This window comes from Saccoglossus kowalevskii, chromosome 8 (assembly GCF_978046115.1).
Source record: "Saccoglossus kowalevskii chromosome 8, keSacKowa6.1, whole genome shotgun sequence".
NCBI classification, from domain to species: Eukaryota; Metazoa; Hemichordata; class Enteropneusta; family Harrimaniidae; genus Saccoglossus; species Saccoglossus kowalevskii.
In genome coordinates, this window is record NC_140648.1 from 18,652,897 (window position 1) to 18,713,844 (window position 60,948).

General features: G+C 35.2%; 4 protein-coding genes and 1 long non-coding RNA gene across 5 annotated transcripts; 2 read left to right on the forward strand and 3 right to left on the reverse strand.

Moving 5' to 3' along the window:
* Positions 1-8,753: 8,753 nt before the first annotated feature.
* Positions 8,754-9,152, reverse strand: LOC146739372 (uncharacterized). Its single transcript, XM_085502737.1, has one exon. It carries the CDS (start codon positions 9,150-9,152, stop codon positions 8,754-8,756), a length of 399 nt encoding a protein of 132 aa, XP_085358863.1.
* A 5,513-nt stretch (positions 9,153-14,665) lies between these two features.
* On the forward strand, positions 14,666-22,516 carry LOC100371457 (uncharacterized). The gene is made up of 6 exons (XM_002733227.4): positions 14,666-14,785; positions 16,351-16,449; positions 18,398-18,544; positions 19,521-19,687; positions 21,579-21,660; positions 22,042-22,516. The coding sequence occupies exons 1-6, from the start codon at positions 14,684-14,686 to the stop codon at positions 22,111-22,113; spliced, it is 669 nt and encodes a 222-aa protein (XP_002733273.2). The 5' UTR covers positions 14,666-14,683; the 3' UTR covers positions 22,114-22,516.
* Positions 22,517-23,347: 831 nt separating this feature from the next.
* Positions 23,348-29,816, reverse strand: LOC102810053 (protein canopy homolog 4-like). The gene is made up of 6 exons (XM_085502295.1): positions 29,571-29,816; positions 28,918-29,047; positions 28,116-28,202; positions 27,431-27,563; positions 26,626-26,746; positions 23,348-25,107 (listed from the first exon to the last, which is right to left on the reverse strand). Exons 1-6 carry the CDS (start codon positions 29,677-29,679, stop codon positions 24,971-24,973), a joined length of 717 nt encoding a protein of 238 aa, XP_085358421.1. The 5' UTR covers positions 29,680-29,816; the 3' UTR covers positions 23,348-24,970.
* Positions 29,817-30,382: 566 nt separating this feature from the next.
* On the forward strand, positions 30,383-59,878 carry LOC102809941 (indoleamine 2,3-dioxygenase 2-like). The gene is made up of 13 exons (XM_085502296.1): positions 30,383-30,520; positions 36,215-36,310; positions 37,595-37,714; positions 40,223-40,359; positions 45,198-45,318; positions 46,743-46,839; positions 50,093-50,144; positions 52,800-52,875; positions 53,444-53,525; positions 53,903-53,995; positions 55,233-55,329; positions 55,738-55,823; positions 56,238-59,878. The coding sequence occupies exons 1-13, from the start codon at positions 30,434-30,436 to the stop codon at positions 56,306-56,308; spliced, it is 1,215 nt and encodes a 404-aa protein (XP_085358422.1). The 5' UTR covers positions 30,383-30,433; the 3' UTR covers positions 56,309-59,878.
* On the reverse strand, positions 37,971-38,829 carry LOC146739373 (uncharacterized). The gene is made up of 2 exons (XR_014930167.1): positions 38,563-38,829; positions 37,971-38,235 (listed from the first exon to the last, which is right to left on the reverse strand). It is a non-coding gene; the product is annotated as an uncharacterized LOC146739373 (long non-coding RNA).
* Positions 59,879-60,948: the final 1,070 nt, after the last annotated feature.

A 60,948-nucleotide genomic window follows, 5' to 3' on the forward strand; every position in this document is an offset into this window, starting at 1 on the left:
AATTTGAGATTATTCGTCGTCATTCGCATCTGTGTACAGCGAAAAAAAAAACATTGACTCGAGAAACAAGAGTTTAACTTAGCATGAGATGGAATTCTTTTACTCGTCGTGGTTGCTACAGACCTGCAGTTTCATTTTGCCCCGGTGTCATGAGCTTACTTTGTAAATTACATCTACACGGCTCTCCAACACGCTTGCCTGATTTATCGGTCCCAACGCATCGTTAATACGAGGCTCTAAGGGGCCGCCAAGTAACGTCACCTTCGTATTCACGAAATTTATTTGACCTAGACAAGCTGGCGGCAGATTGAACGTATTCTCCGCACTCTGTGGATATTCCATCACACTTGATCGTAACTCAGCATGAAGAGAAGTAACTGTGTGCTAATTCCAAGAGACGTGTGGAGAATATTGATAAGGTAACACTTCGGTTGGTCACGGGAGGCAGAGTTTGAGCTTAATTTGCATATGATCTGCATAAAGGTATTAAAGTTTACCTTCTTAAAACGTGTGATGTGGGACTCTAAATACCATAACAACAATGATAATTGTTTATTACCGCACCTCACAAATACAGAATAACAACAATAGTACAACATTGTTATCAATGAACATCATATGTATTATTTTTTCTACATTAAATTTGGACAATGACCACCAGAACACGAAGTTGACATACACAATAATCTTCGTTCATCCTTTGAACGCCGGATTTTATCACCTTTCAGAAAATATTTCAGTCACGACTAACTGTCGAATTGGGTTATAAATCTCAACCAGGTTATACGTCTATCGGACTGAGATATGTTGCCTTAGTAGATCGCGTTCGCGCACTTTACTATAACATATATAACACGTATACTTCAATATATATATACGCTTCTAAAAACCTATAAAAACAAGGGTTCGAAAATATGTTGTTCAGGACATTTTTTGCTACCTGCTATTGAGAGATATTTATCCTAAACGAGATATTTTTTTTTTATTCCAATCGGGATATTTTATCGTTGAACGTCTCGGCACACTAAACGAAGACATAACGCACATGGAAACAGGTTTGCACTACTCGGAGTATGCACTACTCACCTGTTGCTTGTGGCTGTTTTACTTGGGTTAAGAATATAATAATGTTTACTAGTAGTTTATCTCTAAAACGGTTAGTCAGATTTCTTTCACATAATTCGTTATACGTTTTAAAACAATAATAATAAATAAGCTGATGTGAATATTTTAAAGGTTTACAATATTTTACTGAAGGTAAAACCGCAAACGCGCAAACCACTGCGGCGAAATATAGAAAAAGTCGGAGGCTACAGACTGGAATTCAAGTAAAATAACATCGTAATCGTGCACAAAATACACATTTTATGATTTACTTTCTACAGCGTTTATTAAAACAGCATAGTATCTCTTAGCAGTAGAGTCATATTTTTTTTTTCAAATTAGCAACTTGTGTGATTGTAATTTCTTCACCCCCACCAAATTTTCGTATAAAATTGTTATTGGCTACGGTCTACAAAGGGGTGCACGGCGAATATTACAAGAGGTAAGTTTTTCTCCATGCTCCAATGCGCCCTCTATCGATGAAGTGCATCCGTGACGTTAAAATGGCGTACATTGGTGAAATCAATTTTGTTGAATTTGTTTTTGGCATTGTAATCATTCGTTATTTGAATCTAGTAAATATAGTAAAAAAAAATGAACTTGTCTTTGGGTAATCTTGTTAATTTATTTACCATAAAAAGGGTTACCTATTTTATAAATAAACCACACTAAAAAGCGCAACTTCCTGAACAATAAGCATTATGCAAATGAGTCGACTGAATGAAAACGGCCCGGGTTGCAGCCTATGATTCTTTGGTTAGCGTCACTTTGAAATCAAAACGTGCTGAAGGTGAGAGGATGAGTGGCCTAAACATATTGTTATCAAACACAATAAACATATCAGGAAGAAAACATGTTGTTGAAATTTGATACAAAACCGCGTTTGACAGCCTGTTGACTGAATGACGTCGTTTGCTGAGGGCAAACAAAAACACTTTTGCACAGCCTAATAAAAAACACTACACACTGTATCAACTTAATCAAATACCGTTTCGAGTATTTGCTTGAGATATTATCCAAACCCCAGTCAGCTAATTAAACTCATAGCAATTAGCTTATTATTAATATGCATTATTAGGTAATTAAAAATTAAACAAATATATTCACGCCGTACTGAGCAGTTAGTTAATTGCAATTGACAGAATTAGCTATTTATAAATATGCATTAAACAATTTCGAACATATATATTCCGCCTTGTTAGTTAAGTTTTCATAATTCAGTCATTAGTCACGCCAACAAATGACGTTATTAATATAATACACTTAATTGGTTATTAAAACAATATAATCTAGTCACGACTCGGAAGCCCCAGAACGTGACCATGGTTACCGCCACCTAGCAGTTGTCAATTGCCGAAGTATTTTACGATGTAAACTCGCTGCATGTGGTACCAGAAGCCCTCGGCGCTCGGAGATTAAATTATTGCTAGAACTAGTAAATGCTATTTCTGCATCGAAGACAATCGATCCAGAGCACTGAACGGGGAATTCAGTGAGGAAATGGAACAGTACTTCCTGTTATTAGCCGTCTAAGTAGTCTCTGATAAAATGTAATTATTAAGTTGACCCGCATTTAAAAATAATAACTTTTATTTATTTATTATAAAAAAGATGGATGGCCGTTGGGTTCGACCGTGTTTACTAGGGGGCGCCATCCATTGAAATTCAGTTTTATCAAGCGAACCCCGGTGATTATGGTGAAAGATGACAACTTACCTGGGTCCTGGGCGAAATCTTGTCAAATATGTCTCACTGACGCCCTCTCACTAATAATTGTATGAGCCGTTCCCATAATACTATGCGTCGTAATTTTCCACGGCACCAATCACGTGACCGATTTTACGATGGCGACTACTCGACCGTTAGTTTTCGCATTGCATTTTATGTGACAAAACCTACAGTGTGGCCACTTTTGTGCATGCAATTTCGGTGAAATTTGGTCTCCATTTGTTTATTCAATTACTTAATATTATTTATTAAAGCATTATACTAGTACCTCTGTCGGTAGAGATATTTATTTTACATAAAACTCATCCCATAGTTGGAACGGACTTATTGACTTATTATTATTCTAATAGCACAGTGAAAAACAACCGCAAATCGAATATTTTAATAAAAAACGCGGTCTTTATATATATATAGATAAAAAAACACTTCATTTAAAATATGAAAAAAATCTCTTCCATCTGGAAGGTTGCTTCTTCTCTGTGAATAAGCCATCCAGTGCAAAATCCGGGAACTCATCACGTAACCACAGGTTTTCAACTGAAAAGAAAAACAAGTATTTTTTATCAATATAACCACGTTTTATAACAGTATTTCACCGTCACATGTCTGATAAAACGTGACTGAATAAAATACTCGTATATAACAGCCAACGAAATGAAACAATAACACCAAGTAAATAACAACAGCTGCTGTACAAACAGTTGACAACATCACATGCTTACTACACGTTTTACATTAGATTGAAGAACATTTGTTACTTTTTGTCTTTTTCATCTTGTTAATTCGTCCCTCAAATTCAAATATTATAATCATTCGTCAATTGATCGATATGCGTTAACTGGCGCATGTGATCTTGGCTAGTGAGTATTGAGAGATATTGCTCTGGAACAGCATTAATTAAAAACAAAATCAGCCATTTTAAATACATGTATATATCTATGACATGATGTATAATGAATAGTTAAAGTTTGAACATAATCAGTCAAAACAAGTCAGAAATATGGGTTGTAGTAACCGAGTGTTTGCCTATCCACCACCGCAAAGATCCACACAGGAAAAACGGCAATTAACACGTTAACTCAGTTTTATTCTGTGGAACTGCAGACTACAACTTGGCAAGCTTTGCCGCCATTACAAACTCCAAGGTGGTCATGTGACCACTAACAAAAGAACATCTAGCGTACTAAATATAGATACAAAGTTATCACATCCCTTCCCCCTAAAATGGCTTACAATGAGGAAAGTCAAAACACTAATAAACTCAGAATTACAAGTTCAACTTATCTGGTTTGTGGACAATGCGTCCAGACCTAGTAGTAATAACACCTGGGCTAGATATCTTTGGTTTAACTGTATCTTTAGGAGTGGTATCTGGAGGAGTCTGAATAATTGAGTGATCTGGGCAAGGATTACAATCAGTAATGTTACTAGGACTTGTATCAAGAACAACACTGGGATTTAAGTCCTCGTTAGAAACTGGAATACTTAATGAAGGAGTAACTTGTTTACTAACAATTGGAATCTCTGGTAACTCCTCATTTACCCTAGTCTCACTAACAGTACTATCAAATTTCCTAATTCTAATCTGGTCTACATGTCTTCTAACAATTCTATCATCGCCCAATTGAATTTTGTATGATACAGGACCAGTAATTTCGACAATAACACCTGGCAACCATCTATTCCCTCTACCACTATAGTTTAGTACTAGCACATTATCATGAATATCAAAAACTCGTGATTTTACATGTTTGTCATGATACAATTTCTGTGTTGCCTGTTTTGATATTACCTTTGATCTAAAATCAGGGTGAACAAGTGACAAATGGGTGCGCAGTTCCCTATTCATAGACAACTTAGCTGGTGTAGCACCAGTTACACAATGTGGAGAACTACGATATCTAAATAAAAATCTTAATACTCTAGTTTTAATGTCTCCCTGTTTCATTTTTTTCACTCCATTTTTGAAAGTCTGAACTGCTCGTTCGGCTAAACCGTTAGAACTTGGATGAAATGGTGCACAGGTCACATGCTTAATACCATTATACAGCATGAATTTTTGGAATTCATCACTTGTGAATTGGCTACCATTATCGCTAACTAATATATCTGGTAGGCCGTGAGTGCAAAATATCTCTTTCAATTCAGCAATAGTTGCTGTAGATGTAGAATTATTCATGACTTTCACTTCCAACCATTTTGAGTATGCATCAATTACAATCAAAAACATTTTGCCTAAAAATGGTCCTGCATAGTCGATGTGCACCCTTTCCCAAGGTTTTTCTGGATAAGGCCAGGAATGTAATGGAGCCTTACTAGGTTTACTTCTATGAATTTGACAAATTTCACAATTCTCAACTGCTTTCTCAATATCACGATCCATGTGAGGCCACCAAACGTATGATCTAGCTATAGCTTTCATTACAGAGATGCCTGGATGTGCCTCATGCAATTCTGTTAAAATTCCCTGCAGTCCAGCAGGTGGAATAATCACTCTATTACCCCACAATATGCAACCTTCCTGTACACTGAGCTCATGTCTACGTACATAAAATGGTTTCAACTCTTGTGATTTAAATTCATTTGACCAACCCCTTTTAACAAATGACAGCACTCTGGAATGAAGTGGATCACTAGCTGTCCATTTTCTAATATGATCAGCGCTAATGGGTTGGCCTGACAAGTGCTCTAGCAATAAAATTGTATCTGTAGGCACTGGTACAGATTTTGGTTTATTAGGCAATGGTAACCTACTCAATGCATCAGCATTACCATTATCTAGGCCTCTACGGAATTCCAAATTATAATCGTACGCTGCAAGAGCTATTGCCCAACGCTGCACTCTAGCACTGGCCATACTAGGCAAGGCTTTGTGTTCGTGAAACAATGAAACTAAAGGCTTATGGTCAGTGACCAATGTAAAATGTAATCCAAAAACATAATTATGAAAATGTTTAACTCCAAACATGATAGCTAAACTCTCTCTATCAATCTGTGCATAGTTTTTCTCAGCATCATTCAAGGTTCTAGAGGCAAAAGCAATAGGATGCTCAGAACCATCATCATTTCTATGTGCTAAAACCGCACCAATGCCATAAGCCGAAGCATCACATGACAATACAATATGTTTATATGGGTCATAGTGTACAAGAACACCACTTGAAATCAGTAATTTCTTAGCGTTTTTAAATGATTGCTCTTGTGGCTGCGACCAATGCCATGACACACCCTTACATAGTAATTTATATAAGGGCGCCAACACTGAGGACAAATTCTTGAGGAATTTCCCATAAAAATTGATTCCACCTAAGAAAGACTTCAATGTGTGGACGTCAGTTGGTCTTGGTGCATCCACAAAAGCCCTAACCTTATCCTTAGAAGGATGGAGACCCGTTGAGTCTATCTCATGACCCAAATAGGTTACACTTGGTTTAAAAAAATAACATTTATCAAACTTAATCTTAAGACCCTTATCATGCAATCTTTTCAAAACTTTCTCAAGGTTTTCTTTGTGCTCTTGATCAGAGACACCTGTAATGAGTATATCATCTATATATACAGTAACATGTGGTATATCTCTTAACAAATTATACATATGTCGTTGAAAAATTCCGGGAGCCATTTTCACTCCATAAGGAACTCTATTATACATGAACAAACCACGATGAGTGTTGATGACACAATATTTCTTGGAGTCATCTTCCAGCAGCATTTGCTGATATGCATTACTCAAATCCAATTTTGTAAAGGTTTTACCACCAGCCAAATTTGCAAGTAAGCTATCAATCTTGGGTAATGGGAATGTGTCAGATTCAGCTACAGGATTAATAGTAACTTTATAATCCCCACAAATGCGAACACCCCCAGATGGTTTTGACACTACCACAATAGGTGTTGCCCACTCAGAATTCTGTACTGGTGTGAGAGTACCATTCTCTACAAGCCTGTCTAACTCTGAATCAGTGGCTTCTCTCAGCGCAAAAGCTAAGGGACGTGCCTTAAAAAATTTAGGTTTCACATCACTCTTTACATAAATCTTGGCACTATCTCCATTATAACTACCCAAACCTGGTGTAAAAACATCATTATACTTCTGTTTTACCCTATGCAAGTAACTATCATGATCACTAGACTCTACCTTGACTTGGTGTACCAATTTTTTCCAGTCTAACTGAATAATTTCAAGCCAATTTCTACCTAGCAAATTCTGCCCTGTACCTGATACAACAATCACCGGTAATGTGAAGTGTTGACCATTATAATCAACCTCCACCTTAACGACACCATCGACATCCAGTGTTTCACCAGTGTAAGTCTTCAAAATTACATCAACTTTCTGCAACCCCTGCCTTAATTCTGGGTTAAATCTACATAATTTTTTAAATTCCTGTGCATTTAACAAAGTAAAGCTTGCACCTGTATCAATTTCTAAATCAACTGATTGACCTTCAATATTCATTTTACACATAAAAGGATCAACTCTACCCAGATTAGCTCTATTGAGATTTCCTTCACAATAATTGATCTCATTAAAACTATAATAGTCATCTTCATCAAAATCATTTCCCTCCAAAACCTCATTGTCAATGTTTTCAACTTGGTGAGTACTACCACCTTTAGTTGTTGACTTGACTTGTTTTCTGCTGCCAGTATAGCTTCGTCCACGACCTCTCCCACGAAATGTTTTTGTAGTGTCTGCTTCTTGATTTGGACGCTTTTCATTCCTGCACTTACGCGAAATATGTCCTTTCTGTTGACAATTGTAGCAAGTCTTGTCCTTATAGGTACAGATGTATGGTTGGTGATTACCATCACACCTCCAACATGGTTTTGCTATCGTTGTATAGGTTTTATGTATGGTAGGGGAGTCCTTCATATCGGATACATCTTTCTTTGCGCATTCTGCAGCTATTGCCAATTCATAAACTCTTTTGAATGACACAATTTCTCCTGTTTTTGGCTCAATGGACAGCAGTTTAGATTGTATGCGCTCATCATTAATACCAACTATTAATTGATCACGTAGCATCTGATCCTGGGGTTCTTTAGCTGTGGAATCATAGCCCTATGTTGCCGACCGCATTATTTACGTGACTGACTCTGGCCGGCCCATAGGGCTATGGGGCCTTGTGCGACTGAATACCGGTTAAAATCCACATGCCAAATTTGGTCGTCGCGAAAATCACATTTTAAGACCTTCGAAAGTACTCACTATGTTTATTTACTTCCAAACAATGACCAGAACCTATTTGCGCTGTGAAATGATGACGGTGGTCATAAAAAAATGACTTTATTTACCGTACACAGAGTCGCAGAAAAATAACAAGACGGAAGACGCCATTTTGGACTACAGAGTTACGCGAGACCTATAGCAAATTACGCGAGACCTATAATTTTGTACCACGTGACCGAAATCAGTAGATAAATTGCGTTTATGCAACTAGTTTCTATTATTAAACAAAAATCATACAATTATAAATACTGTATGTGATTGCTTTGTTGGAACAATTAGAATAACGGGAAGAGTGAGTTTTATTCTTCCACCACTGTATCACATGACCGCCAAACGAGATTACATTTATTCTGCGCTAGGGAGTGTGGGATGTCAATGGCTGTCGTTTTCTCGTAATTTGCTTGGTTTCCGCGGTAATTGTAAAATATCACAAATTATTGCTTATTTATAAACACAAATTGCAAACAAAAGTTTGTATGTTATTCATCCAGCTATCAATTCACAATAAAGGTATGTCACACCATCGTAATCGAAAGCAAAGGCGATTTAATTTACGTATGCCAGATTTCTGTTTTTAAACGGTGATAGATCCCGTAGCTCTATGTTCGACGTACAACAACAAAATTAAAAAAAAGACGTCCAAATGAAATTGTTAGGGCGAAATTCGATTGTAGGTCGCACCAAAGAGCTACGGAACCGCAGCTAGGGGTTCTTCAGACAGAGAGTTAAAATTACAGTGTTCTGTTAACGATTTCAAGGAAGCCACATAATCAGCTATATTTTCACCATTTCGTCGGTTGCGTTTGTGAAATTTCAGTCGTGCAACAGTTTCTGACGGTTTCGGGTCGTGATGCTTGGTTAACAGCTCGCACAACTCAGTGAACGATAACTTGCCTGGTTCTTTTGGTTTGCACAAATTTCGCAAAAGTTTGTACGCCTTAGGACCTATTATGGCAATTAACACAGATCTCTTCACGTCTGGCTCTACTATTTTGTTAGCTACGAAATAATGTTCCAATCTTTCACTGTATTCCGTCCATGACTCAAGTTCTGGGTCGAATTCGCTAACGTTTCCGATTAGCGCCATTCTGAATACGTAATTAGGTATCTCGTTTTAGCAACGGAAGTTCACGTGAATAATTCTTAGATACTCACTTACTATTTTAACTCACACAGAGTTGTAGTTATACAGTCACGAAGTCCGATACCTCCTGTTGTAGTATTTCACACAGAAAATGCAGTAACCATCAAATTTACGAAGCACACAGCTGGGCCTTTTTGACACATAGTCTGCAGTACAACAACCGTCCGTGGAAAAAAAATTTCGATTTTTCACCTTAAGGTCATTCCTGTTATCCTCGTCGCCATTTATGTAGTAACCGAGTGTTTGCCTATCCACCACCGCAAAGATCCACACAGGAAAAACGGCAATTAACACGTTAACTCAGTTTTATTCTGTGGAACTGCAGACTACAACTTGGCAAGCTTTGCCGCCATTACAAACTCCAAGGTGGTCATGTGACCACTAACAAAAGAACATCTAGCGTACTAAATATAGATACAAAGTTATCACATGGGTATAGAAGCCCATTCATTAAAACAAAATGACCGCCAGTCAACCATTTTGAATCTGATCTGAAAAATAAAATGACGTGCATCAGGAACCCGTAATGTCTAATGTATGTACCAAGTTTGAACAAAATCCATCCATAAATGCAAGAAATGCTTAATATTTAATGATTTTTTTAGCACAAAAATGGCCACCATTCGGCCATTTTGAATAGGATCGTCAAACCAATATCTGTATATCTGTATGGCATGATGTATAATGAATATTGAAAAATTTGAACAGTCACAACAAGTCAGAGATATGGGTCTAGAAGCCCACTCATTAAAACAAAATGGCCGCAAGTCAGCTATTTTCATCTGATCTGAAAAATAAAATGACGTGCATCAAGGTCCAATAATGTCTAATGTGTATGTCAAGTTTGAACAAAATCCATCTGTAAACAGCCGAGAAATGCTTGATTTTGATGATTTGTTAGCACAAAAATAGCTGCCATTCGGCCATCTTGAATCAGATCGTGAAACAAATTGATGTGCATATGTATAATATAATATCATGTATGATGTGTGTGTGTGAAGTTTGATTATGATTGGTCCAGGCATTTCTAAGATACAGGTCCGGACGCACACACGCACGCACGGAAGCACGAATGCACGGACGCACAAGGGTCAAAACATAAGTACCCGTCTTTGGACTGTGTCCGAACGGGTCCTAAAAAATATCAGGTAGACCCTCACCTAAAAAAATAATAACCTCTTTGTATTTTTTTTTTATTTATTTATTAGTTTGTTTACTTTGCTTCAAAGCGGTAATAGCTGTAACTATCGATATTTTTTCTCCGATTTTTAGTTTTTAATAAAACATTTTTTGTGTGATTGGTATCAATTCGTAGCATAGCATATACGCTATATATACCGACGTTGCAATCAAGTGAGAAAAAGTGACCGCTGGGTTCATAGAGTCCCGTTTATTGAGGGCGCCATCCATTGAAATCCAGATTTGTCAAGCGAACCTCGGGGATTATGGTGCCAGATGACAACTTACCGGAGCCCTTGGCGAAATCATGTCAAATACCTCTCTCTGGCGGCATCTCACTGATGATTTTATGTGTTATTTCCAATAATAGTGTGCGTTATAATTTTCTACAGTACCTATCACGTAACCGATTTCAGGGGCGAATACAGGATTTTTTTATGGGGCCCCGGGTCTAAACTTTAAAATCGCCAGACTAAGTTAATGATTTTTTTATATTATACAAAAACAAATCGAATACATTTTTTAAGGGGGGGGGGTCCGGACTCCAAGAACCCCCCCCCCTCTAGATCGGCCACTGGATTCTACGATGGCGACTTCTCGACCGTTAGTCTTCACATCGCATTTTATGTGATAAAGCCGAGTATGGGTTCAATTTTGTCCATGCAATTGAGTCTAAAACGTTATTTCGTTAACATTTAGTCATTGATTTGGTTCCCGCCCGTTTATTCAATCCTTAATATTATTTATTAAAGCTAACCGTGTCTATGTATGTGCGTCTGCGCAGTACACCTCGTTAGAGAGATTTATTTTACCTCTGTCTAAAAGAACGTTGGCACAGTGAGGGAGGCAACATATATCCACAGCTCAATTCATTTAATATTCAATATTATTTATCAAAGCTAACTAAAGCCCATGTATATGCGAGTATTTCAGTGCAGTAAACCAGGTTACAGAAATTCAATATTCCCTGTCTAAAAAAACAGCCGTCCACAAATCAGTTCATTCCACAACTCAACGGAGCCAAATTCAGCCAGATCCCCTTCCCCATCACCACCGCCCAGGGCAGATTGAATGAATACTTATTTTTTTTTTGATAGGGAAGGGAAAACTTTATTGGATCGATTGATGTGTCGGGTGATTCGTATGCATTTGGTGGGGGTAAATAAAACTCATTTTACAATAGCACAGTGAATAACAACCGCAAATGGAATATTTCAATTAAAAAAACGTGCTCTTTATTTATATATTGAAAAAAAAATCATTTAAAATATGAAAGAAATCTCTTCCACGCGGAAGGTTTCTTCTTCTTCTTTTCCGTGAATAAGCCATCCAGTGCGAAATCCGGGAATTCATCACGTAACCACAGGTTTTCAACTGAAAAGAAAAACATGTAATTTGTATCAAGATAATCACGTTTTATAACGCTATTTCACCATCTCATATCTGATAAAACATGACTGAATAAAATGCCCGTATATATAAAAACCAACGAAATGAAACAATAACACCAAGTAAATAACAACACCTGTTGTACAAACAGTTGACAACATCACATGCTTACTTTAAGTAAATATAAACACGTTTTACATTAGATTGAAGAACATTTGTTACCTTTTGTCTTTTTCATCTTGTTAATTCGTCCCTCAAATTCGACTTTTTCTAAGGGTGTCTCAAACTCAAGATTCATCTGAAGAAAAAGTTTTTAAAATGTCAATCAATTCAAATATAATCATTCGTCAATTGATCGATATGCGTTAACTGGCGCATGTGATTCTTGGGTGGTGACGGGACAACCATGTATAAATTGTACACGACATTCGGTGAGACTGGATACATCGCGGGTCAGTACATCGGTTTGTTGTTTGAAATGTTCAACAGTCCCTACACGTCCCATGGCAAGATACAAGGACTGGGCAAGATATATACAATAACACAAACAACGCGATAAAATGGACAAAATCGACACTGCAATGTACGATTGAAAACAAAAAAAATGTGTTACAGATTACAAACTTACGGATTTTCCTTTTATCTCCATTTCCAGTTCGCGGTTACTTTTACTTCTTACAATGGTCACGCGTTTGGGTTTAATCTCGCTCCAGTCATTACGCTTTGGCGAAAAAAATAAAAAAGACAAATAAACGTTTGAATTTCAAAAGCGATGTGTATGTACATGGGAAACATAAATCAACCAACGAGGGGCGGGGGATTGTTGTCTCCGACTTCCATAATAAACACACGTGACAAATCACGACATTCAACGAGATAAGATATTTGTAAAGATACTTACATCGTGGGGTTTCTGAATCAACAGCATATTATCATCGGTTAAAAATACGTAGACATCCCAGTGATTTTTACCTTTCTTCATAAAAATATTCGTAACAGCCCAAAATACTGACGTCACAACTAACATCTGAAATGAATAGAACACACGAATTCTTGATTTAAACGCGTTGCACTTTGTGTGTGTTTTGAGATGAACGCTAGACATAAAAACATGCCCTACATCCGGTGAGAAAGTTACGAATCTATGAAAACAACGTATAAAAACAAAAAACATACGAAAATGTATCCACACCGCCCGAGGGCGCCATTGTATTACTACTTACCGTCCTCTCTGATTTCTTCGTCATACTGATACGAATTAATGCAGGGATTGTTTGACTGTAAAGATGTATTGAATACCCAACACTTGTAGTACAAGCCAAGACTAAAATTTGGAACTCTGATCAAACATTCTATCACTCTCATTGTCATGTCGTCATCAAACGCACGGAACGTTTTCCGACAATGCCGCAATACCACGTGACTTTGACGTCATTGCGTCATTGCGCGTTCGGAACAGTGTGCACAGTCTCGAAATCATAACCAACGGAAGTAATCGTTATAGTGACAATTTCTTTTGGGAGCTGAGCACAGTTCACACGTCAGCAGCTAAACCGCTTAATTTCATGTGGGAAATTCAAAGAGGGAATTCGAAATTTAAAGCTCAAAGCCAGAAAGCAGTCTTCCACTCAGAACATAAACAGTAGTCTATGGCGAGCTTGGCGTTGGGGTGTCATATAGACAGATACACGGACGATTGCTGCGGAAATTCTATGAATATAAATATGTTTCCTTATTAGAATATTCCTACTTTGCAAATAATTATGTAAATTGTCACTTTCAGAACACTTCCAAAAATATAAATTGTATATATTTAAAGTAGAGTGGCGCTTACATTCATATTCATATTCAGCACTTAATTTCTCATAAACCAATCTCAACAGTCGGTAGTGTATTGTAGTGTGGGTATACATACTCCATGCGTTAACTATGTGTAATAGTAACTACGTGTAGTAGACTGGTCCAGTCGTGGCAATTTTATTGTTCTATGTGATAATTTCGTAGAACGAGTTTGTAGAATCTCTCGCTTTGGTGCAAAATTTCTCGTCGGACCAAGATTTAAAAAAGGAATTACAAAATTGCCACGGCTGGGCTATTCTATGCGTCCAGTTGCATTTCGGGATACCTGAATGTCCATAACTAGGTAGCGAGAGAATTTCGTTGCCAGAAAAGTTCCGGAGTTTACAACTTTCCCAAAATGCAATCAAGAAATGAGAAATCTAACAGCAGAAACAATTTTCTTGAATCGTGAAGCAAGTAGTGTCCCAGTGGTTTGTGTAATTGCTATGCTATGCGCACATATTTTCCCAAATTGTTTTATCAATACCTGTGTCCCATAAGAAATTATGTCCACATGGTTCAAAATTACCAAAAAAGATTATACCAGAAGAAAAATAGTGACTGGCCCAGTTGGTTGAAAAGTATGGCACGTTATACACTAAAAGTGAGATGTGAAAAGTCTTCAGTGCGTATAGAGCGCTTATGTAGATACACATTCACTGTAAAAAATAATTACCAATCAACCAAAATGTCAAGAATATGAAGATCAGCCGTTTAAAATGCTCGTATTTGTTATGCCAATATTTTATTGGGAGAAATAATACAATGGTTCAAAGTTCGCACCCGGTTTTCTGTTTATTTTTGTGGCTACTGTAAGAGCGCCCTCTACCAAGAAGTTTTAAGTATATTTTGTTTTTTATAAATATTAAATCCGACTGAAATTTCGAGGTTTTATTGCAAATTGTTTTCCATAAATAGTTAAACCGTATGGAAATAAATGGAATATACAAATATTTGTTAAAACCCCAACAGAAATACACAGAAAAAGGTGAAGGGATCAGGAGAGTATTTGTTTTATTTGAGTTGGGTTGACGAATAGAAATACCAAGCAAACAAACCGCTTCAAAATGTCGGAAATTGAAGTGTGTCAGTTGGCTTATAATGGCCAATTTGAGCTTTTGAGACAGAAAATCAACGCAAACAAAAACCTTGCAACGAAGAAAGATCAGGTAAAATGTCTAAGGAGACGCGTAGTTGGGTTTTTAATGATTTCTTCTGTGTTGTTTACCGGAGTTCTGTCGATAAGGTGATGACATAGCCCTTTTTGCATTCGGTCAGGACACGTGGTTTTGTTTACAATAACACAGCGTAAAAGTAATATAGATGTAGTATAATACCGGTACGCTGTTTGAGCTTTGACTGCTAGAAGTGGGTTATTATGGGATCGGGACATTATAGGCTTGGGTATCGCCATTTAGATTATCAGTAAATCCAGGAGCATGAAGTGAACCTTGTAATTGTATTTCTGGTATCGTTGGTAAGTGTCTCAGGATAGGGATCCTTGAGTTCTTTTTACAATAGTAAAGGAATGTTTCTTAGATTGTTGGGACAGATGCAGGATGTTTAGTTTGGGAGGAGAGGCATCTTTACAATGACGTCATTGGTGCACTGCATTGTGGTATATTTGTGTATGAGTAGCAACGGTTTTAGTTTGGATTGTGCTTATATTAGCCAAGTAAATTTATTCAAACATCTCCAAAAGAATGGCGTAGTCAAACTTTGGTCTCTGTGGCAACTATTTCCTGGCTTGTGCAAAAACACATCTGTCATCAATTGGGATTACGGTAGTAATGTAATTCTGTCAAAACAATCCAAATAAAACAAAAAACTAAGCAAAAGAAATGTTTTCTGTTAAGTGAAGTCATAATGATCTGTTTGTATTTCTACTTTTTTTGAGTATCACTAAGATGTTTAAGCGTTCACCGCAGGTGCACATTAAGAATACAAGAATATTCAAATTGGTCTGTGGCAGAGACCGATTCAGTATGTTCCAGTCGTTGCTGAGAGAATGAGTCACCCACAGACAGAGGCAAAATCTAAGCAACATTTTCAGACTATTGTGAGAGAATCAACAGACCCATTAAACAATAGAAAGTTCAGCCCAGAAGCCAATCTGATCATTTTTTGCCAATATGTTTATAATTATTTCTGTTTTCATTTCTGTTATTTTATTTTATTATTTATTTGCTGGCTGTTTTTTGTATAAGTTTTTGTAATCATGAAAGGCCACAAGGTGGAATTTATCTTGAACACATTTTCTAGAATCAGTGAAAATCAGATAGTTTTGTAGCATTGTATCATTGGGGTTTTAAGTGACTTTTGTGAATTTTTGCTTTCACAAATAATATCCTGAAATCACTAAAATTTCTAGAAGTGAAAATTAAACGATTTACAATAGTTAAACAACTGTGGTTTTAGTAAGATATAAAATAATAAAACCAAAAATTTAGTAAAATTAAAATACATGTACGATATAAACATATTTGTTTCAAAAATATGATGTTATTTCAGACTAAAATCGATAGTAGATTACCTTGAGAAAATAAAAATATATATATATTTAAATAAACTTTTATTTATATTAAAGCTAATTTGTTTGCTTTGCACATTTTTCATTGTGTACAGTCTGATGATGGGTTTTGAATTTAAGGCTGAATCATATGGTTGTCATGGAAACTTGTAGGTGATGCATTTATTCTTCCAATAATGTAAAACTTTCATCTGTCTATTGCAGTCAAATCGTATGCCGCTACATTGGTCTGTCTCAGCCGGTCATAAGGACATATCAGAGTACCTTCTCAATTTGGGAGTACCAGTGGATGAAAGAGATGATGTGAGTTTATAATAGATGAATACATTTTTGTATAAAAATAAAAATAAATATTTCATTTTATATTACAAATGTATATTATAATGAGAATGATACACCTTTCTATTTGTCATGATCTTTAGTGATGAATTGTGTGTAGGGATGCAAATATGAGGGTGTAGTCAATGATAAATTTCTTCCAGTGCATAATGTTGGTGGGTTATTTCAGTTGTTTCTGTCTTCTTTTAGGCTCTGTGGTACTTACATTTTGAGTTCAGTGCTCTGTCTTATGTCATTTCAAATGTCATGCAAAGACAGACTATAATGGTATATGTATGCACATCAGTTTGTTTCTGTATGCTATATCTGCCCCCCTCCCCCCCTAAGAAAAAAAAAACATTTCATGTTATCAACATTTTTTTGGCTGATTTCTTTCGAATTTAATTGATGACATGATACATGGTGGATTTACTGATAGATGTACTTCTGTTCTGCAATTTGATTGAAAAAGACAGAAAATTTTTCTTTTATGAATCTTCAACACATTTCTACGTCTGACTGACTTGTGAAATTGAAATTCAAAAGTCTTTTTTTTTAGCGATATTAAAGTGGTTCACAGAATTCTCACAACTCTCGCTGACCTGAAAACCACAAAATGTCAACATTACTTCATAGTATGATTGTCATCCCAATTTTCTGGTAATTGAGGTACTGTAAATGCATTAATTTTAACTGCAATTTAATGTTCACTGTTTTCATATTTTGAGCATATTCACTGGGTTTTAAATTCATTTATTTGCAAGTGAAACTAGAAAATTATTAATTGTTATTTTATGTTTGCAAAAATAGTAAAATTAAAACCCAGTGAAAAATTAATGCCTTTACAGTACATGCCTTTAGACATGTAGTAGGGACGGTAATGTTATGACTATCAGTAGAGTACTTGCACAGCATTGGAGCATGAATAATTAAACAATCCGCAGTCAAGCTGGGAAAAGTGATCTAATTTATTATGAGCGATGAGAGAAAGTTATAAACTAGAATGGTTTGGTTATTTGTAAGTCATGTATTGTATCATTTAAATAGGCCTATATGTTATCAATTTATTACTACTCAATGGGACATTGAATTGTACATCTGGTGATTGTGGGGACGACAATGGTGAAAAACACTGCCAAGCCAAAACATAATTACCAGTATGTTAAAAATTTGTAAGGAAGTAATTTTTTCAGAAACAAGTTGGAGATTTACCAAATTAATGTTTATACTTCCATGTACTGAGAAGAATAAGTGGATACTATTTGAACAGTACCATATTGGATGAGGAAATAGTTCTATGGCAAGATAATGTATGAGATGAAACACATTGTCACTTCTAGACCCATTGCTGAATTCACTAGGTCACTGTCAGGGGGTCATTATTGTTATTCTAAATCACCACCACCACCACCATTGTTAAAATTAATTTACTAGTTAGTAGAAGATTACATTAAGGTGACATGTGAAGCTATGATGTCATAAAAACCTCTGATATTGGTGGTGATTTATATTGGTCATATATAATCAATATAATAGGCCAAACATTACTGTTTTTTCCAAAATTAATCTTGCCGTTTTCAGTAATAATTATAAATGTGCATGTAGCAAATCTCACCTTTTAAGAATATACATGTAGATACTAATTTATTGATGACTGCAGGTACAGACAAAATAAATTTAAAAAATGATGTGGTGAAGGCATCTGTACATCTGTACAACCATCAAGACATGGTCACCACTCACTGCCTGCCTTATTGCTTTCAAATGTGTGCAATGTACAAATAGGTTGAATAATGTGCACATGAACAGTTTCATGATGATAACACAGTGCAAATCACAGTGCAATAATAATGAGTGTTTTTACATTAATTTAAGCCTTTACTACACATGTTGTATTGCTTTCTACTACAAATATCTTGTTTGATTTCTCTAGTCTGAGTGGACCCCTCTACACATTGCAGCATCAGCTGGGAGGTATGACATTGTAGTGGCATTACTTGGTAGAGGCGCGAAGGTGAATGCTGTCAATCAGACCGGCCAAGTACCATTGCATTACGCAGCATCCAGAGATAGAATTGATGTAAGTAATATCTGTATTAGAAGCCACAGCTTAAAATTAAAATAATCCAATGCAACAGAGGGGATGCAGCTTCTATGAGTGCAACAACACGTATGAGAAATCGTTAATTTTTTGTTCTTATTGGTTCACAAAGAATTGGTGAAGCTTCTATTATGGATGCATCTTCTAAGACAGAGTTTAAGAGTAATTGTTTCAATCCAGGACTCACAGTATAGACCATTATATACAAACATGGCATTGGAATAAATGAGCAAACAGTCATCAACCTTAATTACACAGTTTTTTGATATTCACAGTTGCTATACAGTCGCTAAAAGGGAAGTACCAGATAGACTTTAACAACAATGGTGATCTCATATTATGTACCCAAAAGCCACATGAACTACGCAATAGTTTGGAAACTGGATTCAGTTATATAAGATAAAAGCTGTCACTCTGTCACAACAATTGGCTGCATCATGACGAATACAAATGTGTGCTTTTGATCGGTATAATTTACAATCTTTTTAGAGTCGCCATCAGTTAGCATAATCATTAACCTAGAAAGTAAATATAAATGTTCACTCAAATATGCAGTTGCAGTACTAGAATCAAATTGAGCAGGGTGGAATCTGAAGGCTGAACAAGAAAACCAAAAAGTTGCATTCACATTGCGTTGCATATGAATTTTGTAGAGAATCCTACAAATGGTAACCACCTAAGATTTTGAAAACTCATGGCTTGGTAACCCCCTAAAATTTTGAAAACTCATGGCTTGGTAACCCCCTAAGATGCTGAAAACTCATGGCTTGGTAACCCCCTAAGACGCTGAAAACACATGACTTGGCCTAAGATGCTGAAAACATATGTATAGAAATGGTTGGTCATCTCTGACTCTGATATCTTGTCAATACAGTACAAGCTGCATCTAGTATATACCATACAGTAATGTAAATTATACCAGGGTTCTTTCAATAAAAAGATTTATTTAACACAGATTACAGAACTGCTACTTGATCATGGTGCCGATCCAAACAGGTTTGACAAGTTGAGTGCCACACCCTTGCATCGAGCAGCTTCCAAGGGGAATTATAAGATCATTGATTTGTTAATTAAAAATAACGCTGAAGTTGAAGCAGTGGATTGTGAAGGAAATACACCAATGTAAGTTATGACAAATTCTATGAGACTGTTTTAGCATAATTAATACCAATTCAGGTTCAGGATTTTATTTTGTACAGTGTGCCCTCTTAAAAGGATAGATTTTGTAAGAATCCTGAGTCTAAATAGAATCCCCTTAAAATCAAGAGGAGTCAACTTAAATGCTGGAGAGGTTTGTCTTCAAAAAAAAACAAGTTGTATGTGATGACTGTACATGTGATTTAAGGTGCAAACAAAAATATTGTGGCCCCTAATTTTCTTTATTTTAAGTGACAGTGGCATGTCATATCGACTTAGCGGGTACACTGATTGTGACTGTGTTTGTGTTTGAATTATATTCACATGAACTTGACCTTTAGAATACTTCAAAATTTTTGGTGAAACATTTATCAAAATGTGATGTACTGAATCATACAAACTTTGAATCATATTTTGTATTGGTCACTGGTAGCATATTGGTTGTCGCATCAGACTCATGAGCGGTAGACCCAAGTTCAAATCCTACCTTAGGCTGAACATCAAAGGGTCGACCCCTACCCTGGGTGAGTGTGCCACAGACTCAATGGGAAGGCCAATTCCACTGGCCGAGACTCATTCACTAATGAGTGCGACTTTGGGGGAACCTTGGTTAAGGTCCGCAGGTGCTTGTGTTCGACCGGGCCTGGTTGACGCATTACAGGAAAGCGCATTACAAATTGCCATTTGACAGAGAGATAGCCACACTTCCCTATCATGTAGTCCCAAACATGAATATGACTTCTGTGGCAAAATGCACTATGTGTCATCACTAGCACTTGCAATTTGCACATACAAAAAAAAAAGTCAGGAGAGACAACAGTGATACTCAAATGTATTGGCTCAGAAACACCCAAAGCATAGAAAAAACAGGGAGCTTTCACACTTGACTTATTGTTCATTTGTCATTTTGAGCACCACCACTTTTTACATATCAATACACTTGGGTGGTCAGGTGACATATAAAACCATTAGAAAATTATGCTTCTGAAATAACCGTGTTCTGACACATAAAATAATATAGTCCCTAAATTGCCACAATGCAATTAATTCATAGTGGGTATGAACTTCCATAAATGCATTCTTTTTTTTGTGAATTCAACGAGTACAATCATGAACCCATAAGCGAAACATTCTAATCCTCAGTGCGCATAACAAGTCAGAGTATTTTGTCACGTAGAGATTTATTGTCAAAGGAGAATTATTCTCTCCAATTTTAGTGCAGGGGGTTTCACTGGGTTTAAGTTTAGCACATTTAGCTATCGGTGAAAATAAAACCCAGGTGATAATTGAACCCTATACTGTATTATGGAATAGCAGCAACTGTCTCATTTTGTAGGAATGGAAGAATGTGACGAATTTAGGAGTTTGCCCACATTGTTCAGTTGTAACCAAGCAATATAAATTTTAATGCATTACTAAAATCATTGATTTATAAGATAAGGTTATGTAACTTTCATAACCATACACAATGATATGAGATGAAGATTTCATGAGAAGCAAACTCTCGCACTTTGCAAGCATTTGAAATTGATTCCATTCAGTATGCATCATTTGAAGGTATTTCTAGGTAATAGCATCACAGAATGAAATGGATGTTTGGGTTTGTTTATGTGAAAAGAAATGAGCGAGATTATCACCATACTTGAACACGCAGAACACGTGTATTACATGCTTTGCAATTAAGCAACAACGCTATTAAAAACAATCTGTGATAACTTATTGCACATGTCTGTCTTGCGAATTTATGATCAGCTTCCTCATGAGGCTTCTTCAATTTACTCGACCTTCATGGCATATCACACCACTAGCATGCCATATCATTTTATAAATGCCTGCAGAGATCTAAAAAAAAAATTCTACTATGTTTGTTTGACAGACATTTAGCATGTGAAGAAAACAGAACAGACGAAGCTAAACTATTACTAGAACATGGAGCAAGTCTGTACACACTTAATAAGGTATATATTAGTCTGCAGAAAAGATGGCTGATTTGAAAATCACGTGGCTCTTTGAATCCATTCTTTCAGTCTGAGACTTTTCTGAACTATTTATTCTTTTGAGCATCAAATGGTTTCCCGTCGAAATTTTGGTCCAACATTTTGCATATTTTTTATGTATTTTCTATAATTTCTTTATTAATTTTGTACCAAATGGACGTCATTTATTATTGGCTACAGGTTTTGATGAACATTTTTGAAAAATTCTGAAAGAAATTATGCAGTTTGAAAGAAAGATGTCAAAAGATGACTGTACTGTTAAAAGGTCAAATGTCGTAAACCGATTAAATATTTGCGACCAGAAATTGATATTTTGATGGTATTTTGATGTTTTTATTGCAGGAGGAGAAATCCCCCCTCGATTTAGCACCTGCTGGGTTACGAAAAACACTTGAACGACTTAATCAAGGATAGAAGCAAGTCAAGCTGTTGAATCGTCTTTATAAACAATGAACACACATGGAGATTGGATATCCATTGCATAGTTGCCATTCAATAACAAGCTTTTATCTCACATGCCTTTGTGAAACCTTTTTGTCAGTTAATCGTTACAGCCATTATTTTAATGTTTGCATATTAATATCATCCAAAAGAACACAGTAGTAATATTATCATAATATGTGTGTTTGTACATATATCTAGAAAACTCAACTTGGATACCAAATAAGACTGGTAAAGTAATACAATTAGATAAGGAAATAATATAACATTATTTTGAAGGATGATGTCACCATGAATTTTGTGATTGGCTTAAAGATTATTTCCAATCAATTTCCAATTTTTGGGTAATAAAAGAATAATAGTTTTGTGGAGATAAGTATATGTCAAGTCATTTATGTTTGACAGACGATTACAGGAAGTATTTGGGCAGCCATTTTGCAAACTCTGTTGTGAATTGGTTAACTGCTTGGGTTTTGACTGAACAGTTGGCTTTTGAATATCGATGGCACTAATTTGTGGCCACGTCCACTCTGGGTAAGTCTATATTGCAGTAGGAAACACAGAATGCTTTTACATAGCCTGGCGCATGTTTTGGATTTCACATTTCAAAGGTCATTTGCTGTATTATGCGAGAGTCGACGTGATAATGTAAAAGTAGTTTACAATTACAAAATTGGTAGCTATAAGTACGAGTAATTTAAAAAATCTGCTCACCTGATCCTATCATATAATGAGGCGTTTTGTCATAATCGCGCATTTCCCTGATCAGAAGAACCAGTCAGCTAGTGTACAAGTGAAAATAAGATAACCCATTGAGCGCCAAGGCCAACTTTTGTCACCAATCAACTTGCATCTTTTTTTTCTTACCATATTTTTTCCACAATTAATAGTAAGACCTCTAAACAATGAGGAATTATGTCTATTTGGTCCAAAATTAACTAAACAATTTATAAAAAATATCCATTTTCACGAGAACACTATAGCATTCAAAATAATAAAGAAAATTAAAAATGTTTCATTTATATGGATTTTATGGACATTTGTCATTTCAGTTGTCGCTGATGTCTCTGATCACTGGCCCTCCAGACACCCCCTCCTGACTATAAATACAAACATTTCCACACGAGTTTGAAGAAACTCAGATTAGAATGCAAATGTCGGATAATTGTTAGATACAGACTGGAGAACAGTGTGTGCTGCCACAAAGTTTTACTGATACATTCTTATTTATTGTGCTTTTTGTTAATTTTTATGGAACAACAATATACAGACCAGTGGCAAATTAAATAACTATTTTACCGTAATACACTTATTCTCATTAGAGAGAAATTTGTTTGTGTCATACACAATTTGTTATGCTACAAAGTTGCTTTTCGTACTAATGTACACTAATTTTGATTAGAGGACACTATTTCAGTGCCGCAGTACACTGATAGTCACGAGAGAACACTTATAGTATGATTGTTGCTAAAAAATGCTATTTCAGAACAATTGCACTGCTAAAACAACTGTCACTAATGAGTGCCAGCAGTATGGAAAAAAATTCAGTTTTGAATGATGCACAGGATTGTCAGGAACTAATTTATTTATCGATCAAAATAAAATGTACATATTTATCAGTACTTGCAAAGCTAGTCATCATTAACTGACAATCTGTACGTGTATTACCAGCAATAGATAAGCATCTTTATAAATATTAAGGCCCGGAATAAAAATTTAATCTCAACACATTCGGTGTTCCACGAGGCCCTTTGAGTAATGCAACTAACAAATGAATATATTCAACTTTCATAAAATCAATGTGTAATCAAAATAAATATTAGAAATCAGGAATAGACCTTTTTTCTTTCAGAATAACATCTTTTTTTAAGAAGATCATTATTCCCTGTCAATTTCTCCACCCCACCCGCTTCGCGCACTGTTTTTTATATTTCATCATCCTGCCTGCCTGGGGGCTTCTGATTGGATTACAGTACAAAAATCATACAAATTAAAATCTGTTAAAAATCAGAAATAGAACAGTATAGCAGTATGACTTGAGTCAAATGCAGCTACAGAAGAGCAAATTTGATGTTCACTTTGCTCATTGTTTTTTTACCATGGAAAATAGAGAAACAAAGACCTACTATTTTGATGACTTTATTCATCTTTTTAATGTTACCTGAAATTTTTAAGTAGTGTACTGTGAAAATATTTATAAAAATACAAACATCATTAATTGTACTGTAATACTTCACTAAAATTAAAGTGACAATATTTTAATCTGGAAAAATAATAACTCATCAGACATGTACCATAGCGACAAACCAGAGCATTCAGTCAGCCTGTACTTATCACATATCAATCATCCCAATCTCCTCTCCTGAAATATTGTAATTTGCATATTTGAAGACTAGTCATTTGCATATTCAAATCACTGGTAATTTGCATATTTTAAATTACTAGTAATTTGCATATTCAAAGCTGTCTTGTACAATATTAGATTAATTAAATCTCATTCTTGGTCAATGGCAAGTTGACGAAGAAAACACAACCGGAATAATCCAGATGGAGAATCCAAGTGAGTATGAACTTTTTCATAACCACGTAAATTTCAAATTTTGTGATGCAAAGTTCTGTGAAAAGCCATAAATTCAATTAAAAATACACGTATATTAAAAATTCAAATGATGGACAATACACACACAGAACAACAAATATAAACAAAATATAAAAATGAGTATGTATGACTGATATCTCTTGCTGCAGAGAAGCAGCAGTACTAGGTTTCACTCCCAATCTTTACCACATGCATGTAGAAATGTCTGAATAATCTATCGCAATATAAGGTTCAAAGTTCAACATGTGCAGCACTGTCTCCTTTCTTGCTACTACGCTTCTTTTTCTTTTTTTTCTTTTTCGTTTCTTCTGCTTCGACACCAGATGAATGTACTTTTTCTTTTCCTGTCCATTTCTCATGCAAACATTCTAGAGACAGCAAGAGAACATTATCATTAAAACAAGCAGCCTCTCGGCTGAGATAGCTCCGCTGTTAGCAATGCACGTTTCAATTAAAGATCAGAAGATATTAGAAAATGAACAAAATGTATAGTATCAAAACAATCAGACTTGCCGTTTTCAACAAGAAGTGGAAAATATCACCTTTTACCAAAAATTACAAAAATATTCACCAAAATTAGAGAATTAAAGATATCATTACAAAATGAACAAATCTGCGAGAGGTCCACATGTAGTACCTATATATGTAATATCAAAGCAATTGGACTTGCGGTTTTCAACAAGAAGTCGTAAATATCACTTTTTACCAAAATTTACAAAAATATTCATCAAAATTAGAGAATTGAAGATATAATCATGAAATGAACAAATCTGAATTGAGAACCACATGTAGTACCTATACATGTAATAACAAAGCAATTGAACTTGCGGTTTTCAACAAGAAGTCGAAAATATCACTTTTTACTAAAAATGACAAAAATATTCACCAAAATTAGAGAATTAAAGATATCATTACAAAATGAACAAATCTGAGAGAAGTTCACATGCAGTACCTATATATGTAATATCAAAGCAATTGGACTTGCGGTTTTTTACGAGAAGTTAAAAATATCACTTTTTACCAAAAATAACAAAAATATTCACCAAAATTAGAGAATTGAAGATATCATCATGAAATGAACAAATCTAAGAGAGGTCTACCCAAGGTACATATACACCAAGTATCAAAGCATTCAGGCTTGTAGTTTTCAAGAAGAAGTCGAAAAAGTAAAACATTTACACAGACGCCGACGACGGACAATCACTCATATGATAAGCTCCGCTCGACAAAGTCGACAGCGGAGCTAAAATATGAATAAAGCAGACCCCAAAAAATAAAAAAAAGTTTCTACGCAGTTCTTCTAAAAAATTTTCTGCAAGTATATTCATATTTTAAAATTACCATATCCTACAACATGCTTTTGATTTTTCATGAAAACCTAAAAATGAATGTGATGTGTAAATTTTTAACAGACACAAATACATGACAACCAGAAACTGAAATATTTTTGTTCTGGGCTTAAATCATGGTCTCTGCGACCAGCATGCAGTCAAACATACACTACTTTGAAGCACTTTGGCCATCATAAGATGTACAAAATTGCTCCACATTCAATATTTTTTTTGAGAAGAAACCATGTGGTATTCATACATCAATTAGTTTATTATTCGTCAATTCTGGTCTGGGGAAAAAAAGAGTTTGGACAATAGATAAGTTTCAAGTTCTGCCATTACTTTAGAAGCATATGCGGTCTGGTATGAAAACGTTCCAATCTTGTCTGCATAGTGGAGGGGGGGGGGGTTACATGTATTTTGTCGTTTAAACATTTGATGTCGGGAACCAGAGAAACCAGAGAATAACTTGTGCGAGCTAAAAATCAACCACCCATTTTTGCACAAAAACAGACTAATGATGCCACAACTCAAAACTCGTACTAAGATTCTTACCAGTTTCTGCTTTTGGCAATGCCCTTTCTTCACACAGATATGTCAGCAAGGAACCCTCACTTTGATGGTGGTAATACCATTCTTCTATGTCATCTTCAAAACTTTCCATCAATGATTCACACTAGAAAAGAGATGTAGTGGGAAGATTGTAAAAGTCAATATTTACATATCTGTGTTGGGCTATTCTTATCGCTATTTGAATATTTAGAATGTAATAAAGTTATAAAAAACTAAATACTGTTTAACGTCAATGAAAATAAAATTAACATGAAAACAAAATACCGATATGAACAAAAAAAGGTGAATTTGATATAAATTTCAACTTGGGTTATACATCAGTAAACCACTTAATTTGTTTTTATGCTGGTAATTTAGGCAATTTAACTTAAGGCATTTATGAAGACAAAATTTAGTGAATGACTCTTGCGAAACCAAGGTAGTTTAAAATAATTGTTTTTTGATTGAAAGTGCTGTTCTTTGGGCCAAAAAAATGGTTTTATAGAAAATTGAAAATTATTGCAGTAATGCAGTTTCAATTTTATATAAAGGTTATCGAACACCAAAAAAAAAAGGTATATCATATCGTTTTGAATATGACTTCGTTAGAGGAAATGTACTTTGAAACAGAAAAATAAACACTTCCTCATTTTACTCGATGTGGCGAATTTAATTCTTTGTCCATTTAAATGAACATTTGCTTTTCCCCTGAAAATGCCTTATAAAGTCACTTTCTGGTATCTATGTACTATACCATAATGTTATAAAGTAAAGTTTATCTTCCAGCACACTGCACATACAAACTTACATATTTTTTCATAGATGTGATTTCTGCTGACGGTAAATCCCACATGTCATACGGAATTCCAAGATCTACTTTCACTCCTTTATCTACCAATCCATGCAATGTTTCGAACGTTTCACTCTGACCCTTGGCAAACCTGTTGATATCAAAAAAAATCAGGCAATGTGAATCGTTCAGCTCTACTTGGATTCATAAAAATTTATCATCAAATGTAGAATTTTGATGGTTTCATAAAATGTGTAGGAATATCAAAGATTTTGTTTTGTATTCCAAAATTGTCAAAATTTTAGAAAAAAATTGAAAGAAAAACAAAATTTTCATGAAAAACAAAATAAAAGCACAGTTTTAATGATATTGATTTGGGGAAAGATTAAAGCCTAAAAAATAAAAAAATTAATGGTCAGCATGCACACCACCAAAAAATGTTTGAGCCAAATCACTGCTCAGTGCCCTCTGTTGATAGATTGATTAAACCTGCAAAACGTTTGCTATATGCAGTATAGTGGAAACAAATTGCCTCAAAACCCTACTTTTGAAAAAAAAAGTTTGACTGGAAACATTTTTTTTGTGAGGTCGAACCAGAATCATTTTTTTCTGGACCTTAATTTTTAATTTGAGAATGACGAAAAAGGGAAGTATGACTCTCAAATGTATTGATCTAATTTTTTTCAATGTGTCAAAAACCTACCTGCGACTTCCTCGTCTTTCGGCGTGTAAATTGTACTCTAGGACCTTGTCACAAATATTGTCAGTGGCCTCAATAAATCGCATCTCCCTGTTGAAACAAACAAAAATTGTATCATCAAGAGAAAGTATACATTCTGAATTTCATATACCAGTAGTTCATAGTTCTCTGTTCATGTGAGTATTGGGACAGTGACCAACAAGAGAAAACACAAAAAATAATGTCAAGAAGAACAAAAGAAAGGTAGGGAAAAATAGTTTGTCAAAGTATGGAGCTGCGGAACTGCAGGTACCTGGGCCATGTAGCACCTTTCAGTTGCTAATACAGATGGAGGTTGCCACTCTTTTCCATCTATCTTTTACGAGCCAGTCATTCTGTGGACACCTGCTGCTCTTTCAACAAACTTGACTTAGAATTTGAGCTTAAAGTACACCGAGAGTATAACAACAGCACATGGGATGCTAATCTAACAAACCAAATGACTGGGCAGCATGAACGTACTATTGAATGAACAGTCAGCAATATGGATCAAACTAATGACCTTTTGATGTATGACAAACATCAAACCAATGTAGAACATGAGTAACGGATCGGTTTTGAGAAGTGACATTGAATCTCTGGAAGAGAATAGTCATTCTGAACAATTGTATTTTAACAACAATTAATATAATAACGTGAACTATATTCAATGCCTCTATTTTTTTGAATAATTAAAATACCCTCTCTTATAAATTTATCAAAAAACGCAAGCAAAGCCACAATATGAGATTAAAGAAAACTTGGAAAATGAGTTGCTATATCTTACGAAGTGTGATATTTGATCATTTTTTTCCTGTCTCCCTTTTTATCTAGCTGGTGACCCACGCCAATCACTTCTTTGGAACGTCCAGTTCTGTCAAATTCACTCTGTAGTTCTGTAGCAAAGATTTTGCACACTGTAACAGAGAACAAATAGTGATAAGTGAAGTAAATTTCAAGTATTTAGCATATTTAAAGAGCAAATCGTCAGTGTATTAAAATGGAAAAGTACAGCAGAAAAATCTCAAAAAAATAGGTGAAAGGAAAAAAATGAAAGTTACATAAAATGCAAAGCAAAATAAAATGAAATGAAAAAATTGTTGGCCAAATTGATATGTTTGGTTGTTTCAGAATTCATCTTTGTTGATTGTTGAATGAGCAATTTTATTTTCATTACATTGTTCACAGATTGTGCATTATTTTTTTTTTTAGAGATAACGAAAGTAATCGAGTTGAAACTGCTCAGTGATTGAATTACTCCAGATGTCACTACCATAGACCAAAATTGGGCGGATGAACTGTATTACTAAATTACAGTATACGAGTAAAAATAAACTTGTTCACGGATCTAAAATCTGGCTTCATGGAGATGATCGCACGATCAGATGTATTTCAAAAAGCACAAATAAGTCTGAAAACAGAACACTTCCGGGTCCTCACCTTCACATTTTGACGGCTCTCTGTGAGGATCGTCTGCGTCGCGCTCAGTATTTCCAACTACACATGCGAAAAGAGATAAAATGGTAAGCACAGAACCGAGTTTCGTCATCTCCTGTCTTTAAACGCAAAACAAAAAATCACAGTAATCGCACTCAGAACTAATGGAGACAAGGACGCGGTTCCTTCCACCTACTTCCAAGCGTCCATGTGTTGTTACACGAGTGGTCGAAAACAAATCAGTATGAGACCACCTAGCTAAGTCGACGTTATTCATCACGCACGCCGCCAACGACAGTAATACGTCCAGGCTTGGAGAATGATAAAGTACTCAACGTGAATGAACAATTTGGAAGTATAATGTAATACAAGAACTATTTGTAAAAAAATATATTAACTCAATATTTTATATACACTTTTTTAAGAAAACAAATCATTGCCCGCTGCATCATTCAACTCAAATTTAACCAATCATATCAAGCCTTGAGTTAGTTAGGGGGCTGTGCAACTTTTACGTGTGGGTGAAAGTAAAATTTTTAACATTTCATTATTATTGTTCAATTCTATTAAGTTAAATTCAAAATAGTTATTATAATATGCATTAATATATATGAATAATTGTCACGTTCACAATCTAAACATTTCAAGGGATAACAACGCCCTCTTAATCTTTATTTTAGTTATCCCTACAAATTGTGCGTCCGTCCATGGGAAAACCCTTTTTCACGTACCCGGATGTTGATGTTAGATAAATTTAGAATGTGACGTCACTTTCCCCGGCTTCGTGCATGCCGGGACATACTGAAACCTGAAATCGAAACTGTGATTGGTTTATCTGCGGCGACGTTATCTGGTAGGTTGCAGTTATGGCTGCCGAGTTGGATGGAATTGTACCGCGGCTCGAAGATTTCCACGTGTCAGAGAGACTTGGCTTCATCTTGGAGAATCCCCTGGTAGGTTGAAGGTTATTTATTTTGGCGAGTAGGTTCACTGATGAGGCGGTATGTACCACTTGATCTCGATCGATCGCGTCCTACGAACGTGCTGGAAAATTCCTCATGCCCACGTTATATGTACAGTGTAGCTCCCTCGGCCCAACATACATGATGTATACAACTTGGATCGACACTCTATTCTGTTCTTGATAAATACTACGGAGCCCCTTAATGTAGAAACATGCGTTCAGGTCGATGATATTCTCATGGTTTGTTACCTGGATACCGTATTACAAGTATTACTCAAGTCTGTATGGAAGTATTGCTGGGTTGGTCGATCGTTCGTGTTTCGGGAATAATCTTGTGGCAATCCGTACTGTCACTACTGTTACTTGGTAATGGTACCAAATTTCCAAGAATTATATGGTATGTCTTTCTATCCGTCTTTTCCCTCTTCAAAAATGTTTGTGAATATCGGAGCTGGTAATTTTAGGTTTTGACGCTACGGTGGCATTTAGTTAAGCTCCATTACTGAAATTCTTAGTTTGCCGACAAAAGTGAACTCTAAATAATTACAATTATTCATGTCACCATGCACCATTTAAACACCAAATTAGAAGTTATAAAATATTCTGTACGGCTGCAATAAATCTTTTTTCTATCTCTCTCATCATAATATTGCTGATGCTTCAGTTTGTGTTGGACGTCGGCACAGGAAGCTTGACACTTAAAAACATTCACACCATTGCATGCTAAACAATAGTGGCGTCTTACTACTTTATGGTACAAAAGCGTTGTTCCTAAGGAAACTGAATACATGTAGGGTATCCACTTAGACTGTAGAAACTAGTCTATTCTGTATCTTTATTTATTGCCACCACACTGAATATGGAAAGTAGAGCAGTAAGTTCACTAAAAACTAGAACTAAAACAATTAACAGTAAAAATGAACACAAATTACATTTACAAATTACAAAATTCACTGACAATTAAACATGAAAATACATAATAACATGTATATGTATAATTATGATCCTACTATGAGATTTTAAGGCAATGCTTAATTAATAAATTTTGCCGTATTGATCTGTGTACTTCCAAGACTAATTATAGAAATAAAAATGTGTTTGCTATATACATTCATGCACTGGGCTCTTATCTCGTATCCAAGGCTGTTTCAGCAAGTAGATTTTTTGCCCGTGCTTTAATAATACTTTAATGACATATTCTTTTCGTGTAATAATAACTAATATTATTATACATCATAAGTTACAACTTGCCGTAATTTTTAGTATTTTATGGGGTACTTTCATCCTACCATATTAGGAAATGTGAATTCCAAATATGGAATGATTATGCGCATAAGCGCCCACTAATAATAAAAACTAACATGACTGTCTCCAGGGTTTGACCTGTGTCCACACAAAGAAGTTTGATGATTATGTTCTAAACTTTTTGGATTTTGGTATTCCCATGACATATCCTTGGAAGGAAAAGATGTATATTAATAAGGTTATTACGAGGATACCTCAAAGTATGCTCTCGGACAGTACGCCATCGCATTGACCTCCGTTGCGCATCAGTCAATACTAATGCTGTACTGTCTTCATGCATACTTTGAGGTGTCCTCGTAATAACCTCATAGTATTACAAGCACTGCATATTAATATTTCATTTACTAATAACTAATGTGTAGTGCATGACAAGCAAAGTTTAATTATTTTTTGTGGTCGTGAAGAAGTGAAAAACATCATTGGAATCCCATCAATCATAAGGACTTTATTAATTCGATAAGTTGTGAATTGTAAGGGTTTAGGAGTGTCAAACAAAAAACATGCTAGCGTTGGCTTCACCAATCATGCTGTACTTCATCCATTTTTTTCCTATTTTGTCAACAGCTGTTCAAAAAAAAAAATACAGTGTCATAGAGATAAGCTAAAACTAGATTGTAAAATAGAAAAAAAAAATGAATAGTGAGACTATGACTATATTTGTGTATACAGTATTGTACTAAAAAGATGGATTTGGGTATGAATGTATGTCTGTGCGTACATTGTATTGAGTCAATACAGGATTGTACTACGCTGATAAGAAAAGATTACTGTAGATTATTTGAACAGTGTCTCTGCAACCACTTGATGTAAAGTTGCTGATTTGATCATAAAACAGTTTCTAATTTCTGTTTTGTACAATACTGGCTATAAATTGTGTTTCTATTTAAAAACATGTACCGGTATACTAAACACAGAAATACTGATACCAATCTGATTTCCTTTGTGTTGAATAACTCATCATTTTTGCTAAAGTAGTGTCTGGTATTAACTACATGAAGTCATGGTCATTTCAATGAATTGATGACTCAAGTTGTAATTTCTAAAAATAATTTTATACTAAGGAATTCTGGTGTGGTTTAGTTCTCATTGTCATTGTCATTTTGTTAGTCCCCGTTCGGACGTAGTCCGAAAACAGGGACTTATGGTTTGCCCTGCGTGTGTCCGTGATCACCTGTATCTCCAACATGCATGGACCGATTAAGTTCAAACTTCACTCATACATCACACATTATATGGGACATATGCACATGCATTTTTTTCATGATCCGATTCAGTGTTCTCCCCAGGAATTTAAACCACTGTGGTGGACTAATTTGCATATCATTTGCATATCATTTACATAATAATGTAATAAAATAACCAAAGCACATTTACATCCACATAACAAACAACATATATTTTCAAAAACAATGTGGCACATATTTATTTGTTTCATACAGTATTATAAACACTATTCTTTTGGGATATTAATGAGATCAAACACAGTGCAAATATTTTTTCTATTGGAGTCAAAATATTACGTTTCACGATTTAGAAGAGTTTGAATTTAAAAATGAAAAATTGTCAAATCGAAATGGAAATGCTGCAGACTAGTCACTATTAAAAACAAACAAACAAATAAATTGTAAAAGGCTAAATGAAACTCATTTGAAATGTTTCAGCCAGGAATATGTTCTCGACTTCCATGATCTTATTTACTACAAAAACATTCTCCTTCAAAAAATTGTTCATTATTCGTACCATCAGCTTCTACAACGTTTACATTCACAGTAATGAACGAACAAATAAAACTTCCAAACGATCATCAAAGTTACGACGTGACTTAACTTACTTCGCGATGTTATACACCGGTTATACCAATAATTCAGTCATGCCATGAAAAAATGTTACTTATTTTTTTATATGAAATAAACGTAAAATTTGAGCGATTATTTTTGATCACTCGATCGCTTCGGTGAAAAACAAAGACCGCCATGATAATTGTGACCTATTAGTTGACCGGCATGTGTCCTTTGACCCAAACACCATTAACCAATCAGAATACCGCATGTTAATGCCGGCAGAACCCGAAGTTTTCCGAATGGTAGTGATCATAAAAATTACATTGCGGAAGTAAAGCGATGTCGTAGCACGATGTGTTGGTATGGATTTCAGATGAAAACTGCATGATGGTTTTCGAAATAGGTGATAAGCAATTTTTAAAAGGTAAAAAGTCTTGAAAGAAGAGTTTTTACATGATTCGCGATGATAAAAGTTCAAATGTATTTTACCCAATCACGTAATAAACACGTTGTTTTTTTCTTGAGTAGCGTAAACAGATCGTGAACTCCGCTTTGCCCATGTTATATCGGGGTGGAATTGATTTTGAAAAAAATTTTAGCTTTCAATCTAAAGACTGCGTCGAACGTTGAAGTATTTACTTACGAACAAAGAGGTGCTAATTTTACAAAATTAACTTGTATTGTTTATAAGCCACTACCACATCGTGCGACTACGTCTATTGTTTACAAATTATAATCCACGTTTGGCAGGATGTGTGTCGGTCGGTACGTCGGATAGTCCTGGTCGGAAGCGTGGCAAGATCCCTGATAGCTACGTATTTCTTTCTATATTTCGTAATACAGTTCACAGGATGAACAATGAAAGAAGCACTGTGGCGGTCTTACTAATCACCGTGGCGGCTCGAGACCACAGTGGCGGGCAGGAAAAGCAGCGTGGCCGCCCCGCACACAAATTGAATGCTGGGGAGAACACTGCGATTAACGATAGCTGAATAGCGGCCATTTTAAGGCCGAAAATGCATAAAATCTCACATTTTCACCATTTTTTTTTAATCGGGTTTGAAATGGCAGACTGGCGGCCATTTTGTTTTAAAGAATTCAGTTCTGGATCCGTATCTGAGACATGCCTGGATTGATCAAGTTCAAACTTCACACACACAAGGTACATCATGTCACAAATATGTATGTGCATTTGTTTCATGATCTCATTAATGATAGCCAAATGGCGGCCGCTTTAAGGCCGAAACTGCATTGAAATCGCACATTTTCACCATTCTGGACCCGGATCTCAGTTATGCATGGACGGATTTTGTTCAAATTTGATACATACATTAAACATAATAGGACCTTGATGCACGTCATTTTTTTTTCGGATCTAGTTCGAAATAGCCGACTGGCGGCCATTTTGTTTTAAAGAATTCAGTTCTGGATCCGTATCCGAGACATGTCTGGATTGATCAAGTTCAAACTTCACACACACATGGTATATCATGTCACAAATAGATATGTGCATTTGTTTCATGATCCGCTTAACAATAGCTGAATGATGGCCATTTTAAGGCCGAAAATGCATCAAAATCATGTATTTTCACAATTCCGGAACCTGATCTCAGTCATGCATGGATGGATTTTGTTCAGATTTAGAACAATGTGTTGTACATATGCAGGTGCTTTTCGGTCATGATTTGCTTTGAATGTATATGTCACTCAAATATGAACGGAACGGGGACGTGTCATTGACAATGACTTGTTGAGTTAACATTTATAAATAATCATAAAGTCATCACACAAATTAGTTTAACACATGTTTATTCCATTACTATTAGTTTTGAAATTATTACTTCCCCGTGTCATAGCAGTATTATTTTTTGAAAATACACACCAACTACAGTACATCAAATCTTCATCATCAGAGTATTTCAGCCACGGATGAGTTGTTAATCAACTTTGCTGAAATCGTCGATGTTCCTTGGCTTCATTATTAATAGTGACACTCTCCACAGTCACCGCTATGCTACCAGACTCAATACCATCGGCATTTTGCGTGTCTGCTGGAACATTTTCTAAAGGTACTGATTCTGTCACCGGGGTTTTCAGTCCATTGCTGATACTTTGAGCATCATGTACCGAATCAGGGTTTCGGCAAATTCCAAAATTCAATAAAGTTCTCTGGCGTTTTGGCTTGCTCATGGCGCCCATTCCATGAGGCTTGAAATGAGTTGCGTATATTGCAAGACATTGCTCAATTGTGGGACCCCTCTAGGGAATAAATTACTACGTTGATAGCGCCACCATATGATCAAAATGGGAAAGCCGTTTGGACGCAATTTTTTTCTGCGCCATATGTAGCCCGATTTAATTGAAATTTTGCGCCAAATTTTGAAATATTGCGCAAATGGCGCAAGGGCGCAGCCTGGTGAAAACACTGAACATTTCTGTTTTGGCTGCATTATATTTTGGAATTTACCGGTAAAAAAAAAAATCTCAATTTACTAAATTTACTCATGGCAAAAAAAAGATGGGCATTAAATAAAGAAAAAAAAATAACTTGATAGAATGATAGCTGTTATATTTATATCTTGTTTGGTTTCTTGCAGGTAGAGCTACCAGCTTATTTTCATGTATGGAATGAACTTGCCAATGAACTCTCAGATTTTATTTCACACGGAACACTTAGAGACAGAATTCATGAGGTTTGTAATTGTAATGTTTCTTTTATTTTTCACCAACAAGATATTCACAACCAAATATCTGCATGTCTAATCTCCAAATGGTGGTGTTGTTGCTGCTGCTGAGAAATATATTCCAGTGAAGCAATATGGTCAGAGATTACAAATGTAGTTTTGTATGGTATCCTAGCAACCAAACACATTACGATTCTTTTATTGCATACTGTGGAATACTTTATTTTCGCTGGTTTCGCTGAAGAGATGATTCCATGAAAATAAAATCCAATGAATATACTTTTTTTCCTATATTTCACATTAAACTCATCAAAAATCAGTGAAAAATAAATTCCATTAAAAAAAACGCCCAAAATGCTTTTTCAGCGAAAATTAATTCCAGCGAAAATAAAGTATTCCACAGTATGACTAGAATATTTTAGAATTATATGAAAATTGTTTTACATAGCTATCATTTTAGTTTTCAAAGAACACAAAACATGTCCTCGTATGTGTACAATCTTTCAGTTTTAGACTCACAACCACTAGTCAAACAAAATCTTTAATTAAATCTTCCATTTTGTCGTTACCTCGAAATGTTGCCACTGTACCCATGTATGAACCTGAGTTTTGAAAATGAATTTAATTGCAAATATAATGCAGCAGTTTTAATGAAAAATATGAGTGGCATTCACGATAGAGATCTCGACCTGTGCCGACCCAGGACAGAAACTCTGATTTGCTGCCTGAACGCTCTGCACGAACCAAAATTATACCCTCAGTGGTGAGAACATATACTGATTCATACTAGTGTGACATGACGATGGAGGAAAGTACAGCTGAATATGGTCGGATGCTGTAATAATGAGTGAAAAGATTAGAAACAATTGTCAGCGATGCATATGCAACCATTTTTCCTTGAAATGCTATATCAACGTGAAGAAAAATTGTTTTTCAAATCTTCTTTATCGTTCATGTGCATGTTAAAATGTAATAAATGCCGTAGCAGCAAATGGATATAATTTCCATATAGTAATCATTATTATCATCATATGCTTGTATAGTTTTCCATGTTTTTGGTCAAATATCAGATCTACTAACGTAAACGCAACTGCTGTTATCCCTTTGCTAACACAAAGGATTACAAATTTCGGCTCGTGTAGCAATGGTTACAACAATTAATGATACATTTGTTTGTGTATGACTACTCATCTGGTAATGTATACACGCACTGTTCAGTGAAAATCTGTTCTACGTCTTAGTGTTACTTACTTTGTGACTTTAACAAATATTATTTGTTTGTCGTCTTCACAGATGCCACTGCTTGATCACACCTATTTACAAGGACATCGAGAACTACGGTTAGGTCATCTCATACTGTCCTGCCTTGCCAGCGGCTACGTGTGGATGGGCGGTGAACCAAATATTCCCTCAGTAAGTGTCTTATATTCTGCTCATAGTCGTTGTACCGGTAATTGATTTCCAAATCTGAAATGCACATCTCAATCATTATCAGATTTGTGTTACGGTTATTTTGAAACGATTAGAAAGTATCACAGTGTTCTCCCCAGAAAAATGTATCAGAGTGGCGGCTAATTTGCATATAATTTACATATCATTAGCATTTGTCTGAAGATAAAGAAAACAATAATGACAGGCTTGCATGGATGAAAATTTATGTAGAAGATTAAATGAATCTGCTGCTGTGTGATTTCTATGTAATGTTGATTCTTAGGACTTTCATGGAAGCCCAGTGATCTGCAGCTTTTGAGAACGCCGTGATTTTCTTTGCTTCCCACTTCTATTAAATGACATGGCCTTCTTGTGCATCTCCGAGTGTGCGTGTTTATCGATAGCATATTTCGTAATAGTTATACATGGCATAGAATTCCATACCAAAGAACTATTTCTGGATGTTTTTAAGTTGAATTTTCCACATATGTGTCACAGCATTCCTAAAAGATAAGAAATAGGAGCGAATCAATACTTGTATTTAAAAAATATCGTCACGATCAACACGAAAATAAACAAATTGCCGCCATTTTGAAAAGTCGCTAAACTTAAAAATTGCCACGATAAACTTTACCCAACTATTTCAAAACACAATACTAGTATTAGTTACTTTGATAAATCGTAGCCAACAATTTTTGAACTTCCAGAAAGAAGGTCGTTTCCAAAAAAATGTTTCGACGATCGGCAAAAAATGAAGCCATACAAAAATTTACTAAACTAGGTCAAAACTCGCTTCCAAGTAAAACGCTACAAATAAATACTTTTTTTACCTTTGCCATCGGATGTTTCTCTCAGCCACGTATATTTTGTTGTCCATTGTGCATCAAATCTAGAGTTTATTTTTTTTGCACTTTTCGTTGTAACATCATCTTGGACACGTTTAGTACCACTGCCGACAGGGGTACCGGTGACCGCGTTGCTGGTGGGTTTATCGCTCGCAACCAGGGGCCCAGCAGGGCGTTCTACGCGGAACCACAACGTAATATTTCTGCTGTTTGACATCGTTGCTTCTTCCAGCCAAATATGCTACTGAGAAAATACTCGCTATTACCCCAATTAAATAGGGCGAAAGTGTTTATTGTCGAAGTACGAAGCTGTATTAGTCCATTGTCTTTGCGTAATCACTGACATGTTTCCATTCACACCTGATTTGGCTCACAGTACCGGACGCTGATGACGCTGACTAACAGATTCGTACGTGTATTAACAAGCTAAAAGAAAGAGTAACAGGAAATGCCACAGAGTAGCGGGCAATCTCTCAGAGTAGCGGCATAAATAATGGAGTAGCGGCCCCGCTACGCTAAAACGCTTTGGGGAGAACACTGTATCATGAATGTATCCAAAAACTTTTTTACTGCTTAGCAAAATCATTTTGAATAATCCTTATCCACAGACAAATTGCACTCTTCTCCCGTCCACCGAAAAATATGCGTCTTTGTTATTCATTCATGCTTGTTGTCAGTATGCAATACTGTAGAATACTTTATTTTCACTTGGAATTTATTTTCGCTGAAGGAATGATTCCATGAAAATAAAATCCAGCGAATATACTTTTTTTCCTATATTTCACATTAAACTCATCAAAAATCATACAATACAATAATACAGTATTTATCTCGGTATCCCATCAGTTATTTAAATTATATGTAAATTTTGATCCACTTGGCCATGTACTGTGCCACAAGGGCACGTTGTTGCATCATGCATGAATTAGCCCTTCTACTGATTAGATATCACAATGTCCTTCATTTCATAGTATTTTCATAGTTATGTTGGCAAAGAGTATCATGGTACTGTGTACATGCACGGCTCAGGTACATATGCCTTGAACTATACTTACAGAAATGGGTCATTATTATTTGTAAACTCAAATGGCATTACCTAAAAATTTTATTATTAATTTAACTGCATTCTAATCACCCTCTTGTTCCAAAGTTAAAAATTAAAAACTGCAAATGTCTCTATTATTTAGTGTACTGTAAAATACTTTATTTTCGCTGGAATTAATTTTTCGCTGAAAAGACGTTTTGGGTGTTTTGTATGGAATTTATTTTCATTAATTTTTGAACGAGTTGAATGAAAAATATAGAAAAAAAAGTATATAGTTTATTTTCACTGAATCATACCTTCAGCGAAAATTAATTCCAAGCAAAAATAAAGTATTTTACAGTATGCATACTGTTAATGTAGCAATAAAAAAAAAGTAAAATTTTTCAACAAAATAATTAATTTAGCAAGAGGGTTTAAAGTTTAGTAAAATTTTGTAGCAGCAGTGGTCTCTAAGCAGGAGGTGATCATATCAACTTTCTCAAACAAATAATTTTTGTAAACTTTGTCATGAAATATGCGAGTTCTACAAGATACAACCCAGAAAAATAATGTAATTGTAAATATACTAAACATTTTTTCTGTTTTTAATTTTGTATTTAGAGATTACCTGAAAATCTTGCGATACCTTTTTGGGGTGTCTCTGAAAGACTAGGTTTACCAGCTGCACCTGGTATGCACTGTTCTGTCTGTCTGGCTAACTGGAAGTTGAGGGACCCAGAAGGACCGCTACAAATAGAGTAAGTATGAACTGTGCATGACCCCCTCTGTACATGATGGCCAACCACAGCCACTGCTATATGCCGATAAGTGTACATTTCCTAATGTGCATGAGGCCGGTTTGACAATAAAAGTTGGAATAAATATTTTTAGTCATTTGTTCACCTACTTTTAGCGTGACTGTGATGGCTAGATTTAGTAGTCATGTTAAAAAATATAATTTTAGTGAAAACAAAAATAGTCGTGTTTTAACCTGTCTAGGGGCCGGCACGTGGGCACATCGTTACAGCATGAATTTGCTGTTTTCATAGACAACAAGAAGCAAGTAAATGAATTCGTACTGAGTCACACGTAACATAATTGGTCCGTCGTTGACATCAACGGATATCGTCTGGTCCGAGTCTCATTCCTGTTCCATTTACTGTGTTATATCACCATGTACACACTCTTGAAATGACTAGAGGTATTTCTCAACATGTACAATATTTATTGTCATAAATACAACATACACTCACTACTGTGATATTCATAGTCGAATACATCCCCTATGGCACGACAAGCGAAAACGCTTTTTTTACCGGAGCTTAGCTGGAGCTGTTTAATTACTACAGCGTGACTTGCAAGGAAATAATCCCTATTGTTTAGAAGCGTATTTATAGTATACCTGGGCATTTAATGAGAAAAACATTGCAGCACAACATGTCAGCGATCTGCAACCCCTTGATATATGTTATCTTTGTGATGCACATTTCCATATATTAATCAAGCCACAATAACAATGACAATATATAACTCATTCTGTATTTATATAATGAAAGAGACAAGTTGTTGCTTGCTTTCCACTTTTGTCACATTCCACATGAAGGTACTATTCAAAATTGGTTCACTTTCCCTCAAGGGTAAACAATGGTTCGGCCCTGTACTTTATGCTACGATTCAAAACATTTTTTATCTGCTTTGCGTGTTTATTTGCCTTCAATTACGTTTTAGTGGTTGCCACTGTCGTCCCTGGAATCTTGATTACCCTTGACTTTTTCCATGCCAGAGTGAATTACTTTGAGAAGAGTTGTTTGTTCTCTGGGAGTCTGTAATAAAAATTGACAAAATTTGACAATGGCACTAGCCCAAAATGGACTTCCTGTTCAACGTGTCATTGATTGTAGCAATAATGTTCACATCATTGTACGTACAAACACACTCTTGAACTTCACAATACTCACTTTCAGACCACTAAGCAAATACTGTAAATTAGTTTATTTTTGCTTGGAATTAATTTTCGTAATTTCCGCTGAAGGGATGATTCAGTAAAAATAAAATCCAGCGAATATACATTCACATACTATATATTACATTCAACTCGTCGGGAATCAGTGGAAATAAATTCCATACAAAACACCCAAAAAGTCTTTTATAAATTATTTCACAGTAGGTGAAAATGCCAGTTACATTGCTAATGAATATTGATATCATTCATAAAGATTGATGATTTGATTGCTGACCGAAATAGCTTGTATCGAGTGTTCATTTGTATGCAATGTAAAATCATATTAGTGTGGGTGGCAATGGCTGACAGATAGTTTTGGGACATGGTCAATATGCGACACATAATCACAGGCATGTCCCAATTAAACATACCCCCCCCCCCCCGGAATAAACATGCACCCCGGACAAATCTTCAAAATCTAATAAACATACCCCCGGAAACAAACATACCCCCTGGAAAATTTCCAAAATGGCCAGTAAATTGTTCCCTTGCTTCTAAAATGTGCTCTGGTGTATATGCAAACTTTTCACTGTCTCTTGTGATTAGGAATTCAAATGGGCAACAAATGATGTATTTCTAGTAATGGGCTAAGGATTGCTGTTAAGACAAAAAGTTTACTATAACTGTCGTGTCTACAAAGAAACGGTCAACATCGCTGACACATTACACCGCTAGCAAGTTGTATTGCTAATAAAATACTACTACATGTACCACTTGTAGTTCAATAGCTCTATTATCTGCGGGTATCCAAACTGATAAATTTGATCAGTTGCAAGAACAATACTTTTCTTGGTTTTTCCCGAGGGAGAATGACCCTGTCGGAACATCAACTCTGTTGTTTTGCGTGCACGTTTGAGCTTTATAAACGTCTTTACATCTAAGATTGTACTTTTTTTGCCTTCCAAAAAAAGGCATAGAATTCTTTTTTACTCTGCTCGATTTAGAAAATTAAATAAACGTATCGTCCCAAATAAAAACGTACTGGGTGGAATTTTTTAAGAAAAAAAACACGTACCGGTACGTTTATTTGGGACATAACGTAGTTGTCAGAGTATAAACCCCTCTGGGGAAATGGCAAATTGACGAAAAATTGGGGGGGGGGGGGGCTTATAAACAGATAAAAGTTAAAATTTCGTGTGTACGATACTGGAGTGTCTTCATCGACTAGCATCGTCCAAATTAACTTGAGGAATGGCAGTTACGCCCCAGGGTCACTAATCACTCTTGTGTGCGTTTACTAAGTGGAACAGCATTCAACCCTGCGTTTCATGTGAATATTGGTCTGTACGTTTTGGGGTAACACAACTGCATTGCGTAGCAGCAAATGATTACGATTCCGCAATCCTGTCGTGCTGCGTTTCACAATTGTTGATTATTACTCAGTAGTGATTATAACAACGTGCAAAAAAATAAATTCGGTCGCATATAAACGCTCGATGCTGTCGGGTATCCGCCATGTTCTTTCTCTTGCATGAGTTGACCTAATAGGTCAAATCGCTAATTAACCAATCAAAATGCTGGCTGATGCCAACGTGTTCAAATTACCATAGCTCATTTAAATATGTTAATGTTATTGAACAAAACGTGAAAGAGATTTGCCGATGTTGTACGATCTTTTGGCTTGGATTTTGATGGAAAAACGGCATGATTTTTTGTTTTCAAATAAAAAAATAGTTGTTTTCAAAAGATAAACTGAGCATTAGAAGAATAATTTAACATTGTCTAAACGAAGCTTGCCCATTAACACTAGTCACAATAAACACGCTCTTGAATAAAAACTTAAATAGACTATTTTAGGCGTCCGAACAATGACGCCAAAATATTTAAAAAACAACTTTAAAAACTGCAGAAAAATCGCCCTGGGTTTTTTTTTTTTATTATAATCAGATAAATGACTAAATGCTATAAATTTGGAGGGGGGGGCTTATACTCGAGCAGGGGTTTATACTCGAACAACTACGGTAAGAGTAGGCCCTGAAGATAGCGTCATCATGCTGTATCCCATTAATGAACGAAATTTACATTAAAATTTTATGCTTAAAAATAATTATTTATGCTAGAGAATACAGTACTGGAAACTGTCAAGTACACAATGTAGTAAAATCAGTAAGAAAAAGATACTATGGACCCTATTCTGCCGTAAATTCGCCCATCCGAAAATTGCTTATTTGGGATTCAAAATTTCGAAAAATAATCATCAAAAAATTTGTTGGGACTTCTATTTTCATTGAAAAATCCAACTACGCAGACTTTCAACGCCGTCAGTTGGGCCACTCAGGACGAAAGAAAGTATTGCAGAAACTAATCTAAAATTTAATACATTTTTTTTCTTGCTGAATTAAAAAGTAGACCGCTTGAAATTTCATTACAATGTCACCCAGTGTCATTTTTCAAATACATTTTATTTTATTTTAATGATAACGAAAGTATATTCTAAACACAACTGCATTGCGTAGTAGCAAACGATCACAGTTGCGCAATCCGGTCATGCTGCGTTTCAAAATTGGTGATTATTACTCAGTAGTGATTATAATACAGCGCAAAAAATAAATTTGTTGAATTGTTATGAAATGCAAATAAAATGCAACCTAGTTTCATCGTAAGCAAATGATTCCGGTCGCATATAAACGCTCGATGCTGTAGGGTATCCGCCATGTTTTTTTTGCATAAATTGAGATACCGTAATAGGTCAAATCGCTAATTAACCAATCAAAATGCTGGATGATGCCAACGTGTTTACCTACTGCAAAAGCCACTGATCGCAAAGCTACTAGTATCTTTCACAAAATGAAGCTGCATACCCGGTAACTATTTTTAGGTCTATTGATCAAATCTAGAGACTGTTATCTCTATTTGATCCAAAATAAACTACCGGTGAAAATGTGAGATGTTGCACCAAATTTCGCAGGAAAGTAGCTCAATGTATTAGAAAAGTAGCATTGACGCTGCAGGTCGGCGTCTTCTACACCGATCTGACGCATATCGCGCAAGGTGTGCCTGGAGTTTGTTCGAAATTTCGAACGTTTCGAAGTCAGTTGTCGGTTGGCACGTATTTTACAGAAATATTAAATCGTGCCATGGGCCTGTTTACTAAATAATGATAAATGAAACTCAGAAAACTTGTAAGAACAAACTGGGCCCAAATTGCGCAAATTTGCAATAAGTTTACGCTACTAGTGTCTGGTTCGGAAGGCGTTCCATGCGTGATTTTATCGCGTTAAAGGATGTTCTATTTTCGAACTAGTTGAAACCGGAAATTACGCAAGTACTTTCGAACTTCAAAAACAAATTTGATTATCGTTATTATGTGTTAGTTTCTGTTGTTTCGAAGATTGGATTATTAATGATATTAATATTTCGCTCACTGAACAATATTTCACTAAAATACGTGATTAAAAAGTAACTTAAATTGGAAAAAATATTATCAAGTTCCGTGTATAAACACTAATGTAAAGAGGCGGCGGAGTGCTTTTTTAGCCAAAATCGGCTAGTAAGGCGTCATATGACACAGATCTGTGCTGGGACAGCGCTTCCTGTGACGACACAACGGAAAAGTAGGTTAAATAAAATGTTGTATGCTTTGTCTTTTTTCAGCAATATGGATACTATTGTGAAAATTCAAGGTGGCACCCATGAGGCTTGGTTCTTTTTACTTTCTGTTCAAGTAGAATTAGAAGCTAGACCCGCCATAGTTAACGTTGTCAAAGCGCAGCAGGTGGGTATTTTTTGTCTGAACTTCGAGTCCTTTCTCTGACTCTCCTTTCTTTCTTTCTTTCTTTCTTTCTTTCTTTCTTTCTTTCTTTCTTTCTTTCTTTCTTTCTTTCTTTCTTGTTATTTGAAGACTGTACAGTAACATTTGTGTTTTAGATTAGTCAAAAATGGGTGACTAGCAGCCATTTTTATTGCTAACAAAATGTTCTAGTTATATTTCTTTAACCTTTTCACCACCAGACTTTCTCGCCAAAGTTTCTCTGTACTTTTTTGTGATATTTCTGGGGAAAAAAAACCCTAATTTTGGATGAAATTTGAGTCAATTTTTAGTTTTTACTCAAAAAATGTAGCTATTTTTGTCCCAATCTTCTGAAGGATATTACAGACTATAAATGGGACTATTTTGTGAATTTGTGATAAAAAGAGGGAACTGGTGGTGAAAAGGTTAATGTTACGCATGTCTTTTCAAGCATGATGTATGTCTACAGTACCATGGCATTTTGCTTCTTTCACAGAGCATGGAAACTTAATTTAAATTGAAACTCAGTTGTACATTAGGCTTTTTCCAAGAGTATTAATGACATTGTTGTTTATTTGCATAGCAGTTCATATAAAAACAATTAGTTAACATTTTATTGTCATGCAAATTATTCAGTTTACAATGAATGCTGTTTGGATGAATGGTATGTCCTGTTTATATAACAAACACCGGAATTAACTGACAATCAAATTTATTGACAATTTATGACAAATCAATGTTTTTTAATAATAACCACTGTTTATCAGAAGGATGTGAATAATGAACAAGTTTAATTATTATTTTAAAATATAGACTATATAATTATATTTCCTGAAAGAAATTAGTCGTGATATTGATGAGGGCACCACAAACGGTAATTATTGATTGTGATCAGTTTATCGAATTTTGAATTCAACTTTGTGAATAAGGAAACATGTTATGAAGCAATGCATTTCATGTATACATGGGTTGTAAATTGCCTCTTAGGCTGTCACTATGGCAACAGGTGATATTTATATGATTGTGTTTATTGACACAGTATTGATATAACTGTATTGACGATTAAAATACCAAAATCTGGTAATGCTTGCAAAATAGTCTACTTATGTTTTCAATCCATTGATGGTAGTTCTATTTTAGTTTCTACCCGACCACAAATAAATTTAAGGTGGTACAAACAGAATTGGATATTTCAAATTATTTTCTTGATCATTTCCAATTTTGCAAGTCAATACCTCTAAAATTGCAAGTTTGAATTCATGGCGTAAAAAGACAATGTTTCCATTATATCTTTGTTCCTATGATCAAAGTATAAGATTGTTTCAATCTTGGTTTTGAGCTAATATGTGATAGCTAATATTGTTTTAACCGCGATCTTTACCTCTTGATCTCATTTTGTTTCTTCGTAGGGTGTTAAAGACAGAGACGTTGTAAGTGTAATAGAATCGTTAAACGTAATGACATTATGTCTTCGGCAAATGAAAATTGTCATGACAAGAATGCCAGGTGAGTGTATATCTCTCAGTATCAACAACTTTGTGACATTTTTGGGACTATTTTATTGCATGCGTCAGAATACATACTTTTGTAATGGTGTTGTACGTCACCTGATCACCTGAGTGTATTGATATGTAAAAAGTAGTGCCGTTGGGGTAACTGAAAATGGCAGAATAAACAAGAAGTTAAACATGAAAGCTCTCTGGGTTCTTTGATGTTTTGTGTGTTCCTGAGTCAACACATCACAAACTTGTTAAATTTAAATTCTGTTTAGTGATTGGTTAACCTGGTGTTCCATTTAATACATATGCAAATGTTGAGACGCACACTCGCTCAGTATTTGCAACACCATTAAAAGAGAAAATTAATTAGAAAGAAAACAAAAAAGTTTTTCAGCCGTTTATCAGCTTCATTCCTGAATACTTGTATATAAATATACAACACCCCAGAAGTCATATTTTCAGGGATAACAGCTAAAGACTGACTATGCACATCTGTAATTATATTTTGTTTTTGACTCCCTTTTTGTGCGAAGCACAAAAAGGGAGTCTTTGCAGTTAGTGTGTCTGTATGTATGTGTGTATGTGTGTCCGTCCGTCTGTTCCACTGATATCTCAAGAACCATACATCAGTTTTTGATGAAACTTGGTGCATAGATGCTCTGGGCCAATGCGCAGATTTGATTAGGTTTTGGTAAAAATCCATGCATATTAATTACCTAATTTGCATGATAATTAGCTGATTTTTGGCTGTTTCATGACTGTTCCACTGATATCTAAAGAACCACTCATTGGATTTTGATGAAACTTGGCACACAGATGCTCCAAACTAATGCGCAGATTTGATTAGTTTTGGGTAAAAATCTGTGCAATATTAATTACCTAATTTGCATAATGATTAATCAATTTTCGGCTTTTCCACTGATATCTCAAGTACTAATCATCACATTTCAATAAAACTTGGTACATAGATGTCATAGGACACTGCACAGACCTGATAGTTTTTTGGGTAATATCAGTAGATATTAATTACCTAATTAGCATAATTATTTAATTTTCAGCTTTTGATATTTCAAGTAATAATCATCACATTTCAATGAAACTTGGTACATAGATGTCATAGAACACTGCACAGACCTGATAGTTTTTTGGGTAATATCAGTAGATATTAATTACCTAATTAGCATAATTAATTAATTTTCAGCTTCTGATATTTCAAGTAGTAATCATCACATTTCAATGAAATTTGGTACATAGACATCATAGGACACTGCACAGACCTGATAGTTTTAGGCTAATATCCAGTGTTCTCCACAATCCAAAATAGCTGGTGGGCGGCCTAATTAGCATAAATTTGCATATTAATTTGCATGTCATTTACATACATCTTTCTAGCTTTTATGTCATGCAATGCAATACACACTAAGTTATTTACTATTCTCTTTTTAATTTAATTGAAACATGTTACAATTTTTTGAAATACAAACAGATTGGTCACTATTAATATTTACGAAATGCAAAAAGTTTGAAATCGGTGATTTATACGTTCGCAAATTATTCTGCAATTCGAGTAACCAAGAGCAAGTACGAGTTATAATGTAGAAAATATACGAGGTGATTTGTTCCCGACGCCAAAACGGACGATTTGTCAAAATAAAACTCATAACATTTTTTATTTGTGGCATCAGTACTCACCCGTGCCGACGGACGGTAAGATGCATTTACGCATGTACGGTCACGATACGTTGCGTTTTCACACGTTGTTTTGGGATTCAAGAAAAATGCTAGCAATCGGCAAAATAAAAGAATCTGCTATTTTCTCGAAAGATTAGACATAAAAAATGGATAAATGAAAAAAAGTACGTGGAAAAGATAACTAAAATATTATTCAATTACAAATACTCGCGGTAAACTAATCTGGCAGCCATGTTTGATGTTTATTACCGCTTTCCGAATTCAGTACACAAACACCCAGAATGCGCTGCTCCCCTATGCAACTTAGATACTAAATCGTTACAGCGCCAACACCGGTGGGTGGCCGACGGTCGTTGAATGGGGTAGGCCAAAAGATCACCAGTTTGCCTTCTCCATGCTGTTTTCACGATGAAAATCGAGCGAACGTTGTAAATACGGCTAGAATTTTAATTTTTGTTCGAGTTTACATGCAATATGCTAATATATTTGTTTATTTTCTGTGCATATACATTTCGTTCGTATTTAATTCTTTCTTTCGTGATTGGAAGACGATTATTAAAAATACAGCTGTAAATTGAAACCACTGTAGTTGTGTATCGTGAGTAATAAGTGGCAACAATGTCGGGCGACAATGAATTCAGGCGATTGACACATTGCCATGAATACACTTGATAACTGCTTGCAGACTTCCAGTGGTCATTGTTTATGTTTGGACTCTTGAAACAATAGCAAAATAAAGGGTTGGGCAACTACTCTTTTGTTTAGGCTTGGGAAGAACAATGCAAGCTTTTTACAAATAATTTCAGCTGGATGTACGTTGGTGGGCGGGCATTGAGAGTTACTAGGCGGCCGTAAAACTTGATGGGCGGGCCGCCCAACTAAAACCCCTTGTGGAGAACACTGAATATCAGTATATATTAATTAGCTAATTTGCATAATTAATTAATTTTCAGCTTTTGATATTTCAAGTAGTAATCATCACATTTCAATGACACTTGGTACATAGATGTCATAGGACACAGCACAAACCTGATAGTTTTTAGGGTAATATGAGTACATATTAATTATCTAATTTGCATAATTAATTGATTTTCAGCTTTTGATATATCAAGTAGTAATCATCATATTTCAATGAGACTTGCTACATAGATCTAGGATTATGCAGAGACCTAATTAGTTTTAATTGGATATTAATTACCTAATTTGCATAATGTTCCACTGATATATAAAGAACCACAAATTGGATTTTAATGAAACTTTTAAAGAGAACTATGCAGAAACCCAATTAGTTTTTGGTAAATATTTATGCTTATTAATCTCCTAATTAACAGGCCTGATTAATTTTGGGTTAAAATTTGTTCATATTAATTCTCTAATTAGCATAATAATTCATAATTTTTTTGTTCTGTTCTGTTCATATTAGTTACCTGATGTACATAATTAGTTTTCAGCTTTTCTATCAATATCTCATGTACAAGTAATTTTGAATTAATTTTTAATGTGTCTTCAATACTCTCAGCACACGGGAGTTCTTTCTAAGCTTTCTTTGATTTTGTTTTGTTTTTCAGAGAGAAATGATCCAGATGTTTTTTTCAATGTTTATAGGTTGTTTTTGGCAGGGTAAGTCAGAACACTCAGACAAAATCTGTACAAATGTTGACTATTATTTCAGCTCTGTGTGTTTGCTTGTCTTTTACACCTGTATTCCAAACATAGCTAGATCAATTCTGTTCAAACTTCACTCACTCATCTTGAATCGCATGCTTTGACGTGACAGTTCCTGTAATGGTAAAACAAAACTCAGTGTTCTCCCCAGGCCTCTGAAGCGACACGGTACCGTGACGCTTGGACACTCGGTCGTGATGCTTGCCCTTTGTCCGTGACGCTTGGTCACTCGCCCGTGAGGCTTATGTTTTGTTTACAAGTGTCAGTCTCGTCTTGCACGTATTTCAAACAATAGCATGTATTGATCGAAAGGTAATCCCGCTTTTGTTAGCCATACAAAGACAGTGATAAAAACGGAAGTCTGCAATATATTGCAAAGTCTTTCAAAGGTGCAGAGCCTCCAAATAAAAAAAAAAAATAGCAATAATTTGCCCATTGCACGCAACGGCAACAATGTGACAAAACAAGTCACGGCGTACGTCGGGAAGATCAACCCCGATTTGCTGCACTCTGATTTGTTATCACTCAATCGCCGGTGACATTAATTACCCCAAAATTAAAAAAAACAAAACAAGTGAAATTAAGTCGCATTGGAAAGAAAAGTATGAATAATTCAACAGCAGACGAGACAGGTTGAGAAAAAACAAACTCTGACTTCTGGAAATACCCCATTCATAGGGTGCCTTCGTACAGAAAAATTCCGCCCTAAGGCGACATAATGCACGTTGCAACATTGTGACGATGCATGCTGGGTTACCAGGGGTTCTGATCGAGGTAACAAAGATGGCGGCGCAGAATGCATGATTTTCCGCGATGTTTAAAAACAACATCTCGTTGGCGATTTTGATGTAATGCCTATGATAATCGTCAATAAATCGTTTTAATAAACAATTTGTGTATTTCACACCAAAAAGTCAGATACCGATGATCGCAATAGCAGCGGTGAATACCCGTCCAACGCAATGCCATCAGCTGACAATGTTACGGTGATCGTAGCATTGTACTCACAAGGTATATTGCAATGAAAAATCGCCGAACTGCCATTGTAGAATGTTTTTTTAATTATTGATTTATTAATTAGTCCCCGTTCGGACGTAGTCCGAAAACGAGGACTTATGGTTTGCCCTGTGTGCGTCCGTGATCACCTGTATCTCGAACATGCATGGACCGGTTAAGTTCAAACTTCACTCATACATCACACATTATATGGGACATATGCACATGCATTTTTTTCATGATCCGATTAACGATAGCCGAATAGCGGCCATTTTAAGGCCGAAAATGCATCAAAATCGCACATTTTCACCATTCCGGACCCGGATCTCAGTTATGCATGGACGGATTTTGTTCAAATTTGGTACATACATTAAACATAATAGGACCTTGATGCACGTCATTTTTTTTTTTGGATCGGGTTTGAAATGGCAGACTGGCGGCCATTTTGTTTTAAAGAATTCAGTTCTGGATCCGTATCTGAGACTTGCCTGGATTGATCGAGTTCAAACTTCACACACACAAGGTACATCATGTCACAAATATGTATGTGCATTTCTTTCATGATCTCATTAACGATAGCCAAATGGCGGCCGCTTTAAGGCCGAAAATGCATTGAAATCGCACATTTTCACCATTCCGGACCCGGATCTCAGTTATGCATGGACGGATTTTGTTCAAATTTGGTACATACATTAAACATAATAGGACCTTGATGCACGTCATTTTTTTTTTCGGATCAAGTTCGAAATGGCCGACTGGCGGCCATTTTGTTTTAAAGAATTCAGTTCTGGATCCGTATCCGAGACATGTCTGGATTGATCAAGTTCAAACTTCACACACACATGGTACATCATGTCACAAATAGATCAGACCACTGAAAGTGGTCTGAGATTTCGGTCATGATCTGCTTTGAATGTATATGTCACTCAAATATGAACGGAACGGGGACGTGTCATTGACAATGACTTGTTTCAACATATTTCGATATCTTGCCGACTTTATAAATTTAACCAAAAAATGTTTTCCCTGACGTTCATATGAACCGACATTGACATGGGCTCTAAAACTTATACACAATGATGAACCAGTTACATCCATGGACAACAGTATATTCACTGACTGGCTATAACACAAGTTTTTCAATTTTTTTTCCTTTTTATGATGTTCCATTTCAAACTGTATTTGACTTGATACAAAAACATAAAATACAATGCAGTAAAATGATATAAAATTTATCAGATATAAAAATATCTTGTCTTTAATTAATTGTAGATTGACAATATTTGTTGGGAAAAACTGATCATTATGCAAATAAAAATTATGCAAATTAGATGCATTGTTATGCAAATTGGCCGTGATGCTTGACATGAAGTCTGGGGGGAGAACACTGAAAACTGAAACCAGTCGGCCATTTTGAATCAGACCTTTAATAATACCTTGTGCGTAAAGGTTATTTTGGAATGATGGAAATGATTAAATCTGTCACCTTTTCTAAAATAGTTTGTCTAAAATACAGTGCCAAATTTCAAGGTAGGTTTATGACGTCTTGTGCAAAGTGTACGCAACCTTTGCCGTCAATGTCCTGGATGTTTAACGTTTTTTATGATTTATTAGGTGGGATCATGCTGCTTTCCGAAGATTTGGCTACGAGGGCTTAGTCTATGAAGGTGTGAGTGAAGAACCAATTAAGGTAAAGAAATGTCGCCTTTGTGAGCTCAAAATTTGAAGTATCGATAGTCGCATTGTCCAGGGCATTATCTGAAAACCAAATGTAAACAGCGGGTGCTCAATCAATAACTTGACAATATTGTGTAGTACTTTGTAGTTTTTTGCATATTCTTTAAATTGTTGGTCAAAAAAATGATTGCTGTTTATTTGTGATTGACCTGTGGACGTACTATTTCTCATCAAGAATGGTGTTAACATAGAACTCATAGCAAGTTTTATTCAACTTCACTGGATTTTCAATAACCAATAATGTACTTGTCATAATAAATAATTATTAATAATTGGCTGACTCGCTGTACAATCTGGTATCACTTTATAGACGAGTAGTTGTTGTGACGTGGTGCTCAATTTGGCCTCCTTGTGATATAGACAACACACTTGAAATACATTAACACTTGTGTAACATCGTTAAAATTTAAACGTGTTACGTGAAGACTGTCGTACTTTAAATCACGCTTTGTATTTTTAAAATGATATTTGAAATTGCTTGAAATTTATATTTTATAATAATGTATATAATATTGTTTCAGGTAACCGGTGGTAGTGCGGCCCAAAGTGCATTCATTTACATGTACGATGAAGCTCTGGGTGTAAAACATGACCCTGAAAGAGGTAGGTCACATGACCAAATATAGGTTGAATTTATTCCATGAAAACACTTTTAGTTATTATTTAACCCATCTGAGAGCCTAAATGAACTTGCATTCTCTTTCAACATTTTTTTATAATTTTTTTTTCAAAAAAATGTAATCATGTTCAAAGGTATAAAAAAACTGCATAAAATTTTCAAAATATTGCACCAAAATAATTGCAAAGAGTGGCAGTGCTTAAAGGGTTAAATGCAAATCACATTCAGGTCTTGTAGCCAATTAGAATTTATGTTATAAAGGATGACATATATGCTTCTTACAAGAAGTGGTAATTTTGTATAATCTAAGGACCCATAAACACTTTTAGAAAGTGACTGTTTCTCTTTTGTTTCACTACAGAGGCAATCATCAGACGGTTTCAGGAGTACCAGTGTGGGGATCACAGGGAATTTGTCAAAGCAGTTTCAAGGGGCCCATCAATCCGAAAATTTTGTAAGTATCATCTGCATGTAGATATCTACTTCAAGAAAGCCTGTTCCTGTTCAGGCACAGTCCGAAAACAAAGACCTATGGATTGACCTCTGTGCGTGCATCCGTATGTATGTGTGCGTCCGGCCCTATATCTCAGACATGCCTGGACCAATTAGATTCAAACTTCACACATACATCATACAAAATATTATACATATGCACATCAATTTGTTTCACGTTCTGATCCAAGATGGCCGAATGGCGGCCATTTAAATAATGCGAGTATAAATATTTCTATCACTGGGTCGGGAATTACTGGAATGTACCAGGGTACTGCAATTTCAAAAATCACATTTTGAATGAATGATTTTAATTTCGAGAAATAACAATTTCTAAAGTTTTGACGATGTTCAAGCACAACAAGATAGTTACCTTCTGTAAACAAATGCGTGTCTCAGCTGTGTATGATGTCAAACAGGTTCTACTCAAATTGTTTACCAGTGCTTATGACATGACAATTCCTGTCAATGAGCCCATACTTCAATCAGAAGCTGAAAAACTGGGACAGAAACTGAACCATGCCGAATTCAAAGAAGGCATTTGATGGTTCCATTGATTGAAATTCCAAATGTATCACATTCAAAGCTGTGTGAAGTAAAGACGTTGCTGTCAGTAGTGACATATTTGATGATTTGGTAACATCACTTATAGGGAGATGTGCCCCGAGAGACATTTTTAAAAACAGAAACAGAGTTGTTTTTTCATCTTATCGGTTTGTTCAATAAAACCGTAACCATCAAGTGTGTAACATGTTATGGAGGGAAAACAAGCAAAGAGTGAAACAGTGTCCTGTTTTGTGCAAATATGGATGTCACAGAAAAACTAAAACCACTGATGTTTCAAATCTTTTGAATGTAGCTGACAAAACCAATTTGCTCAAATCATCATCCAACAATGAAATTGAAGCAGCCATCAAAATGCTGACAAGAATGTTAACGTACAATTGTCAACAACATTGTCAACGAAAGCCATGTCGTGACCAAACTGATTGGCTTGGGCCAAGTTATCATTAATAATGATGTTTGACTACTCTATGTTTTTGTTTGCCCTCCCGAGTAAGATGCAGTGTAAGCATGGCCTGAAGTAACTGCTTTTGTAACATTATAACCCAAGCATTTTGGCCACAATGAAGAACATGATCTGTACAAATTAAACATAAAATTGGATAAATATCAGGATTATAATTTTATCTTTTCAGGCGAAGTGATGCAGAATGAAGCATTGTCAGAAGCGTATAATTGCTGTTTAACAGCGTTAAAAGATTTTAGGAGTTATCACATACAGGTAGCTTGTAGGTGAGTCAAATCAACAATTAAACATTTTTTTTTTAATTTTTAACACTTGGTAAACAGAAAATGTTATGAAAATCCCAGTCAACTGGATTTATCAGTTGTTTAAGTAGTTTGGCAGCACTTACAGTTGCTTGAGAAGTTTTGGTGAATAGCACATTTTTGTGGAATCTGAGATGCCCACATTTTTGTCTTGTGCAGAACATTCTCAATATATAAACAGGGTGCTTGAAAATTTTTATCTTTCAAAGATTTTGCAAAACTGAGTAAAGATTAGGTTGTCAAAATGCCAACAACTATGCCTTGTAAATAATTGAAATTCAAATAATTCAATTATCAGTGAGAACATTTATCATATTTATTACAATTACATAGTACAAAATTGTTGTTTATAATAAGGCGTGTCCTTTCCAGGTACATAACAATTCAAGCACATAAAAATGCAAAGAATAATAACGAAAACTATCCCGATCAATCTAATGCCGGTACAGGAGGAACAGGTATGTTAGTTTCTCTTTGCAGTTAGTATTGTTTTGTGCGTGTCATAAGTTGCTGATGGGGTCATTTGTTGGTTCCTTTAGCCTGTAGTTTTGTGTGCATTTTTGCATATTGAATATGCAGATTTTTAGTAAGATGGGAAGGTACTCTAATACGAGGACCTGTATTGAGATATCATCATTGATCGGTGAATTGGCATTCAATATCTGTACATAAAATACATTGTAATGGAGATAATTAATGCGGGTGTGTATGTACATGTATTTCATGTTCTGTGCGACGATGAATTGAAACTGACAGATCTATCCAAACTCAAATAAATTTAAACTGACAGACTGATCTATCCAAACCTTGTTGAATTCAAACCAACAGACTGATCTATCCAATATAACTGTTTTTTTCTGTCCCTGTTCCAGGTTTCCTACCATATCTAAAAAGTCTCCGTAACAACACATCCAACAGTATTATAGAGAAACCAGACACGTAACTTACATAGAACTGATTTTTAATTGTAACAAATTGAAGCACTGTCATAAATGAATACTATCTTATTGGAGGTACAAAAATCCTGCAATGACGAGTGAAAGAACTTCTTCAAAGCTGGTAGAGAACTTTGCAAGTAATATTAGCGATTTTTAGAGTTGCTTGTGTCTAATGGTACAATTATGGTGTAGTAGTGTATCAACCCCAGTTTTGAATGTCTTATTACTTTTTGGTTTGGAGGCAGTTTGGATGAAATTTTTAAAATGAAGACGATTATTTGTAATTGCTTTGATAGAGATCTTAATACTCTGCAGGATGAGAGTCTGTGTTGGGACCAACAAATTTAATTACTCCATGAGAGGACTGGATAATCAACTGTTGACCTATATTTATTGTCTCGTATATAACGGAGAAGGTAATAAACAAGACTGGAGTTATTGTTCAAATTTTTGTCAGAAATGGCAGTGCACATAAGATAATGTGTAATGAACATATTATTTCATTCTCCAAAAATAATATTTAACCAGGCACGAAGGCATCTCCTGCTGATGTCATTTTTTTCTCTTTCATTTTGGTTATCCGCAGAGGATTTCAGCAGGCATCCAGTACAAACTTCACTTCTTTTTGCCCACAGCTGAGTTATTGTTTTGTGTTATTCTACAAGTACCACGTTCTCAGTGTACATGTTCTTGTACATATGGCGTCTACTCAAACGATTAACATCTATGAAACTTTTAATATTAAAAAACACTAAAAATCACAAACAAAATGCCATTCAAATTGTTGGTACTGAAATGTCTTGTGCCTTCCAATCTGAATAACCTATTTGCTTTATTAGAAACATATATAAACAAAAAACAGTTGTTTTATAGTGAATCATTAACATACAACATGTTTTAACTGTGGAGAAACCTCTGCAGTTTTGCTACCCATAGAACAAACTCAGTATATTTTAATAAGTGAGCCTTGTCATAAGTTAATGTGCATATTGGCTACATTAAAATTTTGTATATTTTAAAACTACGATGATGGCACTTTAATCCAACTATCTGTTACAGGGAACCCTGTTTAAACCAAAAACAAATAATTGCTTGAATTACAGAGACATTTATTTTCTCTGTTGATTGTTCTGTATATACAGGTACTCATTTTCAATATTTTTGTCAGCTGAATGTATTTAAGTTATTTAAAAAAACATTGCAAAATGAGATAATTTTTTTTCTCCAGCAATATTCTTTTTTGTTACATTTTTTCTTAATAAATGAATGTTTGGCTTTCATTTAACTATCAGTAAAATCTTTTGACATTCATGAGTACATGTAATTACAATGACTTGAGTCATTTTAATTAAATTACAGGAATTTTTTTTAAAATCATGTGTGCAATACAGAGGAAGTTGTTTTAGCCCGAGCAACTTTGCCTTCTCATAACAGTTGTAAATGCAAAATATGAATTATTTTATTTACAGATGTGGTAACTTTTAACCCTAAACACAAAAATTAGTAGTGGAGGAAAGAAATGGCAAACCTTGATTTACATTTTCAAGATACAAAAAATAGGTTTTTAAGAAAAATCAAGCAGTATAATTTTTTTTATACTATCTTATGTTAACTACACCCCCTCTCTCCAATACCCCCCCCCCCCCGAATTAAAAATTTTGCACCACCTGTCAATTACTGGTATATTGTAGTCTTCCATATACTGCTTGAATAAATATTATTTATTTATTGGTAAATTTTGTGTTGATGTTGATCTCTTTGAATGACAAAGTTGCCTTTTCTGAAATAAACCTTCAAAATTTGAGATTTGTACATTAAAGCAAAAGAATCAATTTTTTCTGCAAAACTATAGAAAGTTGCCTACAAATATGGTAAATATTGCCCCCCCCCAAAAAAAAATTTGTTTTTAAAAAGGTAGCGACAGGTACAAAAAACAACTTGTACTTTATTCATGATTATAATGGGTAGGTCATTTTCAAGTAACTAAGCATGTATTAAACCATGCCAATATATATTTTTTCAGAAAGTTGAGATATAGGAGAGTACATGTATGATTGTGTAGCATACTGTCATAGAAATTCACACGAAAAATATGATATTATGGAATGACTTATTACTCACTGTTTCATTTATTTTCTGCATTGATACATAATATTTGAAATTAGGTCTCTGATCTTTTTGTGTACTTTATTTTTTTGTAATTTTTTAAACTTTGCGGACTCAATCGACCCTTTACGTGTCTAATCTTGTTACCAAAACTCCAAATCGACGACTGTGGTGGCATAGTTTGTGTAACGTCATTGATGGCATTTGTCAGGATTATTTAAAGTTAGTTTTCTTTGTATATACATGTACATTTGTACTGTAATCTCTGAGAAACGGCTCATATTATTAAATGTATCGTAATTTTGTGAAAAAAAGCCATAGACTGGCTTGTTGAAACTGACAAAATTAATTAAGGCTGAATGCAAACTTTGACGACATGACATGCAACTAATTTATTTAATACGTACTACAAGATTTTGTCCCATCACAGTATTCACCCCATAACCTCCAAGCCAAGTACCTGTCGCTATTTTAAGTAATGTTTATACCATATATTTGTACAACATTTGTATCAGCTTAAATTTTATGGACTTTGAGTTTCAAATTTTGGGAACAAATCTATATTCTTTAAATATTTTGTGTTTTGATATTTGAAAAGCTTTATGATGCAATATTGCTGACTTTGTGATAAATTATTTGTAGCATATTGAATAATTACATATTCATAATATTAGCCCAATCAGGAGAGCCAATCAATTGTGGATGCGAGGCTCTATTCGCTGAGCTTTGTCATATTTTGAAAATTAGATCCAATAAACTAGATCTTGTAGTACTGTAAAATATACAATGGTTTACGTTTCAGTCGATTTGAACGTTAATAGGATTGGTAAAGAAAGCAATGATTATCTGTTTAAATTTGCATATTAGCATATTTTAATTTATCAAGTAATTGCTGTACTGTAATTTGATGAATTGATATTCTCAAACCTTTTTTGACCAGGCAGGCAGTTTGAGCCAAATATCAATTGCAGTTTGAATATTTAAATATTGTTGTCAATGATGTGAAAATGTTATGCATGCATTTTTTACATAACCTTTGACTTGTAATTGAGCTCAATTAATAAATGCAAGTCCTGTTAGAGGGCATACTGGTCCCGATCATAGAATGTAAGCCGCTGCTGCTCGTCTGAATATTGTTGACCCATCTTTATTCATTTGGCTCAATTTTGTGTTAAGTATTTGTACATAGTAACACTGTCTTGTACTAGTTCATTGTGAGCCAAAACAAGACAAAAATAAATTTGTCTAAAAAAACGTACGGTAATATTCAAAATGATTTTTTAATTGTTTTTTTCAACACTCTTAGAGCCAGAGTTCCTGCATGAAGTTTTGTGTATTTGGCTATCTTTGTAAGTAATGCACATTTACTTACAAGATTGTATATAAGCCAGGGTTATGTAGATTTCAACAGCTGATGTTTTTTTGAGGTGAATTTGAAGAAATAAAGTTTCTTTCATATTATGCAAGTATTTTTGGTATCGTGCAAAAGTGTATACCGGTACATTGGTTTATATGTACATAACTTCAATGTGTTTGTCTTCCATGCCTAAAACATGCATGGACTTTTTGTGTCCACATTATAAACAAACAAAAAATATAACATTCACACATTACAAACAACAATTTTTTTTTTAATTTTTTCATGAATACCAATCTCCCCAGCAATCAACAAAACCTGGCTCCACTTGGTTTTTGAGAATCCATTTTGACTCTAAATTCCTATAATATCAGTCCCGTTGGAGGGCACGCTGGTTCCGACTATGGATTGGGTAAAAATAAGTTCACGAGTTGTGTATTGAAAGTAAGCTTTTCACACTGGGTCTTGTGTCAAAATTAGTCCATCAGTGGTTGTATCCCTCAAATCGTGTTATTCTTGTTAGATAATTTTATTCATCCATGTTTTATTTGAAATTTGATGTGTGAGGGAATACTTCTTTAACGTCAGCAGCTGGGCCAGTGTGACAAGAACATCTGGGCAACTATTGATAAGACTCTTTAAAAGTGGTTGTTTTCCTGACAATTCTGAAGGTAAGAAGGATGACACATCTGTTTTAATTGTCATTTTTGGTACGGGTTTTAGCCCAAGAACATGTGTATGACCGGCAGAAACTTGATTAAATACACCAAATTAGAATAATATTTTAAATGTGTTTTTTCAAATCAATTTAGTGGCCTGAAACCTGGACCGAACATCTAATTACTATTTCACCACAAGAGGGCGCAAGTCCAATAGCATGATGCAGCTATCAGTGAGGTAGCATAGTCCCATACTCTTGAAAAATATTAAATTTCACATTATTTATTCATTCATTCATTACATACTGGATGAGTCAGCTGTACAGTTTGTTACTCCACTTTTTTTTCAGACAAATACATCAATTATATTCTGAATTGTATAACCTTGTAAAGTTCAGTGTAAAAACGTTTTTGTTTTCATTTATGTAATGTGCTGCTATAGGGGACGCAGGACAGTACAGATATCACGCCCATATAAAATCAGCATATATACTTAACACTGCGGAAGGTTAAGTTGACATTT

What these genes read in the sequence shown, in the direction of transcription:
- LOC100371457 (XM_002733227.4), top strand. Translation starts at nt 14,684, where the DNA reads ATGTCGGAAATTGAAGTGTGTCAGTTGGCTTATAATGGCCAATTTGAG. An exon ending in TGTGAAGGAAATACACCAAT is followed by an intron (nt 19,688 to 21,578) that starts GTAAGTTATGAC and finishes TTTGTTTGACAG; the next exon opens with ACATTTAGCATGTGAAGAAA. An exon ending in GTCTGTACACACTTAATAAG is followed by an intron (nt 21,661 to 22,041) that starts GTATATATTAGT and finishes TTTTTATTGCAG; the next exon opens with GAGGAGAAATCCCCCCTCGA.
- LOC102810053 (XM_085502295.1), bottom strand. Translation starts at nt 29,679, where the DNA reads ATGACGAAACTCGGTTCTGTGCTTACCATTTTATCTCTTTTCGCATGT. An exon ending in TCACATCTATGAAAAAATAT is followed by an intron (nt 26,747 to 27,430) that starts GTAAGTTTGTAT and finishes TCTCTTTTCTAG; the next exon opens with TGTGAATCATTGATGGAAAG. An exon ending in ATTGCCAAAAGCAGAAACTG is followed by an intron (nt 25,108 to 26,625) that starts GTAAGAATCTTA and finishes TGCTGTCTCTAG; the next exon opens with AATGTTTGCATGAGAAATGG.
- LOC102809941 (XM_085502296.1), top strand. Translation starts at nt 30,434, where the DNA reads ATGGCTGCCGAGTTGGATGGAATTGTACCGCGGCTCGAAGATTTCCAC. An exon ending in TCATCTTGGAGAATCCCCTG is followed by an intron (nt 30,521 to 36,214) that starts GTAGGTTGAAGG and finishes GGTTTCTTGCAG; the next exon opens with GTAGAGCTACCAGCTTATTT. An exon ending in ACGTTGTCAAAGCGCAGCAG is followed by an intron (nt 45,319 to 46,742) that starts GTGGGTATTTTT and finishes GTTTCTTCGTAG; the next exon opens with GGTGTTAAAGACAGAGACGT.
- LOC146739372 (XM_085502737.1), bottom strand. Translation starts at nt 9,152, where the DNA reads ATGGCGCTAATCGGAAACGTTAGCGAATTCGACCCAGAACTTGAGTCA.